Source organism: Mytilus edulis, chromosome 4, assembly GCF_963676685.1.
Source record: "Mytilus edulis chromosome 4, xbMytEdul2.2, whole genome shotgun sequence".
NCBI classification, from domain to species: Eukaryota; Metazoa; Mollusca; class Bivalvia; order Mytilida; family Mytilidae; genus Mytilus; species Mytilus edulis.
Window position 1 is genome coordinate 75,298,020 of NC_092347.1, and position 72,089 is coordinate 75,370,108.

A 72,089-nucleotide genomic window follows, 5' to 3' on the forward strand; every position below is an offset into this window, starting at 1 on the left:
AATCTATCAAATATGGCAAAAAATGACACTTTTCATATAGTTTTTGTCAAAAATGAAAGTGGCCGCATCCGTGTTCATCCTCAACCTTTATATATGTTATGTATTATCATCAAATACAACTTACATTTCAATATTAAGAATGAATACGAATGCGGCCACTTTTATTTAAGACGGAAACCGTCTAAAATTTAACAAAAATGCTCAAATTGTGAAGATTTCAGTAATTTATCATGACTTAATGATGCTAGTACCCGATATATGTGCAGTGACCTTCTGCTGTTGTTTTTTTCTATGGTCGGGTTGTCTTCTTGGCACATTCCCCATTTCCATTTTCAATTTTATTGTATTGTCAAAAACAGCCCATATTCATGTAGCAGAAGCATTCTACTTTCCAATAAATAAAGTTTACATTTTAACAATTTTGTAAAACTGCCATATATCGGGGCAAAAAACGGGGCCTTACTGGACCTACTCCTCATATTTGTAGTACAAAAAAGAAATAAAAACAGAAATTCAATATTATAAGCGTGGTTGACGCCATACGCAGTATAACAGACTGTTTTTAAATAGTTATTCACAATAAGGTTCTTCCTCCGTAAGCCTGGAACTGTCGTTGCAGATCACTCATAAGACTAAATAAGGCCAGAGGTTTTTAACTTTGGACAGGCGCAAAAAACAGCGGGAGGAAACATGTTTCGTGAGATATTTAAATAACCAGTACACGTGCAATGCATGCGTTGTCAATCTCTAGTTAGGGGTTAAATTGAAGTTCACATGAATACGGATTTAAAGAGGTCGACTCATTCACTTGCAAGTGAATAACTAATTATCAATGTTTCTTAGCGTAATTTGACAAAATTGCCTGCAAAAAGCGAATTGTTATTTCACTATTTCACTTTCATTATTAATTGAACAGAAAAAAATCAAACTTTAGATTTTTTATATATCATGTAGCTAGTGCCCCTTGAAACTGAAAAGATTATTCCAAGTGTCTTTTTGAATCGAAAGCAAAAATATCTCATCAATATTTTATTGTACCATTTTAAAAGACTAAAAATCAATCGTCTGTTTGTCGAGACACTAAGGAAAACAAAAACGCTTCCTTGGTATCTTTTACATCTCTTAAAAATATTAATATTTGCTGATAACTGATAATATGCAGGTAAGGCCTATTGTGTATTTTAATGCCGTGATTTGTATTTTTTTTTATATTTCTTTAGTAAATCTGAATACAAATATTTATCATTGGGTGACGTATCTATAAGTCGGGCAGTACCAGCAAATGAAACATTATGGTTGTATTCCTGTTTTTGATAACTGTTAACAATAAATAAATTAAAAAAAAAAAATTCTCAAGAGAAGAAGTAATTTTAAGGGAAATTTCTGCCATTGCAAATAGGGCGTAGTGCTCTTTCAAACTTTTTTTTGCAACAATATCTTTGTTATAAAAGAAATACATTGCATACAATGGTGCAAGTTGTTCAACACACTTAAAGATAACGTCAAACAAAAATATGTGCTAAATGTCAAGTTCGTTTTTTGGGGGGTGGGGAAGAATGGTCCATTATCCATTCAAGTTGATATCTAATTGAAAGCAGATAAAAAAAAATGTAAACTAAAGTTAGAATCTTATAAACTTCATTAGTAACCAAACTACTGCCCGGCCCATTATCTAGTTTTTCCAAATCATGTGGTCATAAGTGAAGGTTCTTTTAATCAGAAACAGCACGAGTTCAACGTATAAACGAATGCAATCTAGTAGATTATGTTTCAATTGGATATAGGATATCATATCATTTCAACCAGGTCTAGTGAATTACTTGTACACAATGATATATTGACGACTGAACAAAAGTCTATTTTATTTTATGGTATGCGATTTTAAATATTCTAATCCACTTTACCAATCTTTATAACTTACGACATGCGTGTACAAATGCATTTGATTTATATCGGATATACATGGAAACATGGATATAGGATATCAAATCATTTCAATCAGGTCTAGTGAATTACTTGTGCACAATGATATATTGACCCCTGAACAAAAGTCTAAATTTTTTTATGGTATGCGATTTTAAATATTCTAATCCACTTTACCAATCTTTATAACTTACTACATGCGTGTACAAATGCATTTGATTTATATCGGATATGCATGAAAAAAAACGTAAGCCAACAACGTTACATGAATTTATTGTTATGTATTGAGAAAAAGGCGTTTTACCCTAAGTTATAATCATCATTTAAACAACATTCAATTTCTCTGTTTCGGAAACAGCTAGAAGATAAAATGATTGTTTTGTAGTTTACGTTAACAAAAACATTATGAGTTAGTATAATGCAAGATAATATGCTGTATGTACTATTAACTACAATATCTTTTTTTGAGGAAGTCTGGGAAATTTTTAGTCAGTTATGTTTCATGTAATGTTGTATTTTTACACAGTTCGGCTCCTTGATCCCAACTATTGCCACTCCAACAATAATATAGAACTCTAGAAAAGTTTGTAGTTTAGGTAGATTAAAAACCTAGTTTTCCTGTCATTTTCGTAGGAAAAACATGTACTTTGTTTTGGAATCTGATAAATAAAGACAACAGTAGTATACCGCTGTTCAAAACTCATTAATCCATGGACAAAAAACAAAATCGGGGTAACAAACTACAACTGAGGGAAACGCATAAAATATAAGAGGGGAACAAAATCCTATGAGAATAACAAATATAACATCAAAACCAAATACATGAATTTGGGATAGATAAGTACCGTGACACGTCTTATAGTAATGTGAATTCACACTCAAAAATAAGAGAAAACAAACGACACAACGGAAACGCCACGTTAAAATGTAACACACACAGAAACGAACTATAATATAACAATGGCCATATTCCTGACTTGGTACAGGACATTTTTTAAGAAAAAAATGGTGTGTTGAACCTGGTTTTGTGGCATGCCAAACTTCCCTCTTTTATGACCATGTGCAATATAACAATAAAATGACAACACAACATTACAGGACTACAATATAAATAAATAGGAGAACATAATTGACAAAGAAACACACGAAAAAAAGCTAACAAAAGGCAACAAGTTTAAAATTTTAATACGCCAGAAGTGCATTTTGTCCACACAAGACTTTCTAGTGACGCCCAGATACAAAAGTTTGAAAGCCGAAACAAGTACAAAGTCGAACAGCATCGAGAACCAAAAGTTCAAAAAAATTGTGCCAAAAACTGATAAACGAGTTAATACTCAAATAAAAGTATGGAGCTTCGAGATATGTGTTACTTTAAAATTAAAGACAAGTTTTCAAAAATAGTTATTTATGGTAAACGTAAGAAGATACGTACTCAGTATGCACACTATTCTCGTTTGTTGCTTCTTTAAAAGGAAAGTTTCACATTTTGGAAGCGAAACATTCTCTCTTGTCGTTAAATTCATACTCGCCCTCCTTTCAGCTATTACTTTTTCGGAACTGCCTAATGAGTCACCTCAATTATGAACGCTCGCGCCCAAAAATTAATTTAATACATTAATACCTCAATACTCGAAGAGTTCCTTATTTCATATTTTACCGAGTTTCCTTTTAAATTGAAAATATAATCAGAGATCATACTAAAAAATGTCTGACAAAAAAGCTCATCAAAGATAGATTAAGAAGATAATTAGGTTCTTTTCATTTGCTAATTGCCTTTTGGTGATGGTGATCTTCTTATGTAGAGTACACTTGTCGTTTATTTTCTGTATGGATGTGTTTCTCAGTTACGTCACTATTTTCAAAGAATAGATTTTTTTTTATTATGAAACGTCTTTTTTTTACATCTGTATGGCCTGGACGAAATTATAACATATAGTGTATAAATGACAAAAAATCAACATATACGTATGAATTCAAACTAGAATTGCAGGCAACTGATTATGAAATGATCCTTTTCTGTATATCGAAATATATAACGTAATTTTTTCATTATTGGTGACGTCATATCTCGAAAACGTTATCTATGATTCGAATGATTTATTATATGTACTTTAAATAGTGATATTTCCGTTTAATTGTGTTTTGAATGCAAAGACTGTTTTACATTTTATTTATAAAAGATGCAATATATGATAAGTGAGATGTTGAATCAAATGTGGTATTTTATCATTTGTACATGTTTGTTGAATATTGAACAGTACTTGAATTCATAACAACTAACATTACATTTTTCAGGAGACGTTTTTCGATGTTTAGATTTGATTTAGGTAGATTAAGTTCTTAAATAGTTCAGATATGATTGCATTTTGATTCGTAACTGAAACAAACCATTTTAACGCATGTTATATTTATATATAACAACACTTTGTAGACTTCATTTGCAAGGGTGTTCTTTTTACACAAAAACGAGCAACGACAGACATTACTTAACATAAGTTTTGAGGGTCTAATAACGAATTTGTTGACCGATACATACGAAAGTGTTATTGAAGGATTTATATTAACAAAAGAATACCTTGAATCAATATCTCAAATATAAGTTTTTGAGCCAGACATTGGAACAAACCTTTCCTTTATTCAAAATGTGAAACATATATATGCGTGCGCATCATATTTCTACAGCATTACATAATGATATGATATATGTATTCTATGTTTTTAGTAAGATAAAGGTCAACAACAAGCGGATGGATATCTCAGAATAAATGCAAGAATACGTAATTTTACTTTTGACTAACTTTATTCTTTGTCAAGGTAGGTAAAACTGTCAGACAGAGAAAAAAAGCTTGATATTGTAGTTAATATCCTTTTGTTATTCCTTTTTTTCGTGCTTTACTAGGATGAGTTATATTTTATAACAGAATAGCGACAATATATTCCTCAATTCCCTTTGCTGTTATACTTTTATACAAGAGTCAGTAATTTTATCCAAAACGAAGAAGAGAGTGGCTAAAAATACCGTAGGAACATTGAACCATCAGTTTATTGTCTACTTATGATAAAATTAAGAATGGAAATGGGGAATGTGTCGAATAGATAAAAACCGGGCCAAATGTAAGAAAACATCCTAATACCATCAACGGGTCCTCAACACAGCGAGAAAATCCCACATCGGAGACATGCTACAGCTGGCCCCTTAACAAAAATGTGTACTATTTCAGTGATAATAGATAATCCTACGGGAAGGATTGTGCCTGATGTTCATATGATGAAATCATAATCTTTCAGTCAGTTTAATTGAAGTCTGGAGCTGGCATGTCAGTTAACTGCTAGTAGTCTGTTGTTATTTATGTATTATTGTCATTTTGTTTATTTTCTTTGGTTACATCTTCTGACATCAGACTCGGACTTCTTTTGAACTGAATTTTAATGTGCGTATTGTTATGCGTTTATTTTTCTACATTGGTTAGAGGTACAGGGGGAGGGTTGAGATCTCACAAACATGTTTAACCCCGCCGCATTTTTGCGCCTGTCCCAAGTCAGGAGCCTCTGGCCTTTGTTAGTCTTGTATTATTTTTATATTAGTTTCTTGTGTACAATTTGGAAATTAGTATGGCGTTCATTATCACTGAACTAGTATATATTTGTTTAGGGGCCAGCTGAAGGACGCCTCCGGGTGCGGGAATTTCTCGCTACATTGAAGACCTGTTGGTGACCTTCTGCTGTTGTTTTTTATTTGGTCGGGTTGTTGTCTCTTTGACACATTCCCCATTTCCATTCTCAACTTTATTTGAATGTCACTTTGGTATCTTTGGCTGTCTTTCATTTCTGCTTCTCTAACGTTTATGACAAAATCTTTCAGGATTAAGAGAAAACGTTGCCCTTAATAAAGAAAGTCGACAGAGTTCAACGCATTACGAAAAAGGAATACCAGGTGTTTCATCTCTTGCAAATGATGGTAACAAACACCAAAGTTTAGAAATACCATATATACAACTATTTTGCACCCATACAATGGTTAATGAATTGAACTACTGGTGGGCAGTGGATCTTGGACAGGAGTATTCTATCAACAGTGTCACGATCTTCAACAGACTAGACTGTTGTAGTAAGTATGTAAGATAAATGATATTTTTCTAGTGAACTTTACCTTATTCAAAAAATATTTTGTTATCTTCTTTATGAAATTTTACAGTTGAGAGATATTTGCCGGAGTTTAGCATTTATATATGAATCGTAATCACAAAGAAAAGGTTTTGAGTCTAAGTGACTTTGACATGATAATTTGACGGAAATGCTCATCATTGCTTTTGAATTCTATATTTCTACCTGTGATAATAAAATTATAAGTAATCAACTACCACTTGACAGGAGTATTGTGAATTAATAAGTAATTAATACTTAAATGTTTGGGTTATAGGACAACGAGTGGTATTACCTTTTCCCGAAAAATGCAGTTTGCATTGATACTGTAAACAATCTTCGTTCGACTTTAATTTCTAAAAAAAATTAACAGAGTACCTTTATCTTCCGTCTTTTTTGTCCAGTCTTTTATTATTTAAAAGTGGTAAATTTACAAAATGTTATTATTGTTGCGTATGGAGGATAATACTAAATTTTCGTTCAATAGTCCATTTACAAATTACCGATTTTATTCTGTTATTACACAATAATATCCTTTAGGTAGCACTCCACATGTATGACACAAACAGTTAGGTTTTAGGTTAATGTATTAGAAAGCCAGGAATAGAATATGATTAAAAATTTTGTGTTTCAATTTTAATTTTATTTTCTACCTTATCAATCAAAGACTGGTTCTATACCGGACAAAACTCGTTCCTCATGATAAGTTAAAAGTAATTTATCGTCGTTTAACCGACCTTTTGCCAATTATAAACTCATTATAGATACACGAAAAATTATTATATAATTTGAGAAGATAGCGCTTATAATGTTTTTTTCGGAAAATAAAAAGTTTTTTTTGTAACAAAACAAATAGGTAAATTTCATTTACAAGTTAACATTATCAGAGCAATCTCTCCTTATATGGCAAAGTTAGAAAAATTGAACCAAACACAAAATAATCTGTATTTGGAAGAATCAGCTGTAAAAATATTATGACAAACAAAATGTTCTTTATTTTGTTGAAAAGTTTTACAGATTACTTTCATTCTTCTCTCGAAATTTGCCCACATCATGAAATCGCTATTTTACAAGATGGCGAAAGACCCTTGATCTACCGTTACTAGAATGTAAAGGCTAAAAGGAGACATAAGAACCCAATGATACTCCTAAGTAAAAAAAAATTGACAACGTCATGGATTTATTTAAAAAAAAAGGCGTGACGACAAACAAGTGAAAAAAATACACTACATATTATAGATGAATGAAGATTGGCTAATAGGAACTAATCCCAAAATCGAATGTCATCTCATGTGTTCTAGAATGGTACTCACCTTCTTCACTAAGGGCAACTGTAATGACTTTCATCAGTTGCCTTTTTGTCTAGATTGCTAAGCTATGACTTCAGAAAGAAAATATTTATTAAATATATATTTTTGATAGAAAAAAAATGTTCTTTAAAGTTATTTAAGACAGAAGCCTATGTTCACATATACGGCGTTCAAATTGATGAACATGTTTTCTTCGATAAGCATTTAAAGTAAATACACTTTGATTGAAACCCACAACTACCTGTTAGAATCTTCAATAAGATATTTCTGGTGTTTGTCAATTCGTTAGCAATCAAACGAAAACAAAACAACAAAAGACAGAAACTGGTCGTCTTACTTTAATATAAATACTAAAGAGGGTATATAAAAGAGGTTGCATAAAAATCAGTTCAAATATATTACTTTATGTCGGAAAAACAGTTGACAAAAAAATAGACGCTTGCACTAACTGAAAGTAAGCTTAATCTAATTAAACTGCTAATTCAATATTAAGCCATTTTACACCAAATATCGGTTCTATATTTATTTTCATTTTGTAAACGTTACTGTTTAAAATTGTACTAATTCTAAATCACTGTTCTTAACTTCAAACCATATGGCATTGAAAAACAATCTTTGACTTGAATTCATGGTTCTTTTTAAGAAGATATGATTTCAAATCCTTCGTCTGATTAATATTAAGACATGAAAGTTCTTTTAATGATCCATCATTACAGGCGATCGTTTGTCTGATATATACATTTATGTGTATGCTCCAACAATAGCCAGTTGGTCATATTTCGATCAAGAATCAGGGCAGCTATGTTTCTACCACCCAGGATTAGTTCCAGGTATATTCAGTGCTACCTGCAATAGAAACCTTCATGGACGATATGTTAAGATCTACAAAGATTACGGATATAATATTGAAGGGGATTGCTTAACTTTGTGTGAAGTAGAGGTTTACATTGACGAGACACCTAATACGGGTATGTTTTAAATATACGTTCATCCTGTTGAATTTGTTATTATTCCTTTGATACCAAAATCAGTCAGATTATTATTAGTTATATAGTGTGTTAGTGACCTAATACGGTATATAAGGAATTTACTGACCCCATATATACTGTATTACGTCACTAGCACACTATACGAATTTATCTTAACGACTATCTAACGTGTGAAATTTCGAAATTGAAACCTTTAAGAAATTTCTCAGGACCGTTTTGTTTTTTTATGAAGGGACGTAACACCACTACAAATTGTGTATGAAATAAGACCCGCCTCCCTACTTACCTAATATGGAATATACACGGTCTCCACGCGGACGCTTTTAACCAATCATATTCCTAGAAATGTATCGGAGGTAAGATAAATTTGCGTATTTGCATTAGGGGGGATATCGCCGTAAATGAAAGAAAATGAGTTCTCAATTTTACTTGTTTAAGAATGTTCGGATAGAAAACAATATGATCATATAGTTGTTAATGTCTGTGTCATTTTTATCTCTTGTGGACAGTTGTCTCATTGGCAATTATACCACATCTTCTTTTATATATACAAAATAAGAGGGCTTATAATTTTATATGAGGGCAAGCTAAAAACAGTCAAACAACGTAATAGCTATAACGAAATAATATAGAATAAAAAAAAAAATACAGAGAAATCTAAACATTGAGCACAATTTATCCCATATGACATGAGAAATGCACAACATGCGATGACAACAATTGCAAAATCCGTCGTCTCTCTCATTTTAAACTTAAAGTGCAACTTATGTTGTCCTTATTTCTCTTCCGACTTAAAGTCTCAACTTTAAATTCTAGATTTTTTTTATTTCACCTAAGTACATCATTAATCAGTAACCTTTTTAAACTGATAAGTAAAAATATAAAAAGAGACAAGAGATACATAAACAAGAATCATTACTCATCAGCAGGCAAGAAAAAGCCAACATCATGAAAAAAAAGACAACAGAAACTAAAGGTAATTTTCGGAGACAGACATGAACTCTACGTATTGTCTTTGGGTATATCTGTTATACTTTTTAACTATAGTGATTAAGGCGTTACAGCTGAGTCTTTTAAGACAAATCGCACGTCTTGCGTACATAATTTCATTTATGGTATCTTTGATCAGTTTATATGAAACATTTCAGTCTTGGGAAAAACAGTTAATAACCTTCAAAATAATTTTACTCAGCGTTACAGCTGATGAGTCTTTTAAGACACATCTTTGAAAGCAGTTGCAAAAGAAAACGTACATGTTGTATATCTAAACAAATAAAATCTTCTTCAGGGCATCACATAAATTTAGATTAATACCTTTCTCATAGTAACAATATTCATACAGCAATGAAATTAATGGCTGGTTCTTTAAGTCGTGTTTTCTATTTTAAGACGTGTTACGGTACTTGTCTATCCCAAACTCATGTATTTAGTTTAAATGTTTAATGTTATATTTGTAATTCTCATCGGATTTTGTCAAATGTGTTGACGTCATTTCTATTATATGTATGTGTTATGGAAACAAAAATAAATCACCGCCGTCATTTATTAGATTTAATTTTGGTCAACATAATCTGTACGATAATTTAAGTTTGAAGTTGGATTCATAACAAACTGCACATATACATATAGTTAATTGCTATTAATAAGTATTGCAATATGCATTGTGTTTAAATGCAATATCAGTATTTAGTTCTATTCAAATCTTTAATCAATCCTAATTCTATCTTACTTTTGAGATATAGTTTTTCATATGTGACGTAATTTTTCTGCTGTTTCAGAAATATCTTATGTTCAAATTTTTAATGCCTTTTCACCATCGTATGTGACGTAAGTTTTAATGCCTTTTCACCGTCGTATGTGACGTCATTTTCATAATTTACTGCGTTGAGGCCTGGACTGAGTCGGGTGTGTCTATTCTGTGTTGGTCATTCATTATGTATTCGTGTTTGTTTTATGTAATGAGTTAATACTTCAGTTTCATTATGTATATCTGTTATAGTCATTTGATAAAATTTACTGTTTGCAATAGCATTAATTGTTCTAAATAATTAGGATGTTCTTATCCCAAGCATACAAACTTAGCCGTATTTGACACAACCTTTTTCAACTTTTAATCTTCAGTGCTGTACAACTTTGTACTTTTTTTCGCTTTCGATCTTTTATATCTGGGCGTCACTGGTGAGTCTTGTGTGGACGAGGCGCGTTTTTGGCATATTAAATTTTAAACCTGATGCTTTTTGTTATTCATTAATCATGTGCTTCTTTGTCTAATACGTTTTCCTATTTATTTGTATTGTAGTCCTGTAATATTATGTTGTCATTTCTATGTTATATTTAACATTGCCATTAAAGTGCGAGGTTTGGCATGCCACAAAACCAGGTTCAACCCACCATTTTTTCCTTTAAAAATGTCCTGTACCAAGTCAGGAATATGGCCATTGTTATATTATAGTTCGTTTCTGTGTGTGTTACAATTAACGTTGCGTCGTTTGTTTTCTCTTATTTTTGAGTGTAAATTGACATTGCGATAAGACGTGTCACGGTACTTGTCTATCCCAAATTCATGTATTTGGTTTTGATGTTATATTTGTTATTCTCGTGGGATTTTGTCTGATGATTGGTCCGTTTCTGTGTGTGACAGTTACATTGTAGTGTTGTGTCGTTGTTCTCCTCTTATATTTATGCGTTTCTGTCAGTTTTAGTTTGTTACCCCGATTTTGTTTTTTGTCCATGGATTTATGAGTTTGAACAGCGGTATACTACTGTTGCCTTTATTTACTTAATAGATTTATAGATGAATTATTTCGAAAAAATTAATCTATAAATCGATTAAGTAAAATAGAAAACACGACTTAAAGAACCAGCCATTAATTTCATTGCTGTATGAATATTGTTACTATGAGAAAGGTATTAATCTAAATGTATGTGATGCCCTGAAGAAGATTTTATTTGTTTAGATATACAACATGTACGTTTTCTTTCGCAAATGCTTTCAAAGACGTTGTGATTATTCGGACAAAGCTGAATATTTCAAATATTTTATAGGAACATACTGTAGACAGCCGAATAAAGAACCTCTCGATAGATTCGAAAACATTGTACAACACATGTCCCATACAAGATGTTCATTATTCTGCAGACAAACCGAAGGATGTCTTGGATTTAGTCTAGCGACTGATAATTCATGTTCCCTATTCAAAACAAGTCAACAGGTGGAAATAATTACCAATGTTGTGGATTACTATGAAAGATGTTGATATTTGAAACTTGATTGGCAAAACGAACCAGCAATATCTTTTACCTTCTTTTTGCATATAACTTATGCTTACATTTTTCTTTATTGTGATTTTCTCCACCTTCATTTACCTGAAAATGTCTTACGTCTTTACCAAGATTTATTTGCTTTTTCATAATCATGAGGCGCTTATTAACATTATTTACATTTTATATAGGTTTCATTCAAATTAAATTTGCGATGAATTGTCTCTCGAAATGTACGTTTTGAATGTTTTTTTTTTTTTGTTTTGTTTTTTTTTCTTTTCCTAATTGAAATTCCAATAATACTTCAACATTTGTATATTTTAAACTAGCAATCAAACGTAATATCGACAAGCGCAAATGAGCAAACGATCCCTAGCACTTCGATGAAAACCATCGCATTTCATTGCGACATCTTCTCTTCAGTTTCGCCATCGCACATCCGAATCTTACACATTTAACAGATATCTTTCATCAGCATGATGTAAAGTGAATCTTTTAATTTTTTCCTGGTATTACTAATCGATCTAGAACGTAATACAAATTAACAAACCGGATCAGACTACAATTTATAAAACAAGAAAACAAAAGCATGGAGACTTGCCAATATCATTTTCGAATACTAAAATATATTATAAACTTATGATTTAACAAATCACCAGCTGAAAAAAAAACCTTTTTAAAAGATGTTGTAAACGAGGACTGAAGTTGAAAAACTCCCGTACAAACCGCATAATACGTTATTATTTCTGGTACTTACTTCATCCAATATTCGAAAATATATTCTAATTGTGTTCAGTTATTTGCAACGAGATCTCAAGAATGCAGATATTTACGATAAATACTACCAAAAAGTAAAATCACAAAAATACTGAACTCCAAGTAAAATTCAAAATGGCAAGTCCTTAATCAAATGGCAAAATTAAAAGCTCAAACACAAACCAATGGATAAGAAGTCATATTCCTGACTTGGTAAAGGCATTTTCTTATGTAGAAAATGCTAGATTGAACTTAGTTTTATAACTAGCTAAACCTCTCAATTGTCTGAGAGTCGCATTAAATTCCATCATATTGACAATGATGTGTGAAAAAACACACAAACATAGTAGGTAAACATATCAAAAATAGGGGGACAGCAGTCACAACTGCGTTATAATCTAAATCACTACAAAAATAAATATATAGCAAGGAAGCACAAAATGGCATATAGACAAATCACATAAGCCAAAAAAAAAAAGGACAAGAATAAAAAAATTACCATACTGTAATAACACAATGACGGGATTTATAAGAACAAAACCACGTCATATATATCAACGAAACATAAACAGGCATATAGACATACATTGTAGCACATAAGCTAAAATGAAAGACGAAAACCCCTAAATTACCATAGTATGTCAATAGTTATCAAAGGTACCAGGATTTTAATTTTATATGTTTACAATAGATTGTGTAAATGGTTCAATTCAATGCTGTATTTATATTGTTCAGTTTGATGTTTTAATTGTGGCCTTTTTCACATTTGTACATTAAAAAAAGAATTTGTAGTAAGTGCACATATTACTAATTCAATTAAAAGTATTTAGATTTTGTATAACTTATTATCACTCTGTGCCTATATATCAAATATGATTTTAATTGCATATTATACATTTATTTTGTTGTCTGCCTTTTGTCCGTTATTATTCATAGTTTATGGACATTTCTAACATAACAACACAAAACTTGCTCCAAAAACGTGTCCTCAAACTAATAGCAATTTGGTTTTAGATAAATAACCTAAACAATTTAATACAAGACGATGTTTGATATCTTTAAAAATCAACAAACAAAAAAATGCAAAATTTATGTCTCATTAGTTTTGTATGAAAAGAATTGGTATTCATAGTGTGTATGGGCATCCGCTAAAGGTGGTGCAATGAATGAAATGTATTGCAATACCAAAAACCCGAAAGATTTCTTATCAATTCATTTCTTAGCTATTTGAATCAATGATGCTGGTCACATTGCACATGATCTTGTTTATAAGTTGTTTTGAGAGGCTAAATAACACCGTGGTCGGACCTAGATCTCAATATTCAGAATATAATAAATACTATAGTTTGTTGTTAAACAAAGCAATATAATAATATAGAAAATGAAAATAAGACACACAAATGAAAAGGGATAGAGTTGACCATATACATATTCAACTACTGTTATCCTAGCTACAATAATCAATTGACTACTCGGGTTGGTCAAATATTTTAGAATGAAAATTTCCAGAATGGTAAGGTCACTTCGCCTGAATTACTAACGTAGGCTATGTATGTCCTATGACTCGCACAATCACTGAAGGTCCAATAGTTCACACAGGCACAGCAAAACAACACAGTATTTATTGAAAAGTATTTTGTAAAAATGATATTGTTAATAATTTTGACATAAGAATATCAGTCAACTCATATACAATTATTTTTTTTTCGAATATGAAACCTTTGTTATTTTCGTAATAACAGACTTAATAGTAATATACAATATTGAGTAGATATTGATATTTATATATTATGGTTGATGCTATCAGAGATGGTTTTGAGATGCTAGTATCTTTTTATTCCATTCCGCATAGAAAGAGAGTTATCCGTATTCACTTAATAATTCATTAACCGTGAATAATTTAGATTGGTTAGATAGCTGATACATCTATCCGGATAACATTATTACTTGACCGAGGAGCGAGATAATTACGTTAAACGATAATCGAGAAGGTTTTGGGAATGAGCTTTCACTTCTTCTAACAAACGATGGTTCATAAGATTGTTTATCAGTTATATTGTCAAAATCGTTGTGATTGTTTTCATTTGCTTCTTTTAGAGATGTTTGTTCGATTTTGTTTTCTTTTGTTTCCAATAAATGTTTTCTGTTTCGTTTGCAAATTTGTCCTTCTGGTGTTTCAATGACGTATGAGTTCGGATGCTATTAGTTCTAATAACAGTTCCTTGTTCCCATTTTCCTTTCAGATTGTGCTGGAATCGTAAAGTGTCATTAGGTTGAAGTTCCGGTAATAATTTCGAATTTTTATCGTAATATGGTTTTTTGATTAGAAGAGGGACAACAGATACCAGAGGGACAGTCAAACTCATAAATCGAAAATAAGCTGACAACGCCGTGGCTAAAAATGAAAAGGACAAACATACAAACAATAGTTCACATTACACAACATAGAAATCTAAGGAATAAACAACACGAACCCCACCAAAAACTGTTTTCTGTTTCGTTTGAAAACCTGTCCTTCTGGTGTTTCAATGACGTATGACTTCAGATGTTATTAGTTCTTACAACAGTTCCTTGTTCCCATTTTCCTTTCAGATTGTGCTGGAATCGTAAAGTGTCATTAGGTTGAAGTTCCGGTAATAATTTAGAATTTTTATCGTAATATTGTTTTTTGATTAAAAGAGGGACAAGAGATACCAGAGGGACAGTCAAACTCATAAATCGAAAATAAACTGACAACGCAATGGCTAAAAATGAAAAGGACAAACAGACAAACAATGGTTCACATTACACAACATAGAAAACTAAGGAATAAACAACACGAACCCCAACAAAAAGTAGGGGTGATCTCAGGTGCTCCGGAAGGGTAAGCAGATCCTACTCCGCATGTTGCACCCGTCGTGTTGCTTATGAGATATCAAATCCGGTAAATAGTCTAATTCGGTAGGTCAAATTTATGAAAGGGGAGGGGATTGTAGTTACGACGTCAGGAACATATCCGATATCATTTGTGAAACGTTTATTCCATAATGGTCAACCAACTCGTGATGGCGTCCGTAAAATTTACGAAGAGATGATTTCAACTTCACCATTTGGAACTCTTGATTTAATAGCTTCCTTGCGAGCAACAACCCTCTATCAAGAAAATCATGATATGAAATGTAAGCACGGGAATATCGTTTCAATTGGGAGATATATACACCGTATGCAGGTGCTGCTGGAATGTTGCTACTTAGAAATGGAAAGTTCACAATTGGAAAGCTAAAAGCATCTCTTTTGTCGTAAAGTTTTGTTTTCAATCGACCCTCATTATCAATTTCTAGATGTAAGTCAAGATATGAGGCCGACTCAACTCTATCTGTTGTATCCTTTATATCTAGTTCAATGGGATAGATGCATAATACTTATTGTTTCATTTTCCTTTGCGTGTTCTTCAAATTACCGCATTTTGGTTTCAAACGGTTTTTAATTTTCGGAATAGTTGAGTTAAGATTTCCAACGGCCTATTTCTATATTTTAACATAGCAATAGACGTTCGTTTCAGACCTGTTTAGGCTTGGTTACAATTTTTTGATAGTATAATGAGTCTCGCAAAAACAGATTTTATCTGCATTATTACACACGACGCACGTATGTTCTTAAATTTCGCAGTTCCGATTAAAAAATATCAGTTCCAACTGTTATCCAACTGTCATCCAAGGTAGTTCTGGAGTTTCACTTTCTGACATCGGCTCTTTTGGGTTTGATTTTCTGCTTTCTAAGCACGAACTGTATTTTGAAATGAAATAATTAATCTGTGCATTGATTCCTGGAAAAAAAGATAGAAGGTCTTGCTAGTTTTTTCTATTCCCAAATGTCCTTCGTGTAGTTTGTTGAGCATATTCTTTCTCATACTCGCTGAACTGAAACAATTATGTTTTCTAGTTTAAGGATAATTCCGTTTACGTTGAATAATTTACCCCGAAATTCCAGTATTCATAAACTTCACTGAGAACATCATTTTCTCATCTTACCAGCCGTCTTTTATTAACCTGGTCAATGTATCATCCTTTGAAGTTTCTTCCGTTATTTGTTCTACATTTCTATCAGACACTGATGTATTTCTTATGACCATGATCACGAAACACTATGTATCATTTGCGACTTCCTTATTTGTGTTGATTTTTATCGACGTTCGCAATAACATGTCTGGAACTATTACATCATTTCCTTGTAAATACTTCAGTGAGAAATCGTATGTTTGTAACCTCAAAAACATCCTCTGTCGTCGCATCGGAGCACATCATGATCATCTCTAACTGTTTATTGTCAGATTTAACATTAATGTATTTACCGTACATACGATCGTTAAATCTTTCCAATCCAAATAGCACACTAAGCAATCCCCTTTCTATCGTGGCATATCTGCTTGCGGCATCTGTCAATGATCTTGATGCATATATGCAACAAGTTTTCCATACAAACAGTATTAACTATTTTGAAGTCGTGCTTACATCTGACACCATGTTATATTGCCATTGTCAGAGGTCAATTGAGTTATTCTATAAAATTGATAAATATAAGAAGATGCGGTATGAAAACTAACGAGACAATTCTCCATCCAAGTCACAATTTGTAAAAGTAAAAATAAACTATTATAAGTCAAAGTACTGTCTTCAACACCAAACAGAAAGCTATAAAGGCCCCCAAAAATCACTAGTGTTAAACCATTCTTGATACATGTTTATTTTAGGACTTTATGATATATGACTGCACACGTTATAAAATCCTTGCAGTATTAAATATAGAACAATGAACTTTGAGCACGTGTAACTGTGTAACTGTTAATATTGTCAATCAGGATAAGATCGGCGGAGTCTCTAAACATGTACAATAAATGATAAGATGATAGCCATATCGTTACATCTCCATCATGTACGCTCTCAAACCCAAACATTTTAATGAAAAAAATGTAATAACTCAAACTCGAGGCGTATATGACTTTTTATAGCTTCTTATAAGATAGAAATTATCAGTTTTCATACAAAAAAGTACGACAAAAAGGCTCATCCAAGATAGATAACGATTACATATTTTCTTTTCCTTTGGTAATTGCCTATTCGTTATGGTGATGTTCGATTATTTCTTCAAAGGGAGTGTACATTTATATAATAGTTCTTGAAAAACTGGTCATTATCGTGATATATGGACTGCCCACAGGACAGTGGTATTGACTAAGATAGTGATAATGACTGAGCCAGAAAATCAAGCTTAAATGTTGTGTCCATACTTGCCCCAACTGTTCAGGGTTCGACCTCTGCGGTCGTATAAACCTTCGCCCTGCGGAGCATCTGGTTACAACGATGATTTAGTGCTTAAATTGAGCCTAGAATTAAATTGATCTAGGTAAAAAAAAAAGGCTAGGATATGCAATTTCGGACAAAAATAAGACAGCACACTTAAATTCTTTTTGTAACTTTTTCATATCAATTTTGATTTTCATCAAACTATACAGCTACCTTGGTAATATATTAATCTTACTGAAACCCAGCTAGTTATGAAGTTTGGTGTATTAATTTTTGCTGTAAAATTTAAGAATTAAATGAATCTAGGTAAAAAAAAGCTAGAATTTGCATTTCGGACTATATTCATATAGTACACTTTAATTCTTTTAATAACTTTTTTAAATACACTCAGATTTTCATCAAACTTTACAGCTATATTAGTTATATATTGATCTTAATGAATCCGAGGTTGTTATGTAGTTTGGCGTATTGCTGTCAAGTTAAAGATTTAAATTAATCTAGGTAACAAAGGTAGGACTTGCAATTTCGGACAAAATTCAGATAGTACACTTTAATTTTTTTTATAACTTTTTCAAATCAACTTTGATTTTCATCAAAATATACAGCTTTTTTAGTAATACATTGACCTTACTGAACCCCAGGTCATTATGAAGTTTGGTGTATTGCTGTCAAATTAAAAAAATTAATTAATCTAGGTAAAAAAAAGCTAAGATATTAGAAATATATCTTTTATTTTAATTTGGGATAAAGAATTTATAAAATAGGTATATAAAACTCACACCACATCTTCCTATATCTATATAATGTCTTTAATGTTTCATACCTTTTTCATAAATATTATATGAATTTATCAAAAAGGGGATGAAACATTTAAGAAATTATTAAAATATTTCTTCTGATTTCTGGTGATTTATAAAGCAATACCTTCTGCTTGGGGCAAACTTATCAAAAAGATCACACCTACCAGAGTTTTTAATTCTAAATAACATTCATTCAAAGTTGCAACATCCTGTTAAATTTAAATCGCAGGCTTTTTGAATTCACTTGATAAGTAATACACGAGTTTAAGAAAAGTAGGGCTTTCTTTTTACCTGTAAAACTCATTTGTACTGAGGTAATTAAGCCATGTCAAAGTGCTTTTTGTATGCCATGTCTTTAAATTTGACAAAAAAAATATTTTTAGATTTGATTAAAATAAATTTTTACTGTAACTTTGAAACACATTTCCTTTTTAAAAGGTTATCAAGGATTGTTTTGAAAGTTCATGATATTAAATTCTTGTTTATAACAAAAAAAAGTTTCTTTTTTAAAATTTCATATATTTTTCAAATCAGCTATGATTGTCATGAAACTTTTCAGCTATATTTATTATATATTTATCATACAAAAAACCGGGTTGTTTTGTATATTCGTATATTGCTGTCAAATTTAATGACCTAGTTCATAGGTGATAAAAGACAAAAAAAAATCAGTTTTGACAAAATTCAGATAGATAATTCAAATATTTAAATTTGACAGCAATAAACTAAATTAACAATTAACCTGTTTTTTTGTAAGAATATTAAATAATAAAAATAGCTGTAGATTTAGAGTTCCAAAAATCATGAAAATCCAAGTTGATTTGAAATAATCTAAAATGTACTATCTGAATTTTGTCTGAACTGCAAATTCTAGTTTTTTTTACCTACATTAATTAATTCTTAAATTTGAAAGCAACACCACACATTACATAACGACCTGTGATTCAGTAAGATCAATATATAACTAAGATAGCTGCATAGTTTGATAACAATCTAATTTGATTTGAAAAAGACATAAACAAATTTTTTTTAAAGTGTACTATTTGAATTTTGTCCGAACTGCGAAACCTAGCCTTTTTTATCTAGATTATTTTGATCTTAAATTTGACAGCAATACTTAACAACCTGAAACTACATAACAACCTGAAATTCAGTAAGCTTAATATATTACCAAGGTAGCGGTATAGTTTGATGAAAATCAAAATTGAATTGAAAAAGTTCATATAAAAAATTAAAGTGCTCTATCTGAATATAGTCCGAACTGCAAATTTTAGCTTTCTTGACCTAGATTGATTTAATTCTTAAATTTAACAGCAATATACCAAACAACATATTGCCCTGGGATTCAGTAATATCAATTTATTGCTAAGATAGCTGCATAGTTTGAAGAAAATCCAAGTTGATTTGAAAAAGTTATAAAAAAAAATGTACTACCTGAATTTTTTCCAAACTGCAAATCCTAGCTTTTCTAACCTACATTTATTAAATCCTTAAATTTGACAGCAATACCCAACTACATATAGACCTGGGATTCAGCATCTGATTTTTACCTATTGAAGAATTCTTTCATTTCACAGCAATAAATCAAACTACCAAATAAGCTGGAATTTTATAAGATATATATTTAATTTAGTTAGACTGGCTGATTTACACCAGTAAATACTAAATTTGAAGGCCGAGACTAATCGAGACAAGTCGAAACTGGTCGAGCCTTGGTCAAGACCATTTCAGACTACACCAAGATCATCGAGTACTGAATTAGACTAATTAAGTAAAGTCGATACCTAGTCGAGCACAATTGAGTACAGTTAAGTACTGTCAAGACAATGTCGAGACTAGTCGAGTAAAATGTGTTCTCGATTTTACTGGTCGAGCACAAAACTGGTCTTTTCAGACTCTGATCAGTTTGTAGTGTTAAAAGCATTACTTTGGTTTTTTTTTCATTTTAATTGTAGATGAAAATGATGTTCGGAAGAATAAGAGCAACACCAGAGGTCAATTCTAATAACCAAAGACGGACGATAATAAATCTTTCGGCAGTGTATTAATCAATTTGAAAGTGTTTTTTTTTTCTTCAAGAACTGTTTTGACGAGTGACACAATTATTTTATTTGAAGGTGACTTTAAGAAAATGTTTTTTTGTAATTGTCATTTGGTATTTGGTTGTATCTTTTTTTATTCACATGATGAAAACAATTGGCGAAATTGATCGTGTTTTTTCAGTGATTGGGCTATCATCTAACTGTAAGAATCAGTTGTGCTACCTTCAGCTGTACAATATTTTTAAGAAAGAGGAGGGCTATTCTTAAAAATATTGGACAGTTAAAAGTAATATAATGGTTTCTTACAGGTAAATGATAGTCTAATCACTGAAATAAAGAACGGGTACAAAAATAGAATGACGTCACAACAATGTTTCAATGCAGGGGAGCTCATGTTTATTTTTCAGAAAGTGTATTGATTTTCGAGTTTCAGTTAATTTCATGTATCTAGGTGAACAAATATCGAAAGTACAATACAGAAATTGGACAACTATGCCATTAAAAAAAATGGATGTGACAAATCAACATGAGCCTGGCAGAAAACCCTAGCCTAGGCACAACTTTTTGGAACTTTTGGTCCTTATTGCTCTTTAACTTTGTACTTGTTTTGGCTTTCGAACATTTTCATCTGACCGTCACTGGTTAGTCTTGTGTAGACGAAACGCACGTCTGGCGTATTACATTTTAATTCTAGTACCTTTTGTTAGCTATTAATCGTGTGTTTCTCTGTCCTATATGTTCTCCCATTTATTTGTATTGTAGTCTCGTCAACTAATGTTGTCATTTTAATGTTATATTTAACATTGCCTTAAAAGCCGGAGGTTTGGCATGCCACAAAACCATGTTCAACCCACCATTTTTCTCTTAAAATGTCCTGTACCAAGTCAGAAAAATGGCCATTGATATATTATAGTTCGTTTCTGTGTGTGTTACATTTTAATGTTGTGTTTCTGTTGTGTCGTTGTTCTCCTCTTATATTTGATGCGTTTTCCTGTGTTTTAGTTTGTAACCTGGATTTATTTTTTTCTCAATCGATTGATGAGTTTCGAACAGCGGTATACTTCTGTTGCCTTTATTGCCCGCATTTCATGTAACATTATTCGTCAATACCAATTTTAAGCAAATTAAGTTGTCTCGCAGGCCTCCAAATGTTTTTGAAAATTTAGTGTTCACAACAATAACCAGTTTGGTTACAACATAACAATTTCAAGTTTATTTACAAATTACACAGTGTGTATATGTTAAGTATGTTTAAATGAACATATGTTCTCATAGTTTAGGACCTTATTCTTTATAGGTTGAAAAATAAAGGCAAAGTTATGATGTTTATGAAATGTCCTACATTTTGATTTTATTTGAACCTTAACAATCCAACGATTTTAGCAGAGACGGAAGACTTCAAACTAAAATCAATGACAAATGTTACAATTCCAACTACCCAACTACCGACTTCCCATTTCCCAGTAGTAACATATGTCAATAAATCCATTTCGCTAGTCTATGTTCACAATATACGGACTTTATTAATTGAAGTTTGTGTATTTCACAAAAATTGCACTTACCGAGTTATAAGGGGAAAAGACTCGTTCGTTCATATGTTTTACGGTTACCCTTCAGGATTTATTTTACAGATATGATATGAATTTAGCGACATGTTTGCGTGGTACTAGTTACCAGGATAGTCATATAATCTGTAAATTAACTTATTGTGTCAGAAATAGACAGTTTGTTTGATTTTCTGTTATCTTCTTGTCATGGTGTTATTGTTCGATTCGCTCTTAAAATCAAATAGAAAATATATTTTAATTTTTCTCTTCTTTAGATGTCATTTCATCATTTTTCTTAATGAAGACTTTGATTCTGTGAATAATAGAAAATAGCATTTTCTTTGGAAAAAGTATTTGATGAAGGATTTATATAAACAACAGAATATTTTAATCAATATCTCAAATAGAAGTCATTTTCAGCTCGATACAAGAACAAGCCCGTCCTTTCTTTTAATAATGAAAAATTTATTTGGGCATGCGCAGCTTCTTTCCACAGCATATCATAATGCTATTCGTATGTATTCCTTTTTTAGTGATGAATTTTAACAACATGGGGATGGATAGCTCAAAGTGAATAATGGAAGAGTCATCAATGCTTATTCTTTTGAATATTTTCTTTCTATGTCATGGTAAGTAAAATTGTCAAACATTCAGACTATGCATTGCAAGTCATATTTATGTCTATAAATTTTCATGTGTTCTCTTAAGACAGTTATGTTTGTGATCAGAAAAAATAAATCGTATTCATTCTTTCTATAATATTTTGTATATTTCTACAATAGCGTGAGTAACATTATAAAAAAGAAATAGTGAAGTGCACTCTTCCGTAGCTTAAATCACCATTTGATGGACATTATCTTCTCATACTTTTTATACTTGAATGCATGGTTTACAAATGTTTGTTAGCTTGAGAAAAATGATAAATAAGTAGGTCTCTTCTGCATTGTTCAAGTTTAATCTTTCATTTTCTTTTTCGCTTTGACTGTTAGGCATAGTGTTGTCCATATTTATTTGATTAACAATTTTGATCTTAAACTTTTAACCTTACAATTTGTGTCAATCTTACCATATCAACACTCAGTCCCCGATCCTATCACCAGTCAACCTGACCATATCAACACTCAGTCCCCGATCCTATCACAAGTCCAGTAGCTAGTTATTCTGTATTGGCATGCAAATACGGATATTATGTTATTAAAGTTTTGTGTTTTTTAATATCATTTTAGGTTAAGAAATATATCTCCCTCATGCGAAGCTCTTATTCCTTTACTGGCTTGGGCTAATATTCGTGTCCTTTTTTGTTATTCATAGACCTTTATTTTGATATTTAAATTGTTTGACCTCCTACATCACCGAAGAGTTGTTCATTTTCGGAATACTCGAGCAGTAACATTGAAACCATTTATACTATTCTGCAACTAAAATTAGTAAGTCGAATAAATATCTATTTACTATTAAATGCGACTAGGATTCTGTTGTTTTTTAATGGAAAGTTAAAAAGTTAATACGAAGTTTTGCCAGAACCAGCAGAGGTAGAACACTAATATGAATAATCGAATACTGCATATAACATTTCATCTTCCACTAAATGATGAGATTACCTAGCTTACTAAACAAAATAACTGCACTGCACCATTCCCTTTTTGCAATGATTCAAAAACTTAAATTTAGATTTCAAACTGCTGAAGAGCCAACTTTCGTTAAATATATGAATTCAGCCTAGATTGAAGTTAATAAAATGATCAAACTTAACCGTTGAATGCATAACTTTTGCTGCTTTGTGCTAAGTGCACTGCAACATGAAGAACTATTACAGGGTAATATGTCTGGGAAGGAGGAAATAACATTAATATTACGTAATAGTAAATGTTCAATGATAAGTCATGATTGTCATCAAAATACGGCTGTTTAAATCCAGTCGCCCTGCAGTGTCGTGGACCTGAACATAACTATTGTTTAGAGATAGTTTATTGCCCATGTTGTCCATATTCCCATAGTATGGATAAGTCTAAATCAGATTCAACTTATATGACAAATAAACAGTAGATTGAAACAGGTATATACAAAAAAAAATATTATCTAAATGCATAGAAAACAAACCGATTAAATAACACTTACACGATTAAACTATAACATTATCAAACGTTTTAGTCTTAGAAAAACACAATGGGATGGTTGTATAAAAGTAAGAAGTAAATTGATATTTTCAAATTACAATTTTTTAAATAATCATTGCTTTTTTTTTTGCTTTTTTTTTTTAAATTAGTTTAAATCAAAACCCTATTCCGACCTCATTTGCAAAAGATAAATGCATGCTCTGCACAAAATAAGTTTTGTTATATATGTAAGCGTTTTAAATTGTCAACAAAGAGGACACCGATTTTTAAATGCAGGACTATAAGGAAACAATAAGTAAATAATTCGTGTTCACAACTTCCTATCAAACAGACCTATAAACAAATTCAAAACGGAAAGTCACTTATCAAATTGAAAAATCAAAAGCTCAAACATATCAAACGAATGGAAAATAACTGTCATGTTTCTGATTTCTAACAGTAGTGGCATTGATAGCTAGCTTAACATCTCAATTGTGTTACAGTCGCATAGAATTACATCATCTTAACAAAAATGTGTGGGTATATAAAACAGACATTATAGTATAAATATAAAAAATTGAGGTACATCAGTCAACATTGTTTTATAATCTGAATTATTATAAACACAAACAACTATGTCAACAAAGAAAAATAAAATAGCACATATATACTGTATATTCTAAGCAAATAAGTAAAAAATGAAAAACAAGATTACAAAAAATGCACAAAAACACAATGTAGCGATAAACACACATAGAAGTGCTCGACATCATAATATTAAGTAGATCGTAATACGACAATAGATAATAACCATAGTAAAAAGAAAATTTAAAAATAGGTAGTAGTGTTAAGGAATATAGTGTTGTGCAAATGTATAAATAATAATAACATAAAAATATTCATATTTATCGCGTAAATAAAAAAAATGTTATATTTTAGTGAGTGTTAAATACACTGCTAAAATGTTGTCTTCCTGTACTGTTTACATAAGACAATTCATAACGATGCTGTATGACATCTTCTTTGAAGTTGGCCAAGGAAATTTTAAAATACATTTTCTATTGATCTCATAAGGTTACTTGATACTTTTAGCTCTCTTTGTTAACTTTTACATTCTATTAAATTGTAATTCTAATGGTGCTTGTATTTATATTTTCTAACCTGGCCCACCATTAAAGGTATCTAGTATAAATATTGTGCCGATGACACCGCCGGCAAACCAAAATGGCCGATATGACAAAATAGAACATAGGGTAAAATACAAGTACTCTTTATTATAATGAAACCGTTATATAGAGAGAAAGTCTGACTAGAGTAGAAATTTTATAACTGTGGAGGAGTTATTGCCCTTAAATGATATTTTTGGCCATTCCGGTAGTCGTGACAATGTTCCGACCTTCACCGTTTCGTATCATCTTCGTAACCTACGTATTTGATTATTAGTTCTGGTCATCGATACGTTTGTAACAATTGCCATGGATATTAAGTAAGAAAAAAATATCAATGCTGGTTGACGTACCTATTGTATTACATGTTAAAACGTGAGTTATTTCTTGGTCAATTGTCACATTTGTCATTTGACATTTATCAGTCGACCAATCTATGCATTTACAAACCCAATATTCCAAAACAGAGGTCAAAGTGGATAATAAAAGAGGTGCGAAAGATACCAGAGGGACAGTCAAACTCACAAATCGAAAACCAACTGACACACCATGGCCAAAAAAATAAGAAGACAAACAGACAAATAAGAGTACAAAAGACACAGCACTGAAAACTAGGACTAATCAACACGAACCCCACCAAAAATTAGGGGTTATATCAGGTGCTCTGGAAGGGTAAGCAGATCCTGATTCACATGTGGCACCCGTCGTGTTGATCATGTTATTACAAACCTGGTAAATAGTCTTATTTAGTAGGTCACATTCGCGGTGAAAAGGGAAGTGGATTGTAGTTGCGACATAAGGAACATATCCGATATCATCTGTGAAACGGTTACTAGTATTCCATAACGGTCAATTAACTTGTGATGGCGTCCATAAATTTTACGAAGGCCGATTTCAACTTCGCACTTTGGAACTCTTGGTTTATGACTTCCTTGTGAGTAGATATTGTGTGTTTCATATAATTGAGAAAGTTCGTCATTAACTGTTCAGCAATCTCTGTTTGTTCTGCATTTTGCCTTTGGGATCGTCAATACTTTTGAATGAGCTAGTCTATAGAAAGGAAAAAATGGCGAACGATTTTATTGTTAGAAGTGACGGTTTCAATGAGAATGTGGTGTCGACTCCTTATAGAAGTAATTGCAATTCAGCATATCTGAATTCAAAATATATTAACGGTTTATACCTGTAAATGTAATGAAATAATTTAAAATGCAAAAACAATTTAGTTTCAATTTAGTTAGGTTACAAACTGTGATTCTCTTAGCGACTAGTTACTTTATTTATATGAGGATGGATTCATATTTGAACGTCTTAGAAGGAAAGCAAAAAGCTAGAAGTAACCTTTAACCTAACTTTTGGCTATGAAGATGCTGTTCTCTCACTAAATAATTGAAAATTTGGTGACAATATTGAACGCATCTATCCCATCGAACTTGAGATACAGAATAAAACAGATACAGTTAAGTATTCTTTATATCTTCACTTACATCTAGAAGTTAAAAACAAAGCTAAACGACAAAATTACTATTTCAACATCCTTATTACGAACCTTGCATTTCTATGGAGCAACATTCCAGTAGCGTCTACATACGGAGTATATGTCTCCCAGTTGATACGATAGTTAAGTGCTTGCATTTCCAATTAATAATTTCTTGATAGAGGGTTTTTGCTCACAATTACGCTGTTAAACTAAGAGTTCCAAGTGGTGAAGTTGACATCATCACTTCGTAAGTTTTACGGACGCCATGACGAGTTGATAGACCGTTATGGAACATCCGTTTCACAGATGGTAACTACAACCACTTACCCTTTCATCGAATATGATCTACCATACAAGATTTAATACCGGGTATCTACTGACATGATTTATACGACAGGTGCTATACATGGAACAGGATATGTACTTCCTTGCGAAGCACTTGATATCACCCCAGTTTTAACTTGGGTTCGTGTTACTACGACTTTAGTTTTATATGTTATGTTTTGTGTACTTATGTTTGTCTATCTGTCTTTTTTAAAGCCTGGGCTTTGTTAGTTTATTATCGACTTATAATTTTAAGTATCCAACTGGTTTCTTTCGCTTCTCGTTTAAATGACTAAAATTATCCGTCAACTTCAATGACCATTTATGCACATTTCTTGTATTATCGGCTAAGTCAATTGAAGATAGAGAAAAAACATGAAACAACGAAGGATAACCAGTCAGCACGACAAGATCTTAAATAAATTTGGCATATTTTCTGTAGCTTGGCGCTATTGAACCCTCCCCCTTTTTTAAGCCAAATCTGCCAAAGAGAGCCGACCAACGAAGAGAAAACAGCACAAGGCCAATAAGTGGTCATCAACACAGCGAGAAAATCTCACACCCAGAGGCGGGCTCCAACTGGCTCTCTAATTAAAAAATATGCACTGGTTCAGTGAAAATGGACGTCACATTAAACTCATAAACATATAAATGAACAAAGGTGAAAACACATACAAGACAAACAAAGGTCAGAGACTCCTAATTCGAAACTGACAAAAAAAAGGCGGTGGAGTTACGCCTGTTTTGTGAGATCTCAACCCTCCCCTATACCTCTAGCCAATGTAGAATAAAAAATACACGGCAAAACGCACAGTCAAAGTCAGCTTAAGAGAAGTCCGAGTCCAATGACAGGATATGTAGCAAAAGAAACTAAGCAAAATTTACATGCCCGCTCCAGAATTTAGTCCAACTGATTGAATGAGTATGTGTTTATCATATGAAAATTAAAGCACATATAATCATAAAGTATGTAAGAAGAATATTACCCGTATCATGTCAACAACTGGTAATTGAATAAAAGGAGAGTATTTCCTACAATTATGTTTTTTAATTAGATAAAACCAAGTCGATCGTTTAGATTTTAATTAACACAAATTATTTTTTATGTTAACATTTATTTGGAGACTTTTTAAAACTGTCGAATTATATCTCTTCTAACTTGCCTAAAGAATACAACAGAATAGATGAGTTAAGGGTCTAAATCATGATCTTCCCATTTCAACATAATACAAAGTGGAGAATTTCAAATCACCGTTACGATAATTTTACGTATGTCATGAAGAGTTGGTTGATCGATATGGAATATCTGTTTCACAGATGACGCAAATATGTTCCAAATGTCGTAACCACAATCCCGTCCTTCATTCCATGAATGAAACCTACAGATTATAACTTGTTATCGGTTTTGTACTTATACAGCCCGTAACAGAGTTGTGATCGAATTGGCGTTTCTTTACCGTCAGAATAAGTTACGTTATCGACAAACTTATTTCAGAAGTGACATAATTTAATTTTCTTCATTAACAAAATATTTCATGTCCAACGTGTAAGTTTTCATTGTTTAAGTGGAAGTTTTTTTTAACACAGTAAAACATTTTTTATAATCAACCTCTGTCATTGGCATTTTCATTTTAACGGTAAAGGATCAAATACGGGATCTCCGAAATTTCTATCATTTGTTACGAGGAAATGTTTATTGTAGAAACGATGACTGCGACTCAGATAAATGCATTATGAATAGCATAAATACTCATTGATTGAATGACATTGATCATGACTTCATCGGGGTCGCATCCATCGTTTCTACAATAAACATGACCTCATCGATTTGCTCAATGTAGATATTATATACTGCTTTCACTGTGAATATTTATGGGATTCAACACTGTAATAGTTTTTCTTTCGTCTGATACAGAATATCCCATATCTTTTCTTTTTCATACCTATCTGTTTATTATGTCCCCGGGAATATGTCAATCATACATTGTTGCAATACCGACATTCTTGTACTTTGTCACAGAAAAAACTGACATAAATTTCCTTCAAATCGAAGTAAAAAATACAAATGTACCCTTTAACATTTGAAATGTTGAAGACAAAATTGCTCTATATCTAAAGTTATTGACGAATATTTGAAATTTAAACCTCTTTAAGATGTGATGTACGGCATTTCATTTTATCATTGGTAATGATCCATATCTGACAGAGAAGAAATATTCATAATTCTCAGAAAGTTTTCATAAATATTGTTAGATACCACTAATCGTTCCAACAATCAAGACAACATAGACAAACAGGGGAAAAAATTATAAAAATGAAAAGATATGACTTAAGTGTTAGCATGTTCAGGGGGACGGCACTCAATTTACAAAAAAATAATTGATGTTTTAAGGAACTGTAGAGGTCTCCACATGTTTTCAAAAAGTGTAGAATTCAAAACCTTGAATATGAAAGCCTCGAAATCCATGATACTTTTTCTGTGCGGTAGTTATATCTACAAAATCCAATCATGTACACGACATATAATACATGTATTTTCATACATGTATATTTATATATTGGGAATTCATTTTTGTTTCCAAACAGAATTATAAGGTTATGTATAAGTGCCTCCGTTCACTGCACAATTGTAAATTGTCTTCTTAAAGACCAGCAAAAATAAATGGCACAAGTTCACGTATCATTAAAAAAAGTCGTATAATTTACGTTAACGAACAAAAAATCAGAAATACGGAATAATATATGTGCATGGTTAGGAAATCCGTTTCCCCTACATGTTTTAAAAGTCAAAGAAAAATGTGTTCCCTGATACAAACGTTTTTAGAACCTGCTTTGTGTAACCTATCGACAAATTCGACTGGATATAAGGAAGTTAATATGTTTACTCTGATTTGAAATTATCTTTTAGAACTATTTTTAGTAATTGAGAACCTATGTTGTTTATGGGTAATATGTGAAATGTTGCATGATCCCTCAAAATGACAGCAAGCGCAGTTTTCCGGACGATTTTTATTTGTACACTGCTAAAAACTGTCAGGTCCTGGCCATGGTATATTTTGGAGAAATGTTTTTTTACTGATTTTTACTAAAAAAAATATTCTCTGTGTGTGCCATTGCAAGAAATAGTTTTGCTCGTTTTTTTGTCATATTAAAAAAAATCTCAACAAAATTTTCCCGTTTAAACTTTACTAGAAAAAAGTTTGGCATGTGAAACGGACGAAGATATATTCTAACAGAAGTACAAATACCAGTCCTCCCTTTTGTGTATACATATGAGAAAAAATTTCAAAGTTATTGATTGAATTCAAATCCATCACACATACGGTACACATTGTAAAAATAAAGGCCTTCATTCCTATCAAACACCTTTTTAATTGTTTACCAGTATATTTCTTTTAGTTTTGGGTAAAGTTTTAAAGGAAATAATACTATCAAGACGTCCTTCCGTAAATCTTTTTTGTCTGTTCTGACTTTGAAGAAATTACTACTTTTCGCCCAATCGAAATGGTGCATGGGCATATTTTGTTTCATATTATTAGAATTATTTCCAATATTATCGATATTAAACTTGATTATCGACACACGAAAGTTTGTCAGCATTGTCAATCTTTTTAACGTTAAAGTACCAATAGTTCGGTCACTACTCAATTAAGTTTGTCGATAACGTAGCTAATTTTGACGGTAAAGAAACATCAGTTCGATCACTTCTCTGTTACGGGCTGTATAAGCAACCAAACGGGTGCAACATGTGGAGTTGGATATGCTCACCCTTCTGAAGTACCTGCGATCAGCCCCGGTATTTGGTTGGTTTGTTGTTGCTTAGTCATAGTTTTCTATGTTGTGTTTTGTATGAAGCTTAATCTTTTTGTCTTTTTTTCACATGGCGTTGTCATTTCTGAATATGAATGACTCTTTGGTATCTTTCGCTTCTCTTTTACTGTTTTCATATAATTGAATTCAAAAAAAAAATTCACAAAAATATTGCATTCAGAGGAAAACTCAAAAACAGAATGTCTTTCATCAAAAGGCAAAATTAATAGCTCAAACACATCCAACGAATGGATATCAACTGTCATGTTCCTGACTTGGTACAGACATTTTCTTATGTAGAAAATGGTGGAGTAAACCTCGTTGTATTGCTAGCTAAACATTTTACGTATATACCTGTCTAAAAATTACCATTATATTGACAACGATGTGTGAACAAAACAAACAGACTTAATACGAAAAAATGTCAAAAATAAGGATACAGCAGTCAATCTTGTTTTATTATCTTTATTCCTATGAAATTTTGTATATGTAAACAAACATTGGAACAATAACACAATAAGTACAGAGCCACCTCATATGTATCAAAGTAAAACAAGATGACATATAAACAAAGCATTTTTAAGAAAAAATGAAATGTAAAAATATAAAAAAACGAAAACATGCATACAGACAAAGTATATTAAGGTAGCACAATACAAAGATTTTATATCCCCAATCAGACATCTTTAAACTGATGTAACTTCTTTAAATTTTATAATTGAGGTACCAAAAGAAAGAAGAATGATTAATCTTTCAAATTGTGATAATTTCATTATGACATGATTATTACATAATTAATTGTTATGTAATTAGTTGCTATATAATGATATCCATACTTGAATGAATTTAGCGTCAGTGAACAAATCTTTGTATTGCGCTACCTTAAAATGAGAGACAAGAATACAAAAATAACCAAAGAACAATAACACAATGAAGGAATGTATAAATACAGAGCCACGTCAAATGTAAAAAAGAAACAAAAATAGGCAAATTATAGACAAAGCATATAAGAAAAAATAATACCAAATTATCATAGAACAATGACACAATGACTTATACTTTTTTTTCCTTAATATGAAAATGAGGAGATGAGGTATGATTGCAAATAAGACAACTATCCACAAAAATCAAATGATGTGCATGTAAGCAGTGTTATTGGCAACCATACAGGCTACAACAACGCGAAAAATCCATGCCGTAAGGTCGGGTATAACAATTCAATTGAGAAAACGAACGGCCCAATTAATTTCAAAACAATTTGCAAAAAAAACCAACCATGACAGACATAATCTAAAGACAACCACTAAACTACAGGCTCCTGACTCGAACAGGCACATACTAATGTAACGGGGTCAAATATATTTAAGCTCTAAACCCACGCTCTTATACAGGATAGATCTGATAGTACTCGCAGTTACTGAAAATTAGTTCAAAGCGAATACAAGTACACATGTATCATATTGAGTATTGTTTTGATTCACTGATAACAAAATTAATATTTATGCCAACAAAACAATATTAAAAGATTTAATTTCAGTGTTAAAAGGGAAAACTTTTTTTTTTCTATTTTATTTAAAGGATCGATAAGTTTACCCGGATCGTATTTAAATGGTAAGGCTCGGTTTATAAAATCACCATAAATTTCTGTTTGAAATAAGTTATCTACAGGTACAGCCAAAAATACAAACCAAACTTTTTTTTTTAACTTCGAAAGAATTTTGTAATGGTTTTAAGTAATATGTGGTAATTAAATCCCTCACTTAAGGTAGATTCATGGTATACCGCCATCTTGGATTGTACTATTTCAGTACATAATCAGTCTAGTTATTTGCCCAAATCTACAAATTTGTAGACAGATGTGCAATTTTATTGATTATACTGTTTAGTTATATGATGAAAACTTGTTGATTTATTGCATTATCAAAAATATTTAAACAAATACCAAACATTTGTGTTTTAGAATCATTTTTTTCAACTAAGCCATTTAAGGGGAGATAACTCTTTGACGACCAAATTTATACTGGAATGATAGGGACATTTGACATTTTTACTTGTAGCAAGAAAACAAGTTTGGTGACACCATTTTTTCTTTTTATTTTCTTAAACCATATTATAAAACCTATCTTCTCACATATTTTTTCAAAATTCTATCTCATAGATTTTTTTTCATGCACAAAAATGTGTTTTATCATAATCATTCTAAGCAAAGGAGTAGATCCAGTAAGACCCCTTTTTGGCCCCAAAATATAGCAGATTTTACAAAATGTTAAAATGTGAACTTTTAGTTATTTATTGGACAGTAGAATGCTTCTGCCTCATAAATATAGGCTGTTTTTGACAATAAAATGCACATATATTGGGTACTAGCACCATAAAGTAATGCTAAATTACTGAAATCTTCACAATTCTAGCATTTTAGTTAAATGTGTAAAACATAAGTGACCGCATTCGTGTTCATCCTTAATATTGAAATGAAAGTTGTATTTTATTATAATACATAACATATATAAAGGTTGAGGATGAACACGATTGCAGATACGTTCATTTTTGACAAAAACCAACTGAAAAGTGACATTTTGCGGCATATTTGATAGATTTTTCATATTTGAGCTTGAATTGGATCGTTTTTAATGACTAAATCAGTTAAAATCTTTCACATAAACTGATTATTTCAAATGAAATAGACACTTAAGTGTTTAAAAAGTGGTCAAAATCTTTCGTCAGATGAGCCTGAAATTTGAGGCCAAAATCGGTCCTTACCGGACTTACTCCTTTAGACAATTTTCAACGACTTATAGCTTGAAAAATAATTCGGTGACCCATCCTTTTTATTATATTTTTTAAAAGAGCATAGTAAAATCTTTATTTTGGCAAAGTATAAAAAAAATCTATCCCGGGAAACTTATACCTATGATCTACCTTAATAAATCACTAGTAATACATAAATTACGTTCATAAACATCATAAATGTCACTACAGACACGACCATAGCGAACAAGTTGGGCAACATAGACACCACAAAACGTCACCAAAGGAACATCACTGGCAAAAAAGAAAAACTAACAGTAGGGAAAGAAAAATCATCCCCTTTGTAAATATCAATGTTTGTTAAAGAAGAGTACCGTAAAATGAATATTGGTAATTATGTTGACATTGATTTTTATTGATGAAGGATATTGAAGATTCATTGATATTATAGAGATCATTTAGTTCAATAACAGTAAACTCGATTGAATTTTTAAAATGCTTTATCAAGACAGTTGAAAATATATTATATTAATAAAATTTAAAAAAAATCCTTCAATGTATCCGTTATTTCTGACTACTCTAATATTTTTCAAAACATCTTTAAGGATTAAGAGATAACGTTGCCCTACACAAAGATAGTAGACAGAGTTCAACATATTACATATACGGATTGCCGGGTAGTTCATTACTTGCAGTTGATGGTAACCAACAGCAAGCAGCATATCCACCACCATATAATCAAATGTTTTGTACCTCTACAATAACGAATGATTTGATCTGCTGGTGGGCAGTGGATCTTGGACAGGAGTATTCTATCAACAGCGTAACGATCTTCAACAGACTAGACTGTTGTAGTAAGTATGTAAAACGAATGATAATTTCTATTAACTTTTACACTATTCGGAGAACAAACCCGTTTCTGGCCGTCGCTGGAAGAATCGTCATTTTATATAGGTGTGATGGGTCCTATTGATCAATACTTTTGCATTCTTAACTTTATTTACCTATGCTGCTACACAATTAATAGTTGTCAAATTTTCCAAGTTTTGTCTTCAGATAGAAAATATTTATAATGTTTTAAAAAGAACAATTTTTATACCCTCTTTCATTCCAAAGAAGTTTAACTATTTCACGTATGAGACTTTGTTCACATATATGGCGTTTAATTTTGCCTTTTCAGAATCTAAAGGACTGTGGGTAACCTCATTGTTCTTACACTAAAATTAAAATAACGTTACGTCATTGGATGGATTTCCATTGTTTAGAACGTTTTAAACTAATCACAAAATTTTGGAGGACGCTTACGAAAATATTACCCAGAATGTATTAGATTCTGAAACGGCGAATTGATGAGATTGTTTTCTTCAATAGATATTTAAAATAAAAAAAAAAGATTGAAATCTACAACTCAGTTTAAGAATTGTTAAAAATGAGAGGAGATTTTGGTTATATGTCACTCCGATAGTAATCAGCTGACAAAGAAAACAACAAATTAGTCGTCCTTCAATAATCTAAATGTAATAGAAGAGTATATAAACTACGCAATAGAAATTTTTTTTTAAAAAAAAACCCTACATCGGTGAAATAGATAACAAAACATAGGTACAATCAAACCGATGACAACGTATGCAGCATTAAATAATGCATGCGATAACTGAAATCATGCAAAAATGAAGTAAAATTAGGCCACTTTACACTCATATATATTCAAATTTGTAAAATGGTTACTGAAAAATCAACAGTCTTCTAATTTTGACTGATAACATGAGTCCCTATCGTCATGATCGTAACCACTGTTCTAAATCTCATAACATTTACAAAACCATTGGTCTTTTTTCATTATAAAATTTGAAATGAAATCTGTCATCTGTTAAAACTAAAATCGTTATATATAATTAACTTTATTTTATGACTTTTAGGCGACCGTTTGGCGAATATATACATTTATGTGTACGCTCCAACCATTGCTGATTGGTCAAATTTCGACAAAGAATCAAGTCAGTTGTGTTTCTATCACCCAGGATTAGTTCCAAGTATATTCAATGCTGCCTGCAACAGAAATCTTCAGGGAAGATATGTTAAGATCTACAAAGAGTATCAATCTCTTAATTATGGCGATTCCCTTACTTTGTGTGAAGTAGAAGTTTACATTGACAAGACGCCTTATACGGGTAAGTTTTAAATATTGATTCATCAAATAGATGAGTTATTTTTTATCTCTCCTTTGATACTAAAATTAATAAGCTTAATTCTCGTATTTACATCAAAAAAGATATTGCTATGAATGGAAGAAAACATGTTCTTCATTATACTTGTGAGAAAATATATATGTTCGATTTTAAAAACTAGTATCTGTAACTGAAACAAAGCTTAGAGGGCAATACCAATCAATTCGAAAACCGACAGACAACGTAATAGCTAATAGGGGAAAATATAAAAGAACTACACAGAAATCATACGATTTAGGCGGACGCGACCGTTAATAGATAATATACGCCAAAATATTAGAGCTGGTAACCAAGTCCGACACAAACTTCCAAACCCCATTGTCCCACTGGCTTTTCAGTGCAAATAATCCACGATAAGAGATAGGACAAAACGAAAACGCAATATACTTTTCTCTTGAAAAAAATTATATTTGAATTAAAAAAAAAAACCAGTAGAAACCAATTGAAGAATTAAAACACATTGATTAAAAGAGACTGACAAAATCATGAAAAAAGGGAAAAAACAACAGTCTACTATCACTGCATTACAAACTAAGGATTAAGAAAAAGCTTAAAATGTTATTGATTCAATAGACAATACATAGCCATAAGAAGGTATACATGGTTAACACAATTAAAATAAACGAAAAGACATCTACAGTTCAGCATATAGTGATAACCAAGAACCGTCACCATATTTCAATCTGTTAACCCTTTCAATCCCAACCAACTCGGTTCTGAATTAATGTTTAATGTATAAAAAATGTAAAAAAAAAAATATTTAAGTACTGCATCTTGTATATATCATCTTTTTTTGGTATACCTTTATACGTTTATACTTTTATTCACTGTGGTTATATAAAGTTAAGTAAATGACCATTGAAAAAGAAATCTTTAAAAGTGAAATGCCCTACACGAATAGTTTAAAATACAAAACTTCAACTTCGTACTCTATTTCAACTTTTTTGATTCAAGCGTCACTGATAATTGTGATAATGAGTTTACATGTAACATTTTACTCTCGATTAACACTCGAAATAAGAAATCATCACATTTGAATTATACGACGCAATTGTTTTGATTATACATTATATTTCCTTTGCTGTATGATAAAGGTTACTATACGATTTGTGTTAAATTTGTAGTTACACACGAAATAGCAAATGGAGCATTAACCGCCATTTATACAAAATAAGTTTGATTTTATTCATTCAAACAGGTCTTTGCATTGGAAATAAACACCTTCATTTAAACCCAGTTCCTGGCATGATACGGGTTAAGTTCAATGCATATGTTTTATGGTGGTATGATACTAAATTCCGCACGGGAGGCATTGTGCTAGATTTGTATATGATGGAGATCTAATCTTTTCATCAGTTTTATTGAAGTCTGGAGCTTGTATGTCAGATACTGATAGTTGTTCTGAGTTATTATATATTATTGTCATTTAGCATAATTTTTTTTTACCTATTTTGACATCGTATTCCGATTTCTTTAAAACTGAGTTTTACTGTGTGTATTGCAGTGTGTTAGTTTTTTTTAAACATTGACTAGATTTATCGGGGAGGGCTAGGATATCATTAGACATATTTAACTCTCAAAAGTTTTAAGCCTTTCCCGAGTTATGAGCCTCAGGTCTTTGTTAGTCTTGCATGATTTTCGATTTTAGTTCATTTATATGTTTTTGAGGTTAGTATGACGTCAATTTTCCTGAACTAGAACACATTTTTGTTTTACCAGCTGAAGCCCGACTTCAGGTGCGGGTTTTTCTTGCTGTGTTGAAAACCCATTGGTGGCATTCAGTTGTTTTCGTCTCTCTGGTCGGGTTATTTTCTCTTTGACACCTTCTCTATATCCATTCTCAATTTTATAAAAGGGGAATAATTAAATACTATTTCGCTATGAGCAGACAATTTGGTTCAATTTTGTCAATATAAGTTTGACAACATGTATTGTTCACTTGCAAGTCAAAAATTCAACCTCAGTTGAACCCGTATTCATGCAACCTTAAAATAAACTTAAGCTGAAGATCGGTTATTCATGCCCTTAACGTGTTAACTTTATTAAAAGAAAATAATGTCATTATCAAAAAGTGAAACAAGGGGTCCGCCTTAAAACAACCATATTTCTTTGAACAATTCGGCACATACAATTTGATTGATATCCATGTAAAATCATGCTTGACATTCTTTAAATCTATGACATCAAATCAAACAGACCTGGATAAATGGTAATTCCACGTGCTTCGCGTTCTATTTATATTGATGGTTATGTTTGTATTGATGACTATTAGCTGTCTACGGAGATAATCTCAATGGTTAATTAGACGGCGTATACTAGAAGTCTAAAATACGAACGAAATCATGTTACATTATAACAAGTCTATGCAACCTTTTTTTTTCCTGTAACAGTACACATTATTGTTAAATGGTCAGCTAAAGCCCACATGTGGGTGCAGAATGGTATCTCTGTGTTGATGACCCATTGGTTTCCTTGGGCTTTTTACCTTTTTTGCTCGAGTAATTGTCTCTCTGGTTGTTATTTAGATTAAAGTTTTACTATGCTATGAATCAAATACTGGTATGAGAATCAAATCAGTGATCATGAATTTGACAAATGCCTCTTTTAGAAATAAAACTATATAAGAGGAAGCAAATGCTTTATCTTCATAAAAAAAAACACACATTTAGAAACAGAAAAACCGTGGAGTTTAAAAAAAAAATTTGTTTCCACATTTACTGAGAAAAATTCAATATAAGGCTCAAATGAGACAGCTGTACATTTTTCAACTTGTGATTGATATTAGGTGAAAGTTCTATTATAAATTTTAAAAAATATATAGATTATTATTAATGAATATGCTGAAAATCTCTTGGTATTCATATTCAGTCAGTGATTTTTGATTTCTTTCTGACGTCTGAACTATTATCATTGTGTGATTCCTTCTACGTTTTTGTTATCAAACATATCAAAATACAAAAATAGGATGAGGGATTGATAGATACCCTGCAACGTTCTGTCTATGTTTTTGTTTGATAAATGTCTTTGTATCGATCTGATGAGTTAAGCTGTTTTCAACTGAATTTTTATAGTTTGTTCTTATGTTTCGCTGAAACACAAATGTCAAAGGCTAGGGGAATTCAGTGCACACACATGTTTAACGTCGCAACATTTTTTATTTTCCTGTTCGAAGTCAGCAGCATGTAATGCAGTGGTTATTGATTGCAAAAACGGATTATAATAAATAGAAGGTTTTTTTTCAATTTTTTTCAGTTTTTACTATATAGCAGAACGTTTTCCATTGAATTCAATATTGATAGCGTTTTTGCTAAAAAGGACAAGCAGTTAGAAGATCTAGGTTTCAGTGTTTACAAATGATGTAATATTTTGTCAATAGTTTCACGCTGCGCCGGAGAATAAAAGTTTAATACGACTTATTAGATAAAATAGATATAACACAAACCACCAGATATCAGTATTTAAAACACTAGACAAAAATAGTTGAACACAACTGTATATTAAATCATTATGTATAAAATGTAAGACCACTATATATTAAAAATAAAAACTATTTGATATATACGGTAAACCTCTAGACATAATAGGTAACACACCATTATAGATAAAACTGCTACAAATGAAAAATAAAGCATACATATACGTTTGACAAAAGTGTGCCATGTAGCGCAAAAACTGCTTACCTTTCCAGAGCACATGAGTTCATTAACGTTTTTTTTAGGGCTTTGTGTTGCTCAATGCATATCCCGTCCCCTTTTCAGTAGTCATTTAACGAAAACTGAGATGTGATATGATTGTGATTCATAACACTTTCTACTGGAAAGAAATTGCAGATAAAGATATAAAATATATGTCCCCGTTCGGCGTTCATCATTGTGAAAATCAAAATCATATTAATTGTAAGCTATGAAAGACCGAAAAGACAAAATTTACACATTTCAAACGAGAAGACTAACAACCTGAGTTATAATTTCCAGTAATAGATATTCCAAACAGCAAAGAAAAACATGTCTCCTCTTGTCACTATCAATGCTAATGACTCCATTATTCTATAGGAACATTCTGTAGACAGCTGAATAAAGAACCTCTCTTAGGATTGCCAAAACATTTACAGCACGTTTCCCGTAAGCGATGTGCAATATACTGCAGACAAACCGAAGGATGTCTTGGATTTCGTATAACGACTGAAGGTGCATGTTCCCTATTCAAAACAAGTCAAAAGGTGGTGTACAATGTTAATACTGCTATGGATTACTATGAAAGATGTTAAACTTTGACATTTCATTGTTAAACAAACTGGCAAATTTTTTCCACCCGATTTCTTACTTTATATAACTTAGTGATTACATTTTTTATATAAAGATTTCTTCGAACTGCCTCTATATGTTTTGTCCTTATTGCATGAATGTGTTTAGTTTTATTACATTACATACATGTTTCATTATAACTTAATAATATATTGCTGTTGAATTGTCAGATTCTCTGGACATGTGTTTTGAATGTCCCGTGATATTTTCCATCTTTTTCTGTTCTTTGTAAATTGTACTGACCACACGAACACACACACACATACATGCTGTAATGCTGTTTGCTTGTTTATTCAACATTGGCTAGAGATCAATTTACACAGCTGAACGAATTGCTGTAGATACCACAAACAATATTATTTAAAATTATTAAAATTATAGATTATTGGATGACGTCACTTATAAGGAGACAAATTCGTAAACGGAAACGTTCGCACAAAAAAAGCTAAAAAATACAATACTGCTGAGTCTTGGGCAAACTTTAAGAAAATTAGGAATGAATGCGTAAACTTGATAAATTAGCAAAAACCCATTATTTTGAAAAACAATGTAAATCATTACATTCAAACGTAGATTCCATTAAGAATTGGTGGAAAAAATTGCGCAACCTGGCTGGATTTCCTTCCAAATCGTCAGACTACCCCCCTATTTTATTAAATGATACCTACTTAGACGATAATAAGGATAAAGCAAATGCATTTAATCGTTATTTTTGTGATCAATCGAGTGTTGATGACTCATCTGCAAATATCCCAGAACTAAATTTAGATGAAATCATACATACATTAGATAATATAATTATAACGCAAGATGAAGTTTATGACCAACTTCTCTTGTTAGATGTGTCTAAGGCAACAGGCCCCGATAGCATTAGTCCAAGATTTCTTAAATATGCTGCTTTAGAATTAAGCTATCCCCTGGCTCTGTTGTTCAATAAGTCACTTCAATTATGCACTTATCCGTATGAATGGAAAATAGCAAATGTGATACCAGTTTTTAAGAGTGGTTCTCAAGAAATTTTATCAAACTATAGACCAATCTCTCTGTTATCTATTATTGGTAAAACGATGGAAAAATGTGTTTTTAAATATTTATTTAATTTCCTTTCTTGTTATAAAATTATTACAAACTTGCAATCATGTTTTATGCCTGGAGATAAACTAGAAAAATATGGAATAAGAGGGGACTTATTAAAATGGTTTAAAAGTTATTTATCTGAAAGAAGACAAAGAGTTGTCATAGGAGGACAGACCTCTGATGTGTATAGCATTAAAGCAGGTGTCCCCAGGGCTCAATTTTAGGACCTGTATTATTTTTATTATTCATAAACGATATTGTATGTGACATATCATGCAACATCAGACTTTTTGCTGACGATACGTCTTTATATATAGTTGTTGAGGACGAGTATGTTACATCTGAATTGATGAATTCTGATATAGAAAAAATTCACCAATGGTCTCAACAATGGCTTGTTAATTTTAATCCAAGAAAAACCGAAACCATGACCATATCTAGAAAAAGAGCAACACCCCATAATCCACCAATATATATGAATGATACACTAATACAAGAGGTTGAAGAACATAAATATTTAGGGTTAATTTTTCAAGAAAACGGTTGTTGGGAAAGTCATGTAAACTATATTATTGATAAAGCCACGCCTCGTTTAAATCTTATGAGGAGTTTAACGTTTAAGCTATCGCGTAATAATCTACAAGTTATATATATCAGTTTTATCAGGCCTATTCTTGAATATGCGGATACTGTGTGGGATAATATACCAATTTATTTAAAGGACAAACTAGAGAGCATTCAAATAGAAGCGGCTCGTATAGTCACAGGTGCCACTAAGCTTTGCTCTAAATCTAATCTTTATAATGATACTGGTTGGTTATCTCTGAGTGAAAGAAGATCCAGACATAAAATTATTAAATTTCACGAAATGTTTCATGATTAAGCTCCTAATTATCTCTGTAGTCTCGTACCTCAACAACTATATCAAGTCTATAACTATAATACTAGAAGTGCATTTAACGTCCAGAATATGAACTGTAGAACTACCTGTTATCAAAACTCTTTCCTGCCATCTGTTATTCGTGAATGGATGGAACAGGCTTCCACAAGACGTTAGATGTAATCCATCAAAATTTACAAATCGAGATACTAAGAAAGTCCCTACATATTATAATACTGGTTGTAGAAAAGGCCAAATACTTCACGCCAGACTCCGGTTGAACTGCAGTGGCTTTAATGAACACCTTTTCCAGAAAAATATTGTTCTTTCCAGCCTGTGTAAATGTGGGCAAGTTGAGAGCAGCAAACATTATTTGCTAGAATGTCATAATTATAGACTTATCAGGGCACAAACCATTTGTACACTACCAATATATAATGTACAAACATTAGTATCAGGTAGTGAACTCATCAGTGATGAGGAAAACGAATATATTGTTAAAGTTGTACAAAGATTTATTTTAGAAACAGAAAGATTTGGTCCATAACAATTATCTTTATGTCGATGTCGATTTAGATGTTGAAACTTTGATTTAATGTTACCTTTTTTTCGGAACATTTACATATTTCTCAGATACATGAACCATAATTATAATAAAAAGAGTTGATCACATTTTTCGATCAAACTGGCTTCTGAGTAACGGGCAAACCACAGAATAAACATGTTAAATGTGAATTGAAAATTAGATTATACGAGTTTCTTATATACTATGTTCCTAATGTTGTCATTTTTTCTTAAGGGAGACGGATTTATATAAGTTTTTCTTGTTTCCGAATCCCTGTATTTATATTGTATATTTATATTTCATGCACTTTTTGAATAAATATTGTTTAAACTAATATTATTTTAATTTATGATGAAACCAGATCTACAAGTTTCGTCTGTCATCAAGTGCTTTTAGAAAAAAATAACAACTCTGCTATTATGAAATAATTTTTTGAAGATTCGACAAAATGTATGTTTTATAGATATGTACTTGACCCCAACAAGTTACAATTTTATTTAGATCATGCTTTAAATTATATTTATGAACCATTTATTTGTAAATACCGCATATCTGCTCACTGTTTGAATATAGAAAATGGTAGATATTATAATATTGAGAGACATCTGAGGCTTTGTTATATGTGTAATAAACAAGTAATTGAAGATGAATATCATTTTATTTTAGTATGTGAAAAGTATAATGAAAGAAATTTATCAAACCTAATAATTGGAGAAAACCTTCGAATTTGGAACCCATAGAACTGCTATCTGTTCATAATGTAAAGGAACTTAACAATTTAGGGAAGTTTTTATTTATGGCCGAAAAGGCACGTAATTAAATTCATTTAAAAATGCTTAATATGTGTTATATTTTATCATACTCTGCTGTACTGTTACATGGGTATACTTAGAATGAAATTCAAAACAGTGTGGCTGTGGCCATTGATTGACACATTAAATTCATCCATTGACTGGGACAATTTACGTGAACGTTTGTCTGTAACGACCACTGTTCACGACGTACCTACGAAAGACATTTTTAAAAACTGTGGGGTCACCAAAGGTTTCTTAACGCCTTTAATCATAAAATAATTCGAAAAGTTAATCAGGAATAACCTTTATGTTTTGATTTATATAATTGATATAAATCAAAACATCGTGTTATTTCTGATTGATTTTTCGAATTACTTTATTAAGGTGTTGAGAACCTTTGGTGACCCCATAGTTTAAGTGTCTTTAAAAAGTACATAATGCGCAGTTGTCGTTACATACAAACGTTCACCTAAATTGTCCCAGTCAATGGATGAATTTAATGTGTCAATCAATGGCCACAGCCACACTGTTTTGAATTTCATTCTACTTATATGATTATTTGGACTAATTGTTTAAATGTAAATATATTTTACTGATGTTATTGAATATTTGTAATAATTATATTCTATAAGTTGTTCTGCTTACGAATAAAAGATTATTATTAATTTTGATTTATAAGAAAGTTATTTCACCATTTATTTCATCTTCTGTGTATTTTCTTTTTTATTATATCAACATATAGTTTTAATATACAATTATTATGAAATCGGAAACGACATGATGCATCAACTATTTTTTCTTTTTTCTTTATAATTTTTGAATACCAAACATTTGTTTTAAATAATTTTTTTTTTGGGGGGGGGGGGGGTAGCATGAATGCAAGTAAATGCATTTATAGAATTAATATCTTATCTTTCTCTGGATTTTTATTAAGTCTATGTATATTTCGAAGCGTTATACAATAATCTTAAGTACAAACACGTATATCAGATGCAAAAAATATTAAATTATGCACCTACGTTAAACTTGTTGTATTTATATAAACAGATGAAAACAATTTAAATATACAAACTAGTCCATTTTTAACTTTTCTAATATAGGGTTCCATTTATTGTTTTCAATTTGAAATGTATATTACCCTGGTAAGCTTTGTTTTCAATATTTGTTTAAAGACTTTTTTTTATATGTTTTCTTTATGTCTCAGTGTCTTTTTTCAATACAAAGAATGAAACGAAAAAATTAATTCATTACTTCTGCATCATCCATTGTGTTTCATTATAATTCAACAATCATAAAAAAAAACATTGTCTCTCATCAGTGTATTTTTTACATATAAAGAAAAGTAAATTTTCAATTTTATGATTTCATCATCGTTCAATGGTTTTTATCTACTCACGTATTTGAAATGAAATTAACATTATACACAAAATTAACATTATAACACAAAATTTAAGCCTGAGCTTCGAATATCTTTTCAAATACGTTTCTATTTATTAGTATATGTCTCAATAAAAAACACATTGTAAGATGCGGAAATAATTAATCCAAAATTTTCCCGTTATCTATGTAGTAGGGTACAATGGGCGATAGAGCAGACTAGATTACATGCCAATTCTCTTTTTACCACAAAATAAACAATAACCCTATAGACATAAGTTATGCACAAATAAACATAGACATGTACACATTATTAGTAAGACAATACAATACAATGCAGTTTATTAGGTATACAAAAATACATATAGCTTATAAACATGTATTTTGCTTAATACGATTGGTTTTTAGTTCGGCAAGAGACGTTTTCGCATTTTTAAATAGAAATTTGCACTTCTACTTATAGAACTTATGCACCTTTTATAAAAGAATATTTGCGCTTTTACAATATTTGCTTCTTACGACCTACCTCCTTTTCTCATCCGGGCAATAGCTTTAACCCGGCAGAGTATAAGTCTTAATTTTAATTAATTGTCAAAAGTTTCATTTCATATTGCATTCGTGTTTTTAAGTTATTTTATAACACATTAATATAGTTATCTATAATTAATAATATTTTTCAAGACATATCTGTCTGAGGTTGAGGCTCAGGGGATAACAAATTTGAGATCTCGTACTCATGTCCATACATTTGAGTGTTCTGTTTTTCAACTCTTGACTGAGTTAACTGTTCATCAATACCACGAATTTTGAAGTCATTAACCGACTGTTACTCAATATAAAAATCCACCGTGACATAAAACAAATGTTCTTTACTGGTCTTTAACTTTTAACTCTATGAATAACACTATGTTAAAGTGAACTAACTAACAAATGGTATAACATAAATTTTATTACGAAATGATTCAATTCATTGACATTGAAATTACAGATAGGCTTCTAAAGTTTAAAGGGGAAATGTCCGGTCAATTTGATACAGGTGTATTAAAATTTAAGCGCAAACGTTTATAGTGTTTTGATTACAAATGGCATATCGTGTTACAGGTTTAAAAGCGCAAACGTTCATAGTGTTTTGATTACAAATGGCATATCGTGTTACAGGTTTAAAAGCGCAAACGTTCATAGTGTTTTGATTACAAATGGCATATCGTGTTACAGGTTTAAAAGCGCAAACGTCCTGTGCCTACTTATCTATGAAACTAGAATATGTTTGAAAAAAACCAACAGAAAAATACAACCAGTCGAACAAACGTTCAAAACTGGCATGACACAAGACAAATACAAGAACATGTACTAGAAATTACCTGTCTATGCGACCAGGTGATATGCTGGTTATATGAATCAGTATCTATAGGCTTATTCAGAAGTAAATAATATTTAAAAATTAAAAAGTAATAATAACATCTTTACTTTTATGAACAATAAAAATGTTATAACTATCTGAGTCTTTAAAATCATGGAACTATATGGTGAAGCTACAGAACACAATTATTTATCAGTTAGTCAGATGAAATTCATTTACAAGAATACTACTTTGAAATTATATAACAATGAATATCAAAATGTATTAAAAAGGCCAAAGCAGTATACTGGTGTTCAATAAAGGCAACAGTAGTATACCGCTGTTCAAACTCATAAATCCATAGACAAAAAACAAAATCGGGGTAACAAACTAAAACTGAGAGAAACGCATTAAATATAAGAGGAGAACAACGACACAACACTACAATGAAACACACACAGAAAAGGACTTAACATCAGACAAAATCCCACGAGAATAACAAATATAACATCAAAACCAAATACATGAATTTAGGATAGACAAGTATCGTGACACGTCTTATCGCAATGTGAATTTACACTAAAAAATAAGAGATAACAAACGACGCAACGTTAAAATGTAACACACACAGCAACGAACTATAATATAACAATGGCCATATTCCTGACTATGTACATGACATTTTTAAAGGAAAAAATGGCGGGTTGAACCTGGTTTTGTGGTATGCCAAACCTCCCCTTTTATAACCATGTGAAATATAACATTAAAATGACAACTCAACACCACAGGACTACAATATAAATAAATTGGAGAATACAATTGACAAAGAAACATACGAACAACAGCCAACAAAAGGCAACAAGTTGAAAATTTTAATACGCCAGAAGTGCATTTTATCCACACAAGATCTACTAGTGATGCCCAGATACAAAAGTTTGAAAGCCGAAACAAGCACAAAGTCGAACAGCACCGAGGACCAAAAGATCAAAAAAGTTGTGCCAAAAGCGGCCAGGATTTTCTGTACCAGAACATCCTTACAATTTAGAATAATTTATACTTTTGCAAACAGTAAATTTATAAAATTACTAAACAAAAGCTGTACTTGATAGAACTGAAATATTAACTAATTACAGGAAACAACTGAAATACATAACATGACCAGACATTTGCAACACAAAATGTAGACACATCCGATTAAGTTTAAACCTCAACGCCAAGTGACGTCATATAAAAAATGACAAAAAAATGATGACGTCATTTGAATTTGTAAAACAGATTATCAAAAAATGATAAATTACGTCATTTGAATGAATAAGATAGAATTAGGATTGATTTAAGATTATATTTGAACTAAATACTGATATTGCATTTAATAACAATGCACATTTTAATATTTAATAATAGAAAACTAAGGTAGCAATTAACTATATTATAAAGCTATGTCCGGTTTGTTTTGAATCTTACTTCAAACATAAAATATCGTACTGATTACGTTGAACAAAATGAAATCTAATAAATGAATGCGGTGATTAATATTATTTACCATAACACATAAATATAATAGAAAAGACGTGAACACATTTGACATAATCCGATGAGAATTACAAATATAACATTAAACATTTAAACTAAATACATGAATTTGGGATTAAGTCACGTTTGGTAATTAAAAGATAAGACGACATGATGACAAACAACAATCTACCATGTGGTAAAAATGTCCTTAACTAGTTTGGTCAAAGATACATCGTATGGATCCACCAATTCGTGATGGTGTCCATAAAATTTACGGAGTGTCAATTTTAATCTGTCCTCCTCATAACTTTGTTGAAGCAGTTTCTGCGTAAGGAGCACACTCCTGTATATGAAGTCCGTATAGTGTGAACAAGCACGAGAATAACGTATCAATTGTGATATGTAAACACCATACGAAGGGGCAGAGGGTATGTTACTGCTGAGAAATGGGAAATTGATAATTGGGAAGTTGAAATCGTCCCGTTTATCATAGATTTTCGTGTGAAGTCGTCCATCTACGTCAATATTGAGGAAAAGATCAAAAGTGATAAATCGAGTGAGAGAAAACAAATCCAGGTTACAAATCAAAACCGAGGGAAACAAATCAACTATTAAAGGAAAGCGAAGTAACAACAGGTGCACCGGAGTGCAGTAAAAACAAAACGGACTACAAGTGATGAGAAAAGCTCACTTGGCACTTTTGATCCAGTTGAGATAAAAACGGACTGTCTCTTATCAAATGGCAAAATCAAAAGCTCAAATAGTTATCAAAGGTACCAGGATTATAATTTGGTAACACATCAAACGAATGAAAACAGCTGTCATGTTCCTGGCGTTTTATTATGCAGAAAATGATGGATTAAACCTGGTTAATAGCTAGCTTAACTTCTCACTTGTATGATAAGTCGAAAGCATTAGTCTTACAGTTTTCATATATTGAGACATATAGATATAAAAAAATATATCTATTTATGTGTTATGTGTGGTTGTATGTGGGTGACAATAGAAGATGGCCTGTTATCAGCATATTGCAACTTAAAGTAAGCTCTAATAACCCTTAGAATCAAAAACCGGTAAAAAAACAAAGTAGAATAGAACATGATCACTAGTAAAACTTTATAAATGCTTTATTGTATATACATCTTACGGTGTTTTCCTGAATCTAGGCAGTGTCTAAAATACCTAGACTATCACAACTTAGAAGACACACTAAAAAATATTAATAGAAATGGCTTAACTCAATCAAAAGACATATTAACATAAACAAGTGAACATAAATTTAAAGTCATACAAAACACTTATCAAGACTGGTATATTTTTAAAATAGAGAGACGAGAAATAACTCTAAATAAAAGAAAAAACATTACAAATTGTATCAACAGATTGATTTACATCTTTCAGATCCTAACACAGACTAACAAAGATCATCGCTTGATGCATCCATATCATGAGACGTTTATCAAGATAACGCGTTCAATCCCACTTTTTTAGACGTATATTTATAGATTATCGTTGATCATCTAAACGAGATTGATTTTCTTGCTTGAGGCGGTACGGCGAAACCGAGAAAAGCAGTCGAGTTGACATGACCAATGATAATCTGTTTATCGATATTTTACCTATGACGACGTTGTCAATTTCATGTCAATTTCATAAGCAACGCCTCCTGAGTTTCTAGCGATAATTTTCCATTTAAAGCAAGTAGCATGATATGAAAAATTATCACAAAAAAAGATCAAAGGAAAAATGCACAAAATAGCGATGATAAATGTTATTCAGATATGGTATACACTGTGACATTCACGACTTAGATATTACATATAAGAGGACGATATATTTTTATTATATTTAGGGGATATAAGCCCTATGCCGGAAATGTCCCAGTATATACCATATATGAGACCTGGATTACACATATATTACGGATAACCCTGTTATTCATGTTTTTAATCTTTGTAAAACATTAAGAAAGAGCATATATATTCATAACATTTTTCTTGTTTCTTAATATTGTGAGAAATCCATTTAAATGCACCTTTTTATCTAAACACTTTTTTTTCCCCGAAATATTTACAAAAAAAATCATAGATTTTTTTTTGTGTTGGTATGTGTGTGTGGCTTGGTTTTTGGAAAAAAACAACTTGATATGTTCCGCACACGCGTGGTATTTTGCAAGGTATTGTAAACATTTGTTTCATCGTGTATGTACTTTTTTTTTAATATTTGTTAAAACATTAAATTAAAGCATTTGAAGTGTAAATTGCGTGATTTTGTATTTAAAATTTACTATTGACGGATGCACGTCATTATTTTTGCTCTGTCAACCTCTGACATTCATCAGTGTTCTGTATAGCTTTTAAATACGTCACATAGTAACAGGTGCCATGGTGATGTTTTAAGGTTCCAATTGGGGGAAAACGTCGTGTATATTCCGGTTGTTTTCTGAATAAATTATGACATCTCTCTTTTGTTATCCAATTACAACACTCGACACATTAGTAGTCCGTAAAATGTATGTATGTATTGTGTCATTCGAATTCATGCCTATCTTCTATCTATATATATGTGAATGTATGTGTGAGGCAAACGAATATGATCCATTATAAAGATACGGATATCGCAACATAAAGCATGAAATGTGTGACATCGTGAAAACACCGGCTGTTCTGTACCCAATACCTATGTTTACTTGACTAAGTAAAAACTAAACTTAGAAAAAATCTAAACTTCGAGAAAAAAGTGGTAAAGGCATTTTCTTAAATAGAAAATGGCGGGTTAAACCTGATTTTATAATTTGCTAAACCTCTCACTTGCATGCCAGTTGCATAAAATTACATTATATTGACAACGATGTTTGAACAAAAACAAACAGGTAAAAATTTCAAAAAATAGGGATACAGCAGTCAACAGTGTGTTATTATCATATTCACTATAGAACAAACAAATATGTAAGCAAACATTGGCACAATAACACAATGACGTGATATATATAGGCACAGAGTCACGTCATATGTATCAAAAATCATACAGCTGCATATCTGAAACAAAACACAAAGAGCCATATAGACAAACCATATAAGCAACAATAAAATATTACAATACAAAAAATATTAGGATAATAACACAATGACGGGATGTATAAGTAGAACAGAGTACGACATATGTCAAACGAAACACGAAAAGGCATATAAACAAGACATATACGCAAAAATGAAAGACAAGAGCATAATTAAGCTATACAATTACAAATTTTATTACTCGAGTGATTTCTCGTCGGCTTTATTTATGACTATACCACAGAATATGATGTATAGTGAAAAGTGGATAGGGAAAAGATGACGTACCTTTCAGATCAGCTATGTTTTTACTATCACTATAATGTTATATTACTTTTAATGTCGTCAATTTGAATCTTATTTTTATATGCATCTAAATATGTGAAAACTTTAGTATAGACGTCCAACCCGTTATATACGGATATTATAAAAAAAAACTTTAACAAAAGAAGAAGATTGAATTTATTATTGCCTTATCCTTAAATTTATTTCATCAGCGTGATTTATTGGTTTGCATGGGAATGGGAAATTTTTGAATTAATTATTTCCGTGTCGTACACTGTGTTTTACACTGAGGCATACAATGATAAATAGAAACGAATTTTTTAAAGACATGCAAACCAGGTCTTAACATGTGTGGACATTTTAATGTTAATTCCATTTCGAATATATAAATAAATAAAACACATTGAACGATGATGACATAAAAAAAATGAAAATTTGTCATTCTCTATATGTAAAAAAAATACACGGATGAGACACCATGTTTTTTATTATAATTATGAATTCTAATGAAACACAATGAACGATGCAGACGTATTAAATCCATTGTCTCGTTTAATTACATGTATGGATAATAGACACTGGGACATATAGAAAATAAATAAAAGGTATTGAAAAAAATATTAAAGGAAAACAAGCTGATATTCATTTGAAATTAAACAAAAGAAACGGCACTATTTATTAGCTGAGGTATAAATGGTCAAGTTGGTATATTTAAATTATTTACATCAGTTTATATGCTTTAGCATCTTATATACGAGTTTATTCTTAAATTACAGTAAAAATCTTCGAAAAATTCATAAACTTTTAAATTAAATACAAATTTTAAAAAAAACCAACATTATATTGATCGTTGATACCGAAGTCGATTTGTCTAATTTTGGTTGGTTTTCAAGAAGTTTTAAAACACCGCTAAATACTATCAATTTAATTCATCAAATTGTTAAGACTACTATAATTCCCTTTTCTTTGTTTTACAGTTAAATTTAGAAAAAAAATTGAAAACAACACGTTTAATAATTTTTTGCGTCCGAAGCCCTTTTCTGGAATAACCTTCATCAGGAACGCTCAAAGCCAAACATTTGAAATCCGAAGATGTATAAGTACCGAAACCATTGAAGAGCTATATGTCAAAAATACCTAAAATAAATAGCCAAATTCATCTTAAACCAACTTTGCCTGAGGAAGTTGAAACCTTATTTTCTTAATAATTTCAAAATTTATAAACGGACAATTTTAGTAAAGTTTGTTAAATCATTTCCGTACTGAAGTACTGACAACTGAGCTGATGATACCCTCGGGGACTGATAGTCCACCAGCAGAGGTATCGACCCAGTGATGTAAAAAATTGGAAACAACACGTTTAATAATTTCTTGCGTCGAAATACCGACATAGCTAGATAATACAATTAATTTTCTAATCACTAGCACAATTCTATATCAATATTATTATAAGTATTATATAAATTGGCGTGCTGTTTTTGTGTGTTGTTCTAGGTTGTTTAAATTTATGTGTTCGTGTTTTATTCTGTGGTAAGCATGTCGATATGTACTATTGTATCTTTTATGTGTGTATTTCTCTGTCCTGATTGTTTCTGAATTTATCTGTACTGTATGTAATGTTGTCATTGTAGTGTTACATTTATCATTGTCATAAAAGCGCGAGGTTTGGCTAGCCACAAAACTAGGTTCAACCCACCATTTTTCTTTAAATATCCTGAACCAAGTCAGGAAAATGGCAGTTGTTATCTTATATATAATATGATGAGTGCCAATGAGACAACTCTCTATCCAAGTAACAATTTAAAAAAAGTAAACCCTTATAGGTCAAGGTACGGTATAGTTAGTTTCTTGTGAGTGTTGTATTGTCGTTTATTAATTGTTGAACTTCTGTGTTTCTGTTGTTTCGTTCTTTTTCTCTTATAGCTGAAGTGTTTCCCTCGGTTTGAGTTTGCAATCTGGATTTGTTTTCTCTCAACCGATTTGTGAATTTCGAACAGCGGTATACTACTGTTCCCTTTTTATACCAATAAAAATAGAATCTATAGGACATTATGTCTGGAATACAAACATTCCCACTTTGTGGCCTGCAATAATGCTGATACAGAGCTTATTGTTCTTAGTATTTTTGACGTATATAAAATGTGTTAGTTGGTGCAATCTGAGTTGTTACTTTACTCCAACAATCTTCAAAGGAAAGATGTGTTTTTTTTTCAGTTTCCACATGTATTGATTGGTTAATTGAAGCTATTTGTTATCCACACTATATATATTAGTTACTATTTAAAAATTGTTAACATAACTTATGAAAAGCTTATAATCTCTATCACTGTAAATAAAGGCAACACTAGTAAACCGTTGTTCAAAAGGCATAAATCGATTGAGAGAAAACAAATCTGGAGAGAAAACATCAACAATAAAAGGAAATCAACGAATAAACAAAACAAACGACAAGAAACAAAGAAACGAGCTATAAGCATAAACAACTGCAAAACTATGCTTATTTATATCATATCTTTTTATTTCAACCTAGCACGCCCTATTACGGCTAAAACCATGTTATAGAGATATATCCGTTTGAATGTGCATGGGAATACATTTAATCTTTTTTCTCACTGGTTACATTGTTTCTGATACCTCGAATACAAGAGATTGTGGGAGCACATTGACTTTCTACCGCCACGACAAGAAGTTCATAAAACTAATATCTGAAATTTAATGAGAGTATATAATGAAATTTAAACTTTCCCCGATGGTATTTGAGGAATACAATGAAGTAAGTAAGTGCTTTGTCTCAACTTTTAGGGGCATTGTTTCAAGTTTAAAAAGTTCAAAGTTATTGAATAAGAAACGACGAAAGACCGTGAAATAGAACAATTTGTGTATAGTTTTTCTAATAAGACGTTTATATTTACAACGTAAAAAGGCCACCATTATTTTTTTATTGATTGTGTTTTGGTCATATGTATTCCAAAGTAATTCTTTTCTTCAAATTACATAAAACTGAACAGGCAATATGTTGAATGTTTTTTCCAAAACTTTTGTCATTTAATAAAAAGGACTATGTATTTTTAGTCATTTTATAAAATAACTGCACATGTCTTTCAATTAATAAGTTACTTGCAAATTTAGTCATTTTTACAAAATGCATTAATTCAGAAATGCCTTTATTATATACATGTATAATTATGTAAAATTGCTGAGTAATAACAATATTAGTGACATTGAAATAATTTTCATACATTTTATTCATTAACGATGATCCAATGGAGCAGGGCAAACCAAAACAATAACTAATCAATATTTTGGTAATTGCATTATATGTATTTTATCAAAAACAAAATCTTATTTTTTATGTCAAGCACAGTATTTCTTTTTTTGGTGAACACTATTAATAAGTAACATATGTGGGTCGTTAAAATTTGATTTTAACTCGACAGTACCACAGGCTAAATTATATTGATATGGTTATATTTATAAATTTACTGTTTACAAATGTTTGAATTTTTTGAAATACTAAGGCTTTTCTACCTCAGGCATAGATTACCTTAGCTGTATTTGGCAAAACTTTTAGGAAGTTTGGTCCTCAATGCTCTTCAACTTCGTACTTTATTTGGCCTTTTTAACTTTTTTGGATTCGAGCGTCACTGATGAGTCTTGTAGACGATACGCGCGTCTGGCGTGTATACTAAATTTAGTCCTGGTATCTATGATGAGTTTATTTACAACCACTGGGTCGATGCCACTGCTGGTGGAGATTTATTTCCCCGAGGGTATCACAAGCCCAGTAGTCAGCACTTTGTGTGCTGACATGAATTGTCATTGATATGGTTATATTTATAAATTTACTGTTTTTTGAAATACTAAGGCTTTTCTACCTCAGGCATAGATTACCTTAGCTGTATTTAGCAAATCTTTATGAATTTTGGTCCTCAATGCTCTTCAACTTCGTACTTTATTTGGCCTTTTTAATATTTTTGGGATTCGAGCGTCACTGATGAGTCTTGTAGACGAAACGCGCGTCTGGTGTATATACTAAATTTAGTTTTTATAAACTATGATGAGTTTATTTACAGTGATTTATTCTAGAAGGAAAGATACTTATGTAAATGTTTTTAATATTATACCAAACACAAAATAAAGCAAAATCAGTAGGATTTGCCAACTTTAAGTATACTAACATAGTTTATAGACTGATCATTTAATCTTAAAGGGAGGCGAAGGTTACTTAAGGGATAAACTCATAAGTCGAAAATATACTGACAACGCTTTAGCCAAAAAAGAAACAGACAAACAGACAAACAACATCAAAGAAATAAAATCATGGAAAACCAAGGACTGAGCAAATAGAAACACAATTTAAACTTGGGGTGATCTCAGGTGCTCTGGAAATGTAAGCAGATCCTGATCCACACCTAGGACGCGTCGTGTTGCTCATGTTAGAAAAAACCTGATGATAAGTCTACTTAATTCGGTGGGTCACATTTGAGGGAATATTTAAATAAATTATCAGTTTTTCTAATAATTTCTTCATTGGATGTTCTAGACCAGAAGACATTTTAATTCTAATAACAAGTTGCAACGTGATAGTGAGAATACAAATATTTACAATTAATACCATAAAAAGGGTATGTCCATGTTAACAATAATTTGATACTCTTCAATGGCGGTCAGTTTGTTTTAATTCTTTATACGTAAATTCATTTTAAAATATCTAGCTTATATATTATTTTCTATCTCTCTAATGTCATACCACCGATGAGTTCGTTTTACATATAAAATCAATGAATTGATAGAAATAAAATTTTTTGCAGTTGTCTTCCCATAGACCGTCAATTATTGTGCATACTTTATAAAAATTTATCACTTAATAATAAAAGACTGACTTGATAAACTTGGCCTAAAACTAAAAACATATTATGTTTTGATATACCACCCGAAGAAATCAAACCAAAGACAATTTTCTAATTACAATAACACAATGTTGACCGATGTTACCCGATTTTGACATTTTAATCTATTATATCTGTTTCTTTTGCTCACACATTATGGTCATTATAATGGAACTCTATGAGACTGTCATACAGTTGAGAGGTTGAGCTACCTTTAAAACCAGGTCTAATCGACAATTGTCAGGCACTGAAGAACCAATTATCCATTAAAGACATCATTACAGTACCTTATTCAACTATAGAAAACACGTCCACAAAAACAAATTATGAAGAAGAAACTATTGTTATTTTTTGTGATTGTAAACTAAAAGCCGATGTCAAATTTTTATTAGATTTATTTGCAATTTTCATTTTCAGAGATAGTTTTAGGATACCCGTTTATTCCAACCTCCCATCTGCGTTTTCACATAACAACTCATTAGGTTTGAATTATTCAGCTTTAATTGAACTTTAGTTGTATATTTCAGTGTGACAATCAACTACAACCTTTTTGGTTAGTCCTCTAACTCATAAGTTCATGGATGTAGCATAAAAGTGTAATCATACGAATTGATTGCTTATTTTTAAAACCTTATAGGGTTGTAAAAACGTATATCGGGTGCATAATTTGTGTATGAAAGGCTCTCGTGCGTGATACAAAATGTGCTTCAGTCGCCGCTTCTACACGCAATAACAAGAATTAGATTCTTAATAAAACTAACATCCATGAAATTTGCTGTGCTGTTACAACTGTGCATAGGAGTACACGTATTTTCCAAAAGGCTTGACTTCTAGTAGTTCACTATATTTTGTCATGATAACAAAAACAAAAAGATTACTTCTTTTTGAAGTTTCAAAGTTTCGAGTTGAGCATTACTATTTGATGAAAATACATCCCGAAATGCGCTTTTACCACACCGAGTAGATGAAATCATATTTACGTTTAAAGGGTTGTAAAGGTGTAAACTGCATTATTTTAGTATATGTAAGAGAATCATAATCCCTTCCTTCATGGTTAAGTACGAGCTTTAGCGAGTACTTATCATGAAGAAAGGGATTATCATTCTCTTACAAACTTAGAATATTGTAAAGTGTTCAAGGCTCGAATGATCCTTTGATTGGTTTTATTCAAGAATTAGTTTCATTGTCAGCATGGTCAATGTTAATTAAATGTTAATTAATGATGCATAAATTCATTTCTTATCATTTCATTTAGGAGTTAGTTTTAGTTATGTAAGGACTGTTTTATTAATTTGTGTAATCTAAAAAATGCGTTATAGACATTAGGTGACAAAAAGTACAACGAACAGATTGGAATTGCAGTTGTTTCCTGATTGTGAGTATGAATGTAAATTATGTAATTTTTTAGTGAGTAATTATCCTTTTCTATTTACAGTTTAAATTTTAAAAAAAATGCATTTGAGTTACAACTAAATTTATTTCACCGTCCAGGTTTTTAAATCAAATACTATTGCATTAAGTGATGGAATTGTTTATTCAAATTCCTTTTTTTTTTGTTTTTTGTTTAATCGGAATATTGGAATATTCTTCCCAACTATTCAGTAATCAGAGTTTTTGAGAAAAAAAAGATTTAGGCGATTTTATATTTAAGACTCTTTTAGTTTTTCTGGCATTGCTTTGATATTATTCATTTGTTTTAGTAATTTTAAGTTAATAATATATATTCATAATGACAATCGAGGTACAAATTTTACTGCTCTAGTAAACTTCAACTTATTTCGATTTTTTTGTTGTTTAACAACACAACTTTTAGTCAGGTTCAATCACTGAGATATATCCTTATAATCTGATAAATGTGCTTCGGGGCAGTTGTAACTCATTTATATAAACTCTTTATTTTGAACTGTTAATAGACCCAAATATTAGGATAATCCCTTACTAAGAACATGATTTACATTCATTCTTCACAATTAAGAGACACCAAATTCTACAATTTGATTGGTCGAGAGCACTTTGCTATATTCTTAAGTATGAATGAATGCTTTAATTTATACAACGCGTTCAGAGTTAGCCTGGACAGTACTTAAAACGTATACAAACAATTTAGCGTTTGATGTATTCAGCGCATATTTGATGTACAATGCATGTACTATTGTTAACTATCTATATAGCCTCGATATCATGGTCAATGAATGGAACAGGACAAATATGTTTTGTTGATGATGTAAATAGGTTTATTATAAGTTGGTTGAATCAGTATGGATACATGGGATGGTTTAGATTGTATCTGACCATAATGTGAAGTACTGTGGATTCATTATAAATCGTTGGATACCAGTTTTCGTGGTTTTTGCAGATACAGGTGAACCACGAATTCAAATTTTCAACGAATTACACATTTTCTATTGGCTATGTATGCAGAGATTGTCAAACCCACAAAAGTGAAAGTTTTCCACAATCCACGAAAATTGATGAATCCATAGTAAATATATGTTCCTGCAACTACTGTTATATTACATCTATTTGATTAAAGTATAAGTTAAATAAGAAACAATAAACAAAGGGACAGTTTTCAACTAGAAGACATATACATTGGTGTCATTGAGGACGAAAATCGTTTTTGAATTTGAAGAAGTACCTTCTAAAACAGCATATTAGCATTCTTCGTTGGTCGATCCCAAATTCCCCAGTATCTATTTACTATAGCCCAAGACTATGTAAAGCAAGCCCGATTTGGTGCATCTGAATATTAAAGAAGAAACAAATTATGAAACACGAATACAAATAGGAATATCCTGTATCTTTTAAATACCGTGGATTGTACAAACTGGAATAATGAGAGCTGGTAGAGTAGGCCGTTTTCACAGATGATATAGAATAAATTATATGTAGATTATAGTGCATCTAACGATTCTGCAGTTACTATAATCAATGCACCACTCGCCATACCATTCACTCCAAGCCAAAATTACTATGATAACTACTGAGAAATAGGACGATAACTGTGTGCTAGTTATCATCACGTTTGTCATGTATTATAGTTTTATGTAGTTTCAAACAAATCAATAGGTAAATTAAACATAAATTGGAGACATTCATTGATTGGTTAAAGAATAAATATAGTTATGAAATCTTATAATTTTGACTGTGGCATAAACTTCAAACTACACTTCAAAATTGTATGTTTAATGATAAGCCTGAGAATTATTCACAAGCCTTCAAATAGCAGATTATAAAGCAGCATGTTTGAAGAAACCCAAAATATTTCCTTTAAAATCGTTTAAGAAGTGTAATCAGTATGTTCGAACTCAGTACGATGATAAAATGAGTTATTCAGAATGTTAATAATTTGATATGCAGTTTAATATTGTATAATTGATGAATGAAGAGTGAATTATTCATATAAAACATCTTAATGAGAGCACGCTTAGCAACAACTGTTGACAAAACAATTCAGTGAGAGTCATGAATATGTCACGAAACATATTTTTTATTCATATCTGTAAAGTTAATGCATTTTCATGGATTAAAAAAATCATGGCTATAGTAGTGTATGCTGTTCACATGATTTAATATTTGAAAGATATTAAATATTTTTAATTTGAAATCGGTCCGTTCGTTTATAAACAAATGTTGTCATGAAATCTATCATGTTTATCAAGTCTCAATTCATAAATGAAGTTTTACTGTCTTAGAATTTGAATGCTTAGCTGAGATTTTAGATGGAACCAATAGAAAACATAATCAAACCAAGTAAAACTTACGTCTATCATATCGGATATAATAATGTTACAAACTTGTCAGAACGGTGTTATGTGAAAAAATATAACTTAGAAATGAAATTAAATTGAGAATGGAAATGGAGAATGTGTCATAGAGACAACAAACCCGATCCTTTTTTTAAACATTTATGTATAAAGGATGCCAGCAATTCAAACAATATTAGCAATATTGTTATTAAAGTGCAATGAAAACAAATATACATCCCGATTTCAAAGATCAGTCCATTCCTATGAATGCTTTTACCTATACCACACCTATGGTGGCTAATCCGTTACCATCATATTTACATTAGCAACAGGACGGGTGCCACATGTGGAGCAGGATGCTTACCCTTCCGAAGCACCTGAGATCACCACTAGTTTTTTGTGGGGTTCGTGTTGCTTATTCTTTAGTTTTCTATGTTGTGTTATGTATACTATTGTTTGTATGTTTGTCTTTTTTCATTTTAGCCATGGCGTTGTCAGTTTATTTTCGATGTATGAGTTTGACTGTCCCTCTGGTATCTTTCGTCCCTCTTTTACCTTTAACTACTTACATGTGTTGCAGGATCTCAATATTGAAGATTGTAAACTTGTGAATTCTTAATCTCCTGTTTGAATTGGAGTTTGTTCCCTTATCATACATAATACACCTGGACACATTATGTCTACTGACCTGATTCTTGTCAACAAAACAAACGGTCCCAAAATATAATGAGCTAAAATCCATAAATTGAAGGAAAAAAACCTTTAAACTGCTGATGGATATAGTCGATTAATAGATATCAGGGAATTTGCCTAATGTTAACGAAAAGATCTATAAAAAGTAAAATAACTAAATTACCGAACTCCAAATAAGAATTCAAAAAGGAAAGTCCTATTTCAAATGGCATTGTTATAACCTCAAACACGCCAAATGACCGAAACACATTTAGAGAAGTAGAAATAGAAAATGTTTTTGTTGTTCATCATTTTACAAAAACTGTTTGTTAAAAAATAGGTTTGGTAAATTCCCTTGGATACTCAACATATGATCCCACGACATTAAAAAAAAATTGAAAATATTAAACAATCATCAGTCTTCATCATCATCTCTAAGTCCACATTTTATTATAATTTCCATAGCAAAGAGCTGTCAACATGGATAGTATTGTATCAAAGATGTTTCTTGGTAAAGTTGAAGTTATTCCTTCAAATGTTTTACGGACGCCATCATAATGTGGTTGATTTCAATAAAACATCTGATTGACAAATGCCGAAAATATGTTTCAGTAGTCATAGCAGCAGTTCTCTATTATCCGATTATGACCTCAGAGAATGAGTTTAATCACCGAATGTGTACTTAGCATACGCAACTCGACAGGTGTCTTCCTGTTTCAATAAAATGTCAGTTGTAAAAATCAAAACACAAATTATTTCATATAGCAATCAACTGTAAGTTCACTTGGGATACACATTATCATGCAAAGAAAAAAAGAAAAAAGATGAAGTGTTTTCGTTCTATGAAAATTTGTTTCTTCTCATTTTGAACATTTAATCTTAAGTGATCGCATTTCGTTGAAAACAAGTGAGTTTTTTCATGATCCATTTTAAAGTAGATGCGAGTTATTATAACGACTCGAAAGAGGAGCTTGTATTTTATTACAAAACGGCTGCTTAAGAACAATTAGGCTAAGAATAGGATTATAATGAAACTTACATTCTAGTTCAACAAAATATTGACAGGCTTTGCCAAGATAGATAACCGACTTGTCAAAATTTTGCGGTCATTTATGACAGAAAATGATATTGTCGAGAATAATCTCTTCGTCAAGGTCTGTTAGCAATTTTGTCATTGGCATCATCTGTAAGATGTGTTAAGCCCATTCGCTTGATGTGTTTGAGCTTTTGATTTTGACATTTGATTAGGGATTTATCACTTAGAATTTTTTTTATAGTAAAGTTTTTTTTTGTTAATTTACTTTTAATAATTGTTTGTAGATTTTTATCTTCTCTATATAATTTTATCAGTTAATACTTTTGAAGAAGTTAGGAATATAAGAGTCCATGTTTCCCCCTGTTTTCTTCAATGGTTCCAACTGATAATATTAGGATTTTTTTTAATTTTCTCAGGTCAATTTTTGTTTCTGTAGTTTTAAAAAGAGCTTACCGCGAAAATCATAGCGATATCAGTTTGATAGTTTTTGTTAGTTTTTACAACACAAGATACATATCACATCAATTGCAAAAAACCAATTCCTAGTATAGCACACCACAGAATCTCGTGATAGTATGTTATATAAGTTAATATAAGCCTACAGCTATGTTCTTGAAAAGAAAGGCGAAAGATACAATGTACCAGACATTCAAACTCATAAGTCGAAAATAAACTGACAACGTTATGGTTAAAAAGAAGAAGACTAACAAAAAAACAATAGTTCATAAAACACAGCATAGAAAACTTAAGACTAAGCAACTTGAACCCATCCAAAAACTGAGGATGATATCAGGTGCTCCCGTAGGGTAAAAAGATTCTAATCCCCATGTAGCACCCGTAAAATGAGTATTGGTGTTTTCAATTTTTAGTCTGTAATTCATCATAAAACATAAACTGGTTCTTATGGCTGTCTTAATCTTTCATTTTGATGTAAACGTTTGCTTTGTATGCTCTTGTGATGAAGGACAGCAAATTTAGTGTTTTTTCTTTTTAAATTCGGTGCTAAGATAAGTTACAATTTGGTGTCATATATCACCACATGCTTCAAATAGAACTTATTTGAAAATACCTACGGAAATTGATAAGAGCTTTATTGTAGAATGTACTACCGATAATATACTTATAATGTGGTAACTTAGTAAATCAATTAAATATATTTGTTTGATGGTCAAAATATTCAAATTTCCATAAAACGGAAGTGTGTTTACAAGGAAATGATTGTATGAAACAATTGTGTAAAGGAAATAATAATCAGGAACCAACAGGCAAATGATTTGTCCTAGAGAAACATGTATTGATCGGGTAGAAACAGATTAATGAAGCTGAAAATATTTCAATAAAAATGCTTTTTACTTTGATCTCCACTTTTATAATGCATGTTTAATTTATAAATTTGCAGTTAATCATACAACCAACAATTTTTTGTTTTAATCCAATGCAATTTCAATTCTACGGAAACTTTTCCATGCGTGTAATTGATTTGTAGGTTATGGCACCATAAAAGAAATCATGAAAATCTGCAACTTAAATATTAATAATTCAAATGCACTTTGAAATTGTTTGTTTAGTGAAATATATCGGGAATTAATCTTTTCTATCTTTAGCAATGACAACATTTTATGAATAATTTTGAATCATATGCAATTTCGTCAGAGAGAAAATAATCCATGTCTTTCAAATTTGGGCGTTCCAGCTCAAGTTAAATCCTGAAATTTGTTCCGAACGAATGAAATAAATTAATAGTTTATTTCTTTCAGATATTGCAACGAATTTATACATACTATCAATTTAAAAGTGTATATTGATTTACATCGATTTGAACATACATTTAGAAATATAAAGGAAAATGCTAACGTCCATATAATTACTGGACCACAAGTTCAATCAATATCGTACACATTAAATCAGGTACTGCAATTGTCATATTAAAATTGTACGCAGGGTTTGAACAGTGAAATACTACTGTAGCCTTCATTTATCTTCTTATAATTGTATCATAAAACATCATAGATTTGACTTTTAATATTTGATAATATGTATGTTATATTTCATCGTTATTAAGAAATAAACAAAAACAATGAAAACTGTTTGTTTCTTTTTTTACATTATAATTTAATTTCGATGAATTTATGAAATAGATTTTTAGTATAAGAAACTTTAAATAACATCACAGCTAGATGCAGTATTTAACTGGAAGTGAGGTATGACACTTGTTCTGCGTTTAGGATGACACACAGCGGTAAAAGTTTATTTTAAGTTAAGTAAAGCATTACCAAGTAGTGAGTGCCATGAGTGCATGTGTTATTTCGTCGTAATTTAAAGATAAACAAAAACTTTGAAAACTATTTGTTTCTTATTCTTTTACTTTAGAAATTCATGTCGATGAATTTATCTTATGCTTAATTTAAGTTTAGTATAGCATTACCAATCTCCATTTTATAAAAACAATGAAACAATGTGTTTCTTATCTATTCACATTATCACTTCATTAATTTCGATGAAGTTATGAAATTGAGTTTGCCAAATAAGAAACTTTAAATAACATCAGATATAGGTTTAGTCTTAAACTGGAAGTGGGGTATGACATTTGTTCTGTGTTTAGGTTGACACACAGCGAGCAGCGTTGCTTAATTTAAGTTAAGAAAAGCATTACCAAGGATTCAGTGCCATGAGTTCATGTGTTATTTCGTCGTAATTACAAGATAAAACAAAAACTTTGAAAACTATTTAATTCTTATTTATTTACTTTACAAATTCATGTCGATAAATTTGTCTTATGCTTAATTTAAAAGTTTAGTAAAGCATTATCAGAATCCATTTCATAAAAACAATGAAACAATGTGTTTCTTATCTATTTACATTATAAAATAATCAAATTCGATGAAGTTATGAAATTGTGTTTGGCAAATAAGAAACTTTAAATAACATCAGAGCCAAGTGCAGTCTTAAACTGGAAGTGGGTGTGACATTTGTTCTGTGTTAAGTATTATAAACAGCGATGAAAGCAGCTTTGCTTAATTTAAGTTCAGAAAGGCGTTTTCAAGGATTGTGAACAAAACATATGAAAAACAAATGTTGCAATTTTTCTTGTGTACCATGAATTCATACATACACATATTAACTTAAGAAAAGTTCTTTTTGCATCCTTGTTAATCTAATGTTAACTAGCCAGTCATAATTCGAAAAGAATGTTGTGCTTATTAAAACCCCAATAAGCCGAATAAATACAAACCAGACATATGTAATCGGTTCAGTATATTTGTTTTAATGCGAACCAATGTTTAAATTTGAATCAAATTAAATGTTGTTTGCTTAAGGAAATTATTGTATGAAACAATCATGACCAGGAAACAATAAAGCAAGAACTAATAGGGAAATGTCTAATGACCAGGAGACATTCCTTGATGGGATAGAAACTGATTATTCCATTGGAAATATTTTAATAAATGTTTTATAGATATGAAATTTTGTAATCTAAAAAGTATATACTTTGATCTACACTTCTATATTGCATTTGAATAATATATCGGGCATTAAATCATAAATCGTTTGATGGACTTTAAAGCAACAAGGCTTTCAGCCAAACTCAATCTGTAGTTCGTAAACAGAACATTATCAAAAGACGTGTATTCAAAAGTAAAATCACAATAATACTGACCTCCGAGTAAAATTCGAAACGGAAAGTCCCTAATCAAATGGCAAAATCAAAGCTCAAAGACATCAAAGGAATGAAAAACAACTGACATATGTCTGACTTGGTACAGGCATCTTCCTATGTTTAAAATGGTGGATTGAACCTGGTTTTATAGCTAGCTAACTCTCTCACTTGTATGACAGTAGCATCAAATCAATGTGTACAATTTTGCACGATAACAGTTTTTATTCAATCACATCGATTCAGGTCTACGTTATACGTAATTTAAAACATATCATTGTCAATGGATCTATCAACATTGGTATTGAAAGGTATCTTCTGACTACGTAAAATTGGGAATGGAACTAGGGAATATTTCAAAGTGACAAGAACCCAACCAAACAGCATTATTTTCAGACCTAAATGTAACTTTTTTTAGGACACAGATATACATCAAATAATAAGGTAAAATAAAAGACACTATATAAAACAGAACACATTAGAAAACCAATTTTCAATTGAAAATATCCTTTTGACGAATCGATTGATCGAAACAATTTAGTTTGTACTGCTAATAAGAAGTCTTATTCAGGTAATCGAACTTTGTTCGAATCGAAAAATATCTTCAAAGTAACTGTTTTGTCTTATACTGGAATGTGACATACATGTATCAGCAATTGCAGACGATGAATGAAGAGCTGGATCCGATTCATCAGTGCGTCAAAGGAAAGATTTTATTCAAGTTTCATTTAAACTGCTGGTTGAAATATCAAACTGGGGTCGTACCGACTTTCGATTCTTATGATTCCCTGTATACCTTGGATTCTCGTATACTGACAATATGTATTTAAAATATTCAATTACAGTTGTTAGAAATATATGCTTGTCTACATTGTGTTATATAATATTCTATGGGTCTATATTTTGTTTACTTATATTGAGAAACGTTTCTAATGCAACATTCAGTTATGACCTTTTAGAAATGTGTATAATCCATTTAAATGACAATCTTTTTTTTTCAGTCAAAAGCAGTATTCAATGTTTATTGACTGATGATTATCTTTATGATAAAAAGTTCATCCAACTCTACATCCCATTAACCAATTAAACCAGCAGCAAATTAAACGAAGGAATCGTTTGTCGTCATCGAAATGATTTTTTAAAAGAAACCAATAATGAATAACCAGTACAGAACAAACCTTTATTATCTTACACAAATGTACTAATACGATTTTTAATTAAAAATTGAAATTAATTTATCTGTTATCGTCATAACGGTAATGGTTCTACTTAAAATAAGCTTTAATCACATTTTACATTATTTTTATTCAACAAGACAATGGATATTCGATGTTTTAAATATCTTGTTTCAAATAGAAGATATATTACATAGGAGACTGCTGTCACTATGTATGTAAATTAGTTTCTCTAATGGCTTTGGTCTCTTATCTAGTCCTCGTATGATGAGATGTATCACGTATCACACTGCTATGAGGTTGATTAGAAAAAATGGTACGAAAAAACAATCTAATTTGATTGGTTGATCCAGCTTCATGCAGACGTTATCGCGACATTTCATTGGCTATTCATTAATTCATTGACAAGTTCTAAAGGTTATGCCGATGTAGATTCCGGCCATTGCAACGAAAATGTGTCATTTTTTTGTAAGATATGCAAAACATTTACAATTTTAAACGAAATATCATCTTTTTGTAAAATTTCTGAACATTCTGAAGCGTACAAAAGTTTAAATTATATTGATGGGTCCTTTATTTTAATATGATTTAAATTGTTTACCAGATTTTGGATAAGTAAAGACAACTAAAGGTACCACATTTTATTACAATGCAACATATTGAACTTTAATAAATTAGATTAAATAGTGTACTTTATTTGGCCTTTTTAACTTTTTTGGATTCGAGCGTCACTGATGAGTCTTTTGTTGACGAAACAAGCGTCTGGCGTTAAAACAAAATCTAATCCTGGTATCTATGATGAGTTTATTTGGTAGCACGGCAAAATTATAACAAATATATGCTCTTGCTTATTAACAAAAACTCGAACATGTTTTCATCTTTAATTTCGGTAATTTTAATTCTCATTTGCCTGGTTTTGTTTGCGTTTTCAAGTGATATATCAACTAAAATAGGCACACTCGAATTCGAAATGAAAGCTATACTGTTGTGCCTTTAGAATATAAATTATATCAACCTGTAAGAATGAGATTTTGTATATCCATTTTCGGGTCAAGATCTTATATTTCATAGCACTAAGTCGTATTTTTAATGTATTTCTTATGGGCGTGTTGTATGCACGAATTTAAACGTCACCCTTCTATATTTTTCTATGAAATATAGTTATGTACATTTTATTAATTACAAACGTGTTTCATACATTTCAGTCTCTCAAGCATACGATTTAAAGGTTGTACGTACGATGTGATGTGGTATATTCTGAAAATATTTTAAAATCATTTCCAATTATCTGTTCAAAAAACAAATTAGGTGTGACAAGTGGCCAATTTGTATGTTCTCGCACCATAAAACAAATGAATGTTCAATCGTTTCGATTCGCATTTTCATTTAACAGCATTAAAACATCCATTAACATAACAATTTAAGAACTACGCACTATTTTATAATGGTTATTGGGATAATTGGAATGATCAAAGAAATGATATCAAACAATAGAATTGATAAAATTAAACAAAGAGGCGATTTGTTTCATAGTTTACAAAATTCTCAAATGCATTCATTTGTAGGTGCATTTTCATCTTTCTGTCCATTTGTGTTATAGGTATACAGTACATCAAAATAATTACAATCATTATAATAATATAACTTTACGTCAAGTTGCTTGTTTATTTGTATTGTAGTCCTGTAATATTATGTTGTCATTCTAATGTTATATTTAACATTGCCATTAAAGTGCGAGGCTTGGCATGCCACAAAACCAGGTTCAACCCACCATTGTTTTCTAAAAAATGTCCTGTACCAAGTCAGGAAAATGGCCATTGTTATATCATAGTTCGTTTCTGTGTTTGTAACATTTTTACTTTGTGTTTCCGTTGTGTAGTCTGTTTTCTCTTATATTTGAGTGTGAATTCACATTACTATAAGACGTGTCACGGTACTTTTCTATCCCAAATTCATGTATTTGGTTTTGATGTTATATTTGTTATTCTCATCGGATTTTGTCTAATGCTTAGTCCGATTCTGTGTGTGCTACATTTTAATGTTGTTCTCCTCTTATATTTAATGCGTTTCCTTCAGTTTTAGTTTGTTACCCCGATTTTGTTTTTTGTCCATAGATTTACGAGTTTTGAACAGCGGTATACTACTGTTGCCTTTAATTGTCTACATGTTGATATCTTTTCGATTTTCATTGAGATTACCAGTCATATCATAACAGAGATTGTTTGAGTTATTGTAATTGTTTCTTTATCTTCCACATCTGTACTAGTACAGTTTCTGATACTAGAAGTATTGCGCTATGATTCCTCTCAACCCAGTTTTTAAAAAAGTTACCAAAGGGCCATTTTTACTCATAAGTTGAAAATATACTGATCACTCCATTCCATACAACAAAAAACATAATACAAAACACATCATACACAACTGAAGACTGAGCAACACGACCTCTAATAAACACCGAGTGTTATCTCAATCGCCCCGAAGGGTAAGCAGATCCTGCTCCACATGTGACACCAAATACATACTCATAAAAAATAACACAATATAGAAATGTGAAATAGTCATACAGACATCAAAAGTTATATTTGTATAGACCATTTAAAACAAATACTGTTTTAAGAGTTCAAATAAACAAGTTAGGATCTGATTTTTTTATTTGTAATATTTAAATAGACAACGTCAAAGTTATCTTCCGAATTAAGATATCATTTATATAGCAAAAAAATGACATACATTAAATCTAAAAACATGTGATTTCAAATATGTATAGAGGCATGTTACTAATCTACAATCAAGTAATCTGTGTGTTTTGATCTTCCGACATTGCTTACGTTTGAATAACATTTTGACGCTTTCGACGTTTCATTTTTCCTGTGATTTTTCCTGTGATTTTGATTTGATGACGAAAACATAGTTTTTAGAAGTAAAATACTTAACATTACATCATCAACATCATATGAAGTCTATATCTACTAGTAATAACAATGTCATAGGGCTTCCATTTCCTATCATGGTTTCCTTGATAGGAAATTGCTGCTCACAATGACGCTATTAAACCATGAGCTCCAAGTGGCAAAGTTGAAATCATTCTGTCGTAAAATTTCACAGACGACGTCAAGAGTTGGCTGCTCGTAATGGAATATCTGTATTAGGATATGACTTATCAACTAATATGAGCAATACGATGAGTACCACGTGTAGAGCAGGATCAGTTTACCCTCCCGGAGCATCTGATATCATCTCTTGATTTTTTTGAAAGGGGTTTGTGTTTCTTTTGCTTTAGTTTAAAGTGTTGTACTTGTATTTTTAATCTTTTAATTTATGTGTTTATTATACTGGTAACAGTCTCATCTATTCTTTTTCATGTCAAACTTGTTTCTATTTAAAATTGTCACAGACAGTCAATTTCAGGGATATAATATTATTTTACCAATTGTTTATGAATTTGGTGATTTTGTGGGATCAGATATGAGTTTATTACAAATCCTCTGTTTTTCCATATCACTTGAAACCTATCATCATATTTTATAGGAGTAAGTCAAATGGGGTCCCTTACGGGGCAGGATCTGCGCACCCGACTTGAGCATCTGAGATAACACGGTTAATCGTGAGGTTCATTTTGTTTAGTCTAATTTTTCTAGGTATGGTTATATCTGTTTTGTTTCGTTGTTCCATGATAATGTCGTTTAAAAAAAAAGATGAGTTTGACTGTCCCTTTGGTATCTTTCTGCTCTCTTTTAAGAGTGTTTCGATGCTAATAATTATAGCAATATTTTCCATTTAAAGTATGTACATGAAACAGTTCCTATCTTAAAGATACCCACACTAAAACCAATCTATTCGATAATATATTCGTTTTAAATTTTACTGCACCTGATCAAGACTTTCTATCTCATGAGGATGTGAATGACATTTACCCTCAAGGATGTACTAGTGTTATCTAAAACATATTGATAAACTGCGTTTATCTGTGCCTACAACTACAGCTGTATTTAGACTAAAATCAAAAAACATCATGAGTTGGATGTCTTCTTACCATATAATTCAGAGCTTGATTTCTATATTGAATGCATCTATTCCATAAAACTTAGATACAAGGTACAACAGACTGGCAGGTCTGTTTCATATATTAAATTACATATGCAAATGACAACATTGGTCGTTTGCGAAAAACAAACCTTTACGACAAATGAGATAAGTACAGCTTTCCAAATTGTGAACTATCCAATTTTGTTACAAAATTTCAGCTGCTCCTGCTTTAAAGAAAATATTTATCCCTGTTGATTCGATATTCCAGAGTAAGTTTTTCTTTTCATTAATTCGTTAATAGTGGATTGCTGCTTACTAGGAATCTATTGAAAACTTCTAAAGGATACCAGGCTAATAATTTTTGACGCAAAATACGCGTTTTTTTTTACAAAGCACTTACAATTTACACTACTTTACAAAAACAGTTTAATGACAAATAAAGTATGAAATAGAACTAAGAGTTAAAAATGGAGAAGTTGCAATTTCTCTAAAAGTTTCATCACGACGGATATATTCAATTTTTTAAACTAAGATACCGTCCTTTTCCATTGAATGTGACAACCCCGATTTGGAATTATCACCGTGTGTGTACTTACACCAGCAAAACGACGGATGTCCATTCATCTGCTTACCTCTCCGGAGAACATGAGATCCCTCCAAGTTTTTGAGTTGGGTTAGGTTACTGAGACTTTACTTTACTAAGACGCGTTTTGTAAACTGCTGTTTGTCTTTTGATCTAGTACTCTGTACTCCTCCTATGTATCTTGCCTGAAAGACTGACCATATTTTCTAGATAAATCATATTGTTTTTGTACAAAAAATATATATTTTAAATACAAATTTATTGGAATAGCTACGAAAAGTTTATCGATGTGAACAATTACAACAGAATTAAGGCCAAATTCAAACATAGTTATCTCTTAAACTACAGTTTAATATAGAGGTATCTTGACAGTGTACTGTCACTATAAAAAAAATCTTCAGCAAATGCTTCCATTATTGAACTTAAAAATCAAAAATACTTTCGAAACTAGGAGGTTTGCTTTATCTTTAGAATAAAGATGACACAAATAGATAACGTAAATATAAATGCACGTCTGGAGCAAATACTAAATTGCAATCCTGGTATATATGATGAGTTCATTATTCAATTTAAATGTTTGTCAAATATGAAGATTTTAGTTTTTCTGCAGTCTCTTTAAATTTCTGTAAAGAAACATTGCAACTGCTTTTGTTCATGTATTATATATAAGATAATACAATATTCCGGGGCTTGCATTCCCTATTCGATTTCTTTTGCTTTCTTTGATAGAGGATTTTTATAAAGCTGTATTTTTAAAAGTTGTACTGACGCCATCATGGTTTATGGCTGGATTGTCTGTGTCACATTTAACAAAGGATAGTTTCTATGTATCGAGCCAGAATCCATTCTTTGTGCTCCAAATTTAAGGAATCTTATATCAGACAAAGACAATTTTATCTATTCACAGACACCTAATTAATCATTTATGCGGTAGGCAGAATTTCTCAACCATTAGTAATGTTCAGTTTGTGATCTCAATGGTTTACTTGTACTAATTGAAAGTCCTTTCATCTATGGATTGAAATAAGCGATTACATCTTTAGCAAATTGAATAATTTATATAGCAATTTGTTAACATCATCAAAACACAAATAATACAATAATAAGTGTGATCCTTATGATCAGAGAACAACTACATGTATAATTTAAATAAACATTTTTATTGAAAAATGATAATTGTATGGTTACATAGTCCTTTTGGATACAC

General features: G+C 31.1%; 2 protein-coding genes across 2 annotated transcripts; both read left to right on the forward strand.

The window, feature by feature from the left end:
* The first annotated feature begins 4,643 nt into the window (after window positions 1-4,643).
* On the forward strand, window positions 4,644-13,172 carry LOC139520535 (fucolectin-like). Its single transcript, XM_071313253.1, has 4 exons — window positions 4,644-4,737; window positions 5,786-6,031; window positions 8,093-8,344; window positions 11,411-13,172. Exons 1-4 carry the CDS (start codon window positions 4,689-4,691, stop codon window positions 11,620-11,622), a joined length of 759 nt encoding a protein of 252 aa, XP_071169354.1. The 5' UTR covers window positions 4,644-4,688; the 3' UTR covers window positions 11,623-13,172.
* Window positions 13,173-22,542: 9,370 nt separating this feature from the next.
* Window positions 22,543-41,345, forward strand: LOC139518523 (fucolectin-like). Its single transcript, XM_071310024.1, has 4 exons — window positions 22,543-22,682; window positions 34,283-34,531; window positions 35,597-35,848; window positions 39,958-41,345. The coding sequence occupies exons 1-4, from the start codon at window positions 22,631-22,633 to the stop codon at window positions 40,170-40,172; spliced, it is 768 nt and encodes a 255-aa protein (XP_071166125.1). The 5' UTR covers window positions 22,543-22,630; the 3' UTR covers window positions 40,173-41,345.
* Window positions 41,346-72,089: the final 30,744 nt, after the last annotated feature.

Bases quoted from the DNA above. Each gene is read 5' to 3' on its own strand.
- LOC139520535 (XM_071313253.1), top strand. From the start codon at position 4,689: ATGCAAGAATACGTAATTTTACTTTTGACTAACTTTATTCTTTGTCAA. The intron at 4,738-5,785 runs GTAGGTAAAACT...AAAATCTTTCAG, and splicing joins TAACTTTATTCTTTGTCAAG to GATTAAGAGAAAACGTTGCC. The intron at 8,345-11,410 runs GTATGTTTTAAA...AATATTTTATAG, and splicing joins TGACGAGACACCTAATACGG to GAACATACTGTAGACAGCCG.
- LOC139518523 (XM_071310024.1), top strand. From the start codon at position 22,631: ATGGAAGAGTCATCAATGCTTATTCTTTTGAATATTTTCTTTCTATGT. The intron at 22,683-34,282 runs GTAAGTAAAATT...AACATCTTTAAG, and splicing joins TATTTTCTTTCTATGTCATG to GATTAAGAGATAACGTTGCC. The intron at 35,849-39,957 runs GTAAGTTTTAAA...ATTATTCTATAG, and splicing joins TGACAAGACGCCTTATACGG to GAACATTCTGTAGACAGCTG.